Genomic DNA, 72,089 nt, shown 5'->3' on the forward strand with positions numbered 1-72,089 from the left:
GTTCAGACTCTGAAATTAAAACCCATTTGATCTACACTTGTGGTGAAGCTTGGGCCCGAATTTCAGATCTTGATTCCCTGCATTTGCGAAGATACAGTCCAAGACATTTAGGGTTTCTATGGGCTCCCGAATTACATCTTAAACAGGTGACCTTGGGAAAATCATCATAAATTTCTGTCTGAGCATAAAATTGAAATTTCGTAAGAAGTTTCAAAACAAGGACAGATTGTAGTTTTATGTGTATGGGTTTTAGGTCCTAAGGTTGAAATAGTGACACGTGGAACTCTGTACAAGTTCACTCTACTGAACAGGTCTATAATTAGGTCATCGTGGGATATTTGACATAACTCTTCCTTGCAGAATCAAATCTCGATGAAACTTGCAGGGTTAGAAAGAGGATTTAGAGGGCTATTATAGGACGTAATTTTAGAACTTGGAGATTTGAAATTACAGAGATAAAATCGTTTCAAGTTCAAGATCCTAAAATCAAGAAAAGACGCTATGAGGAAGTTTGATGGCAAGGATCCGGTAAATTAGATACTATAGATGGGGCAATATTTTGATCTACATGAGGTGCGACTATTACAAAAGGTACATATTGCATAGTCATATTTAGAACTAGATCAATTTTTATGGTATAAAGGCCTTTGTTCTCGTAAACCACTTGTTACGTGGTCAATTTTCACGGAGGAAATGATAGTGCATTATGAGGATACAAAGAGAAAAACCTTCTTTAGCCAAAACGTTCAACATGAGGTTCATCTTTGGGAACCTGAATCATTGGGGAAGGAATTCAGATTGGCAAGAAAAGTGGAAAGAAAAATTATGGCAACAAGGAAATCTACCCCTCACGACTATAAAGATAGAAGTGTTGTTTCTCCTAGCCTTCCACAACCTACAAGGTTGACACCACAACAATTGGAAGAAAAAAGAGAAAAAGGGCTTTGTTACAATTGTGATAAAAAATACATTAAAGGTCATAAGTGTGTCGAGAATATATTATTTTACATTGATTATGGAGAGGAGGAAGAAAAGGATTAAGAAACATCAAAAGAAGAGAATATACACTAGGAACCAACCCCAGAGAAAGAAGAAATGAATCTGACCATTTCTTGTAAATCATTGGAAATAATTACCACTCCTCAAACTCTCAAGATAGAAGGACATATCAAGAGGAAAAAGGTTCAAGAAGTGAAAGATCACATCGAGAAAGAAGAAATGAATCTGACCATATCTTTTAAGACATTGGCCGGAAATACCACTCCTCAAACTATCAAGATAGAAGGACATATCAAGAAGAAAAATGTTCAAGAAGTGAAAGATCACATCGAGCATAAAGAAATGAATTTGACCATATCTTGTAATGCATTGGAAGAAATTACCACTCCTCAAACTCTCAAGATAGAAGGACATATCAAGAAGAAAAAGATTCAAGCAGAAAAAGATCACATCGAGCATCAACACAAGTTATCCGACTTTTAAAGGATAATGTGACTTTGGTGCATAATTGAATGAAACAATATGGAGATCAACCTCGCAATGAAAGAAGTTTTGATGTAGGTGATTCGGTATTTTTACGACTACATCTCAAGCAAGATATTTATGAGAAGGAAATGTTGGCAATACTACATGCACTTAAGAAATGGCGACCTTACCTAATGGGAGGACACTTCAAGGTAAAAATGGATCATGATAGCCTTAAATACTTTTTAGAACAAAGATTATCTTTAGAAGAATAGAAAAAATGGGTCACAAATATGTCGGGTTATGACTTTGAAATCATCTACAAAAAAAGGAAGCAAAATGTTGTTGCAGATGCACTCTGAAGAAAGGATGCAGATGTGGAAGAATTGTTTTGTGCTATTTGTATTATCCAACCAAATTGGATAAATGAAGAAAGGGATGAATGGATGAATGACGAAGAAGTGTGGCCACTCATTCCAAAGTTGTAGAAAATCCCAATTCAAACAATATTTCCAGCACTTGATGAAGAAGGAAATTCATATTGGAACTTGGAGTAGTCACAGAAACAAGAACCTGATAGCTACGAAATCGATCAATTTCATAGTATCTCATCAAGTGGAGGAATTTAACCACTGAGGATTCCACATGGGAGGACAAGAATTTTATACAAAAGCATCAAGAACTACTCAAGCATTGAGGACAAAACTTTTTGAAGGAGAGGGGCATGTTAGGTCTCTATACTACTATTGTAACCCCTTATAGTTATTAGTACAACCCCCTTATTATATTTTTGTGCCCATGTAGTCCCCATATTGTTATTATTGTACCCCATAGAAGCCCACTATTGTTATTATTGTGCCCTTACATTATTATTGTTATGTTGGCTCCGATTATATTATGACCCCTTAGACTCCTAGATATAGAAATGAGGTCTTATCATTTGTATCATCCAAGAATTGTTCATTTGTGTAATTTAAAGGAGGTTTCCCCCTAGAAGAGGCTTAATTCTAAGGTTCCTATCTCTCTTTCTATCTTAGTGTGAGATGGTTTCATAACACACACCCTTCTTTGCCACAAACAAGTCCCCCAACTTTGGATTGGTGTCCCACACATTTAAGTTTGTTAAGGCCAATTTATATAAGTAGAACTCAAATATCTTGGCCCTTTCCTCTAGGGTGCTTTGGCCATAGAGCTCAATGAACTACCTATAGTATTGGAAAGGCATAGTCCCTCATTCTACTAGGGTCTTTATCTGAAATTTTAGCCATTCTTCTTTTATGTACAAGGAAAATGATTTTGCTGGCATGTTGCACTAGAGACCCTCCATAGAGGGCCTTGCCATAGTGGCCAACTAGCTCTCGTTTTCCTATACCTACCTCCTTAGCCATGTGTTATCAGCCTCTAGATGATATTTCATTATTCTTTCCCTGTCTCTTATCTCACTCAAATCTTTACCCATCCCTAGTAGCTTCTCCTCCATATGGCCCCCATCCTCTACATTATTTGATTTAGAAATATGCATCCAATGATGTGTCCTTTATCTCTCCTTTCCAAGATCAAAAAATAGAGGGATGGCAAATTTTTGTGGTATTACTCTGCCTCCCTCAATGAGTCTATAATAGGAGTTGAGATTGGGTTGTGGGCTAGGTTCCTGCAGCTCTTGGGATTCTCTCTTTACTATCATTGGAGTATCTATCTCCCTATGTACTTGTGTTGCTGCCTCCTTTCCTTTCCTTTTTCCCTACTATCCTTCCTGCTCCTTTTTTTATGTTTCTGTTGTGCTCTACAACAACACTCCATTCCATATCATTTTTGTTCTCAAAACTATAATATGAAATGGGTCCCTTTTTATTTTAATTGGTATCAACTTAGTATTATTCAAAAAGGTCCGAAAACAAAATGAAAACATTACAAAACCTTTTTGATAAACCAATTATTTGGTCATATAATATATAAATGATTAATCTTTTATCATTGCGATAAAGCGATCGCAAGATCGCATGTCACAATGACAAAGGAGACATAACTTAAAGACCCATTGGTTTTCTCCGACGTGACAACACGCAATAGGCTATCAGATATCGGTAATAATAAGTTAGCATAACAAAAGTTCCTTTCGCTCCGATGCGATGCGATAAAGTACCTTTCGCTCTAATGCGATGCGATAAAGTCCCTTTCGCTCTGATGCGATGCGATATCACTATCGGTGATCGGGGATGTACCATGCATGCTTTTCAAAGAGCTCAGTTAATACTCCCAATGCGATGCGATATCGCTATCGGCAATCGGGGATTCCAAAAGGAACCAATATAACGGTTTAAGTTTTCCCTCGACGCCCGATTGCGATAAAGCCAAAAGCACGAATTTCAAAGAACTTTTAAAGTAGGGATATTACGATTAATTCATATTAAAGGCCTTATCTTCTAAACAGTGATTCACCTGCGCTCAGCCGCCAAAACATCCAAGGCACGCTTAAACAAATCATTCGGCCAATAAATGATATGATGGGCATTTAAAGGATTGGCAGGTTTTAACAGCGATATAATGAAATAGTAAGCCTAAAAATCTTTTCACAGATTGTATCGCGACCACTTTAAGTTAATCCTTCATTGTGCATTGATCAATATATCTCGCTCATATTTGGTTTGCGCTATCAATTCTCTGTATTATGTTCATTTTCACTCTTGTGCAGAACTCTTCCGAAGTAATAGATTCAAGCAGAATGGGGAAGAAGTCTAAGAAAACTGCAATCGCTTCCGCTTCGCCAGCCATAGGACAACTCATCGCTGATCCAGGAACTAAAAGAAAAGAATTGATATCCGATACTACATGTCTAAGACTCGGTAAAACTACTTGGCAAAGTACCTATAATTTGATTGAGGCCGAAGAACCCGAGGTGACAGCAGTACAAGCCACAGTAGATACCACTCGAAAATCTGATGCTACTCTAAAGGACTTAGCCGAGTCTTTCCTTCATCAGATAGCAGCTCGGGAACAAATTCTCCCATATACAGATGTAGTGAGGTGGGCAATTGAGGAAATCCCAATCACAGACAGAACCTTCTGCACTAGAGATGGGAGAATCTTCGGTTCATTTCAATCTAATGATTTGAGGAAAATGTATCATTTGCCTGTGCCAGAGAAGAAGTACAACAAGGAATTTCTGGAGAAATTCCAAGATGAGCACAAAATTGAATCCGAACCCATTCAGGATTGGAGGCAAAATCCGGCAAAACACAAGCATGAATCTTCGGATAAGTACTCTGTTGATTCTCTATGTTCTCCTTATTGTTATGCTGGGATAATGATGTGTAGATTGTGGGGGTTGCATGATTCCGCTAATTTCACTATAGAAATGGTTCCCTTGATGGAAGCGGCATGTAATAGTGAAATAATGGATTAGGCAACTATACTGTCAGATAAGCTAGCAACGACAGTTCTTGATTTTAGAAGCAAAACCCGCGTCACTGAAAGGCTTATTCCCCCATTCTACTACAGTGCTTATATACTAGACACCCTGTGTTTTAATTCTGAATTTCCTATGCTCGGATGGAGGCGAACTTCACAAGACCCCATGCCCATTCACATATACCATCAGAAGTTGTGGAAAACTTACTACAAGCACCATTTATACCAAGTCTACAATGGCTTTATGTTACCCATTCATTATTCTATTTTTGATAAACCTGCTCCTAAAATTTCCTACCAAGTAGGGATTGATTTGACATCAATAGGAAGATGGTTCGGAGAGGAAAAATTTACTTATATAAGAATTTTCGGTAGCCAAGCCAAACCTCATGTCCTTCCTTTATACATACCTAATAAATTGCTGGCTAGGTAAATAGCCTATCAGATTATCTCCGAAGGAGTTACACAAACTCTAAAGAAAAATAAGAAGCAGGTCTGGCCCTCTTTTCCTCTGAGATGTGGTGTCTACACTTTGCATGATTTCAAAAATGCAGAGAAAGAATTTGAAAAGATGAAGTCATTAACTCTAGCAACTGTCCCTAATAGGCGATTTGATCCAAACAAGGTCACCTATAATGCACTTGAATAGGCCAAATTGACAAAGTTTGATCATAAAGAAGATAAGTTTGATGACCTGTTCTCCTCAGCCGAGTCAATGTCCCAAGTTAAATCGCTGGCTAGAATGGAATACAAAGATGATGGGTTAGTTGAATTCAACAGACTTAGAGAATAGAGGTTGCAAAATCTACCTCTAGATCTGTTAGCAACAACCCCAACAACAGAAACAAGCGAGCCTGAACAATGACTTAGTAAGGAACTTCTGGTTACATCAAAAGAACATGAGGAAGTGCATATGAAAAGACAAGAGGAAACCAAGACGAAAGAGCAGGAACAGAGCAGCATAGAGGTGAATGTAGATACTCAAATTGACCTGAAATTTCTCCAGGAATGGCAGCAATTCGACTCAATTATCAGTAATCTTGAGTGATCTAAAGATGCCGAGACATCAAAAGCAGCTGATACATAGGAGACAACTTCAAAATAGGTTCCAAGTGGAACCATCGGCCTACCCAGTTTGAAAGAAGTAGAGATAATCCCAAAGGATCCCTTCGATCAGATTATTTTGCAAATAGAAGAAATTCCTCCCTTAGATGTCTTCTATAGCCCAAGACACAAAGCTGTGGTAAAACGATAGAGGAAGAGGAGAAGGACTGATCAACCTTCCCTATTCCCAGAACAAATAGTGACGGGCAACGTGGTTTGGAAAGAGGAATTTGACCCCTCTGATGACCTGACAAAACTATCACAATATGCTAGAGCCTATTCGGCAGCAACAATAGACAAGGCATCAGAGGTGAGTATTTTATTAAAAACAAAAGACCAGGAGATCTTTTCACTACAAGCACAACTATCAGAGGCACAGCAGAAGGTGGAGCAGGCAGAATGACAATTGGTAACACAACAACAAATAAATAATCAATTGACTAAACAATTGTAGGAAGAGAAAGAGAGGATTGATTATAGCGCAGTTCAAAAGAAGAAAGAGTTATATGAGGCATTGGCACAACTAAAAGCAGCGAATGAACAAATGCTGAAGTCAAAAGATGAGCAGATTGATCAACTATCAGCCCAGCTAGAGAAAACAAAGAATCTTCCACATATAGCTGAATTCAGAGTAGAGGCATTACAGATAAACAAGGCATTGATAACACAGATAAAGCTTTTATGTCAACAAATGACCTAGGCGGAACTGTTATGTGATTTGACGACATCAATAAGTGAAAAATCGGAAAAAGCTAGAACAAACTTGGATCAAGCCAATGAAACATTAACTAATTTTCTTGAGTGGCAAGATACTGATCAGGGACAGGCGGCTAATTTACCAAAGATTTTAGAATCACATAAGGAGATATTATTTACAGAATGGCAGTCCTAGTTAATGAAAGCAGAGAGAGAAATTTCAAGATGCAAATCAACAACAAGTAATTTGGTTGAATTGGTTAATAATACTTTCTACTTGTCTAACATGATTTCTCAATGTACTCCAGGTAAATTAACAGTGGCTAAAACATTGGAGCAATCATGTTATCCGGAACTAGAGAAAAATGGGAGATTAATCGCAGGAATTAACAGTTTGACATGGGACACCTATTGGTTCTTCTTAGTCAAACCACACAGCCAGAGAGCCGCCCTCAAATGCCTTACAGATGCAATTGGGTATATCATTCCTGATATTCAGGATGCCACCTATGCCGCCCAACTCAATTCTCACCTCAACAGACCACCCGAAGTGGAGCCAATGCTTGCGATATGTCAGCTCAGGTTTAAAGGCAAATAGCCTAAATGATGATTCATGCCGCCGACTGCTAGATTGCTGTGAAGGAGATATTCAAGATTAATTGATAGCAATTAAGTAGGATTTCAGTTTCATAGGTAGTTAGCTTAATTAAGTATTTATAGACCCTTTCATTGTATTTGGAAAGGGTCGTAAGTTTTGTATATGACTTAAAACCTGAAGTTGCACTATTGTACTTCAGGTATATTCTTTTATAAAACTGGACCAATCATTCTGATTTTGACAAAGAATCTTTTATGCGAATGTGCACTATTGTCTTTGTTTGAAAGTATTTCTGCGTTGGAAGAAGAATTTCAAATAGCGATTGATATTGGGAGTGATAAGCAGCTCATATGGTACTATTATCTATGTCTCAATTCATTCTTTTTTATATGAATTTTCATTTGATTGCTTTTGCTATTATCGGATATATGTATGTGTTTTAACAACATTCTTTATTCCTTCCACTATTGGATGTTTACAGTATGCTTTTCTTCTGATCATATATGTATCGATGATATAAATGATAAGTGTAGCAATATTGTGTTAATCACTTTGTTTAACTATTTAAATAAAGTAATCCTTGAATGAATAAATGTCTATGTTTATTAGATAGAGTCATCTATATGCCTGTCAATAGACAAAGATCATCAAACGCTACATTTCAAAGAATAATAGTTCCCGGGATTAGTAGTAGTTCTTTTATTTTTGCTGATAGATTAAGTTATTCGCCTATCATTAGATTAGATAATCAATCGTTCATCCACCCCTTTTATTCATTATTGGGAAACTGGTCCCATTATACCCAGTCGGAGCCACAATTCCAAACGGAAAATGAGCTGTATTAAGGTCCGGACCAGGTGGTTATCCCCCAATGTTGATACAACGATTTTCTTTGCATCAACATTTTTGGCGCTAGAAGGAGGGCCATCAACTGTGAATGGGAAGCAAACCCAAATCTACAGACCATTCTAAGAGTAATTCTCCCTCCGCATCACCTTGTACTTCCCAATTGCATGCTGGTTCTCCAGTATCCAAACAAGAAGAAGAGGAATCAACTACCACTGCTCAAACCCACCATACTCCAGAACAATTAAGTCTTGAATCTCCTAAAGTTCAGTCTCTCATCCATAAACTTCAGAGTTTCTCGATATCACCACAGAAATCTGAGGTATCTCAAAGCAGTGCGACTTTGCAGTTCAATTTACCTCACCCTCTCACCAGACTTCAGAGTGGAAAGCTTGGTATTGAACCTACTGAGTTCCCTTTACCTAAAAAGAAAAAGGCGAAGAAAAACACTGAAGGATCTGACAGTGAAGAACTTTCATCCACATCCTCCATCTCACCTTCTCCAGTGTGAAGTCAACCATCCACTCCCTCATCACACATTGTTGTTCATCAGGGATTAGCAACTTCAACATCCCAACCTGTGCAATCCTTAATATCAACTCCTTCCCAGACTTCTGGAAGTTCAATAGTAATATCATCCACTACTGTGGTTACAATGGAAGATCCATGGACCAGGCCTGGTGCAGTCAACATGCCTGCTCCATTGCATGCATTACCTGATGCACCTAAGAAATGGCTACCCAAGTTTAATCCAGATGATGAAACACAAGCTGAGGAACATATTAATAACTTCATGTTGGCAGTTAATTTGAAGGGAGTAACGGAGCAAGATGTTGTTGTTAGGCTTTCCCCTTATACTTTGCAAGGATCAGCAGGATCCTGGTATTTTTCCTTGCCTTCTGGGTCCATTACTAGTTGGACGACTTGCTAAGAACAGTTTCTTACTAAGTATGGTGATGATAGGTCTTTGGCTACACTAATAAATGATCTCTCCAATCTTAGGATAGAACATAGGGAACCAATTAAAGAATTTAATGCACGATTCAATAAACTCTTGAATAAAATCCCAACGGCCTCCAAACCAAGTGAGCAAATCCAAAGCGAGTGGTATATAACTGCCCTACCTGCCAATATAGCTATTTTTGTAGACAGGGATGGAAAACCAACTTTAGTTGAAAACATGAAAGAAGCACTTGCTGTGGAGAAACGTATTAATGCTCTAGAGAAGAAAGCTGCTCTTGAAGATAGAAAAACCAAAAAAGTTTCTTTTAAAGATGATTCAAAGAAGAAAACCCCTAAAGATCCATATGAAATGGAGGGTCTACAAAAGGTCCTCAAGACTATGTCAAATGAAATGGTTGAAATCAAAAAATAGGTAGCTGAAACCTCAACCAAAATACCCTTTAGGAATTACAAGAAAACTAAATCAAAACCACCGAATGTTATGTCTAATGCAGATTTAGATCTTGAAGAAGGAGAAGAAGAAACAACTTCACCAACTGATGAAGAAGAGGAAGTTGTTGAATGTCATGGAATGTGGGATTTTATATTACCAAACTCTGATACAGAAAATGAAGAAGAAGTGTTTCCTGTCACTAACAGGAGTAAAGGTACCTCCGAACCTGTTCAGACAACTTCGAAGAAAAGAAGTGCAGGTGCCACAACAACAAAGGAAAAGGTACCCCCAAAGAAGCCACCTGTAACAGTTCCACAAAACCAACCTTCAACCTCAAATATTCCGTCAACATCTAAGACATTGGTAGTGTCCAATTCAATGGATTACAATATTGTTGATGACATGAAAAAGACTAAGGCAAACATTATCATGTTTGGACTTCGTAAATTAAAACATCAGCAAAAATTACTTCTCAAAGAATTAAATGTTGTTCCTACTTCACCCCTTCCCAGTGCTAAAGCTGCAAATGATGCAGGTCAACCACCTTCTGGTATGGTCGAAGCTACTGATGCAGTTCTGATAGGAGATAGATCAAATTCTCATACTCCACCTTTCCTTATAACCTACGAGATCTACAATAGAAACCTGCACAACTGTTTGATTGACTCAGGGGCATCCTCTAATATAATGCCAGCTTCAGTTTGTTCCAAACTGAACATTGAACCCCAAAAGTCCGCTATTCATATTGTGCAGTTGGACAGGACTAAAGTACAAGTTCTAGGGGAAATCAACTCAGTAACTATCAGGCTATCAGCTGATCCTAGAGTAGTTCAAAGAATTGATATCTTAATCGCTGATATACCTGAATTTTATGGTTTGATCTTGAGTAGGGATTGGTCTGAAAAACTCCATGGGTATATTTCTACCGATTGGTCCCATATGTGGCTTCCCTATAAGGGTAAGCCAAATCAAATAAAAATCGATCGGGAGAAACACATGACCCATACAGTTACAGAATTTGAACAAGAAAACCAACCAAGAGCATTTAATAACAACATTTTGGGGAATTATTCATCAGAGTCATTCTTTGGCAACTTCGCTGCCCAACCATCTCCTTTCTCAGTAAACAATTCTACATCTCAGATCGAAAATTATTCACAAACAGATAGGTCAAGATGTTTTAATGATACTGAGGAAACTGTAAATAAAATTGTTAATACTTCTTTATTTTGGCCATTATATTTTGATGGGTCCAAGTCTAGCGAGGGCTCAGGAGCAGGATGTATTTTGATTAGCCCATAGGGAGAGAAAACAATGTTGTCTTGTAGGCTAGAGTTTGAATGCACGAATAATACAGCCGAGTACGAAGCCTTAGTCCAAGGACTATATAAAGCGATTGGCCTCAAGATCCAATATTTGAAAGTGTTTGGAGATTCTGAAATTATTATTAAACAGGTAAGGAATACATTTCATTGTCTTTCTAGCCATCTCAAACATTATCAGTTGCTGGTACAGGAACTCACCTCCCACTTTTCGGCATTCAATATTTCTTCCATTCCTAGGTCTCAAAATTCAGCAGCCGACCTGCTAGCCAATGTTGCTTCCAAGCTCCTATCTTCCGAAGATTATAGCCCAGATAGATTTTCAGTAGAATTACATTTTAGGCCATTGATTCCTGACAATGTCACTAATTGGAGAGTATTCAACCACGATGAAGACATTTTACAGTTTTTAACTTCCAAAAAGTCCTATGATGATCAAATCATTGAGGAAAACGAGCATGACCTTCAAATGCAAGGTAAACACGAGGAAAATTCAATCCCAAAGCCTGTGGTGAAGCTTGAGGATCTTTATGATATTAAAGATAGGTTTAAACCTGTGACCAATACAAAGCTCCAAAGTTCTACCTTAAGGTTTGAATTGATAAACCTTGGCACTGAGCAAACTGCTCAAAACATTAATTTAGGATTAGGACTTTCCGTGGAAGAGAAGGAAGCATTCATTAGATTGTTATGGAAAAATAAACATGATTTTGCTTGGAAATATGACGATTTAAAAACATATGATACATCCATCATCCAGCATACCATTCCAATGCTTCCCGAACAGAAACCAATTCAACAGAAGTTGAGAAAAATACATCCGAACTTAGAGAGTCAAATAAAATCGGAACTCAATAAACTCTTGAAAGCTAAGATTATTTTTCCCGTTCGGCACTCAAACTGGGTCTCCAATATGGTGCCAGTCAGAAAGAAAAATGGCGACATCAGGATTTGTATAGATTTCAGAAATTTGAATAAGGTGAGCCTAAAAGATAATTTCCCATTACCTACTATGGAGCAGATACTCCAATCAGTGGCAGGCTCTGAGTTAATGTCCTTTTTAGACAGTTTTTCAGGATATAACCAAGTTTTGGTCCATCCTGATGACCGACTCAAAACCACATTCAGAACAAAATGGGGAACGTATGCGTATCAGAAAATGCCTTTCGGACTTATTAATGCAGGAGCCACATTCCAAAGAGCGATGGATATAGCTTTTAAAGGGTTGATTAACAAAACAGTAGTCATCTACTTAGACGATATTACTGTATTTTCTAAAGAGAAATCCAATAATTTGCATGATTTAAATCAAATCTTTCAACGCTGCAAAAGGTACGGTATTTCACTTAACCCTAAAAAATCCTTCTTCGCTCTTGACCAAGGAAAGCTCTTAGGCTTTATTATTTCTAAATATGGCATTTATATTGATCCGGATAGGATCAAAGAAATCTCTGAAATCCCTTTCCCTCATAATAAAAAATCAATGCAGTCATTTTTAGGCCAAATCAATTTTGTCAAAAGATTCGTTCCAGACTTTTCTCAAATCATTTTGCCACTTCAAACTATGATTAAGAAAAATTCAGTCTTTAGATGGGGATCAGCAACAAAGGAAGCGTTTGATTTAATCAAACAATCAATAATCAATGCCCCCGCTTTAAATACTCCTAATTTTTCTAATCAATTCACATTGTATACTATCACATCCGATTTGTCTTATGCAGCAGTACTCACACAGATTAACAATCACAATTTGGAAGCACCCATTTCATTCTATAGTTCAAATCTTCAGGGTGCTGAATTGAATTACTCCGAAGTAGAAAAACAAGCCTTTGTTGTATATAAAGCTGTCAAACATTACAGACCCTTCCTTTTAAAAGCCCATACAAAAGTTATAGTTCCTTTCCTCGCGATAAGGCAACTATTAATCCAAAGGGAATTAGGTGAAGAAAGGGCAAATTAGGTTACAGCACTTCAAGAATATGACTTAGAAATTAAACCAGCAAAGATTGTTAGAGGCCAAGGTTTTTGCAGGTTATTGGCAGGAGCATCCCACATTCAAGAATCAGGTGATACAGATCAAACCGAAGAGATCAACCAGATAAGTATCACTGACTCTGAATCACAATATGCTGACTTAATCTTTTATTTAAAAAATGGATATGCACCTCCTAACCTGTCTTACAAAAACAAAAGGGCCATTAGATTAAAAGCAAAAAATTTCACAATTATTGATGATGTGCTTTTTAGGCAAAACTATGATTCAATCTTATTAAGATGTCTAGAAAAACCTGAAGCACACAAGGTTTTGCAGGAATTACATGATGGACCAGTAGGAGGACATTTTGGAGCTGATACAACAGCCCACAAAATCATTCATGCTGGATATTATTGGCCCACTCTATTTAGAGATGCTCATGAATATGTAAGGAAATGCTGAAATTGTCAAACTTCTAGTGGAAGACAAAGAAAACCAGCTTTCCCTTTGCAACCAGTCAACATTGAACAACCATTTGAGCAATGGGGATTAGACATCATTGGAGAAATTACTCCACATTCTTCCAAACAACATAAGTATATCCTTACCGCTACTGATTATTTTACTAAGTGGGTTGAAGCAATTCCTTTAAAGACAACAAATTCTGAGGCAATTATTGAATTCATAGATCAATTCATCATTACTAGGTTTGGTGTCCCAAATTCTCTTGTTTTTTATAATGCATCTTACTTCTCAGGCAATGCTATGTTTGATTTCGCTATTAAAAGTGGATTTAAATTGAAATATTCTGCTAATTACTATCCCCAGGGTAATGGTTTAGCAGAGTCTACAAATAAAAATCTGATTAAAATTATTAAGCGAACTATCGAACAGAATCATAAAAAATGGCACAAATCCTTAATATTTGCACTATGGGATGATAGGATAACGTAGAAGGCTTCCATAGGTTCTTCCCCGTTTAATCTTGTGTATGGAAAAGAAGCAGTGCTACCAACAAATCTTGTCCTTCCTTCTCTAGCCCTAGTTCAGTTTATTGAGGAAAACCCTTCTTCTTCTATTCAACTAAGACATGACCAAATTCTAAAATTAGAAGAGGAAAGAGAAAAAGCCAAGGTTATTCATGCAAAACATCAACAAATCATCAAGTTATCCTTTGATTCAGTCTCATCCGGTTCAAAACAATTTCAAGTCGGTGATTTAGTTCTGAAATGGGACAAAGCCCATGAAGATAAGGGAAAACACACCAAGTTCCAGAAGATGTGGCTTGGGCCATTTCAGATCTGTGAGAAGATAGGCCATTCGACCTTCATATTACAAGATTTATCAGGTTTGAGATATTCTCTCCCCGTTAATGGCCTTATCTTAAAAAAATTCTTCAATTGAGGAGGTAACCCCTTCTCCTTTTTTAATAGAATTTTGTAGTTTGTAGGACCATTAGAAAATAAAGTTGTGAGGTATCTTCCATTGACCTTTGCTGTACTTAAAAGTTGCTCAAAATAAGTAGTGTTGATATTTACTTTTAAAATAATAGAAGTCTTAAACAAAAGGGATAATTTCTAGGAAACTAGGTAAAATTGCATTCTGAAACCACAATTCAATTTTTGTGAATGCTTCTCAAAGTTTAGAAATATTGTAAATCATTTTATGTTTTCAAAGTGGTCACAAAAAGGTTATCAATATCAAAATAGGAACTAATCCAACTTCAGCATCTTAAACTCTTACCTTGTCATCCATTTACTCTTAAGGAGAAAATTGTCCATCCCACTCACCAAAGCTTATGATTACTCAGTGTGTAATTCTAAAATATTTGATATAAAGGATAAGAGCTCTTATTACAAGCCTGCTTACCATGATCATAGGGAAATAGTTTAACCGACATTACCAATACTGCATACCAAAACAGGGTAATGGCTTAGAATTATAAGACAAGGGGTCTCATCACGAGCCAGCTTGTTCGGTTAAACTACTACCAGTGAATGGCATTGTCACTCAACTGGTCACCAAACCAGGGCAATGGCTTTTTATCTTACAAAATAACAGAAAAGTAGAAAATAAATGCAAAATGTAAAAAGCATGTTTTGAATTCATTCTGTTAATCATACTTTGAAATGAATCGGACAATGGACAATAACATGGTTAAAAGGTATCCCTGTCGAAACTATGAGCGTTTTCTGGCAGCAGAGGCTCTACCTATGACAAAGGAGTCAATTCGAAAAGTTGATTTGGAAAGGTTTTCTGTTTTATCATTATCAACCAATAGAGGCCAATTTAAAACTTAGAATGTATCTAATTTTAAACAAGAGAGGAAATTAGCAAAGATAGTTTCATTTTATATGGAATGCATATATACCTAGTTATATTAGAAATTTCCGCTTTGATGAGATTTCTTTTTTGAAAAAGTTTAAGTATTTTTGTACTTTTCAGAGATAACTGTTTCTTCCAGCGAATCGCCAATTGTTGTGCTCTACAACAACCCCCCATTTCATATCATTTTTGTTCTCAAAACTATAATATGAAATGGGTCCCTTTTTATTTTAATTGGTATCAACTTAGTATTATTCAAAAAGGTCCGAAAACAAAATGAAAACATTACAAAACCTTTTTGATAAACCAATTATTTGGTCATATAATATATAAATGATTAATCTTTTATCATTGTGATAAAGCAATCGCAATATCGTATGTCGCAATGACAAAGGAGGCATAACTTAAAGACCCATTGGTTTTCTCCGACGCAACAACACGCAATAGGCTATCGGATATTGGCAATAATAAGTTAGCATAACAAAAGTTCATTTCGCTCTGATGCGATGCGATAAAGTCCCTTTCGCTCCGATGCGATGCGATAAAATCCTTTTCGCTCCGATGGGATGCGATATCGCTATCGGCGATCGGGAATGTACCATGCATGCTTTTCAAAGTGCTCAGTTAATACTACCGATGCGATGTGATATCACTATCGGCAATCGGGGATTCCAAAAGGAACCAATATAACGATTTAAGTTTTCCCCCGACGCCCGATTGCGATAAAGCCAAAAGCGCGAATTTCAAAGAAATGTTAAAGCAGGGATATTACGATTAATTCGTATTAAAGGCCTTATCTTCCAAATAGTGATTCACCTGTGCTCAAGTGCCAAAACATCCAAGGCACGCTTAAACAAATCATTCGGCCAATAAATGATATGATGGGAATTTAAAGGATTGGCAGGTTTTAACGGCCATTTAATGAAATAGTAAGCCTAAAAATCTTTTCACAGATTGTATCCACGGCCACTTTAAGTTAATCCTTCATCATGCATTGATCAATATATCTCGCTCATATTTGGTTTGCACTATCAATTCTCTGTATTACGTTCATTTTCACTCCTGTGCAGAACTCTTCCGAAGTAATAGATTCAAGCAGAATGGGGAAGAAGTCTAAGAAAATTGCAATCGCTTTTGCTTCGCCAGCCACAGGACAACTCATCGTTGATCCAGGAACTAAAAGAAAAGGATTGATATTCGATACTACATGTCTAGGACTCGACAAAACTACTTGGCAAAGTACCTATAATTTGATTGAGGCCGAAGAACTCGAGGTGACAGCAGTACAAGCCACAGTAGATACCACTCGAAAATCTGATGCTACTCTAAAGGACTTAGCCAACTCTTTCCTTCATCGGATAGCAGCTCAGGAACAAATTCTCCCATATACAGATGTAGTGAGGTGGGCAATTGAGGAAATCCCAATCACAAACAGAACCTTCTGCACCAGAGATGGGAGAATCTTCGGTTCATTTCAATATAATGATTTGAGGCAAATGTATCATTTGCCTGTGCCAGAGAAGAAGTACAACAAGGCATTTCTGGAGAAATTCCGAGATGAGAACAAAATTGAATCCGAACCCATTCGGGATTGGAGGCAAAATCTGGCAAAACACAAGCATGAATCTTCGGGTAAGTACTCTGTTGATTCTCTATGTTCTCCTTATTGTTATGCTGGGATAATGATGTGTAGATTGTGGGGGTTGCACGATTCTGCTAATTTCACTATAGAAATGGTTCCCTTGATGGAAGTGGCATGTAATAGTGAAATAATGGATTGGGCAACTATACTGTCAGATAAGCTAGCAACCGTAGTTCTTGATTTTAGAAGCAAAACCCACATCACTGAAAGGCTTATTCCCCCATTCTACTACAGTGCTTATATACTAGACACCCTGTGTTTTAATTCTGAATTTCCCGTGCTCAGATGGAGGTGGACTTCAAAAGACCCCATGCCCATTCACATATACCATCAGAAGTTGTGGAAAACTTACTACAAGCACCATTTATACCAAGTCTGCAATGGCTTTATGTTACCCATTCATTATTCTATTTTTGATAAACCTGCTCCTAAGATTTCCTACCAAGCAGGGATTGATTTTACATCAATAAGAAGATGATTTGGAGAGGAAAAATTTACTTATATAAGAATTTTCGGCAGCCAAGCCAAACCTCATGTCCTTCCTTTATACATACCTGATAAATTGCTGGCTGGGGAAATAGCCTATCAGATTATCTCCGAAGGAGTTACACAAACTCTAAAGAAAAATAAGAAGCAGGTCTGGCCCTCTTTTCCTCTGAGATGTGGTGTCTACACTTTGCATGATTTCAAACATGCAGAGAAAGAATCTGAAAAATATGAAGTCATTAAATCTAGCAACTCTCCCTAATAGGCGATTTGATCCAAACAAAGTCGCCTATAATGCACTTGAACAGGCCAAATTGACAAAGTTTGATCGTAAAGAAGATAAGTTTGATGACCTGTTCTCCTCAGCCGAGTCAATGTCCCAAGTTAAATCGCTGGCTAGAATGGAATACAAAGATGACGGCTTAGTTGAATTCAACAGACTTAGAGAACAGAGGTTGCAAACTCTGCCTCTAGATCTGTTAGCAACAACCCCAACAACAGAATCAAGCAAGCCTGAACAACGACTTACTAAGGAACCTCTGGTTACATCAAAAGAACAGGAGGAAGTGCATATGAAAAGACAAGAGGAAACCAAGACGAAAGAGCAGGAACAGAGCAGCATAGAGGTGAATGTAGATACTGAAATTGACACGAAATTGCTCCAGGAATGGCAGCAATTCGACTCAATTATCAGTAATCTTGAGTGCTCTAAAGATGCCGAGACATCAAAAGCAGCTGATACACAGGAGACAACTTCAAAACAGGTTCCAAGTGGAACCAGCAGCCTACCCAGTTCGAAAGAAGTAGAGATAATCCCGAAGGATCCCTCCAATCAGATTATTTTGCAAATATAAGAAATTCCTCCCTTAGATGTCTTCTATAGCCCAAGACACAAAGCTGTGGTAAAACGACAGAGGAAAAGGAGAAGGACTGATCAACCTTCCCTATTCCCAGAACAAACAGTGATGGGCAACGTGGTTTGGAAAGAGGAATTTGACCCCTCTGATGACCTAACAAAACTATCACAATATGTTGGAGCCTATTCGGCAGCAACAATAGACAAGGCATCAGAGGTGAGTATTTTATTAAAAACAAAAGACCAGGAGATCTTTTCACTACAAGCACAACTATCAGAGGCACAACAGAAGGCGAAGTAGGCAGAATGGCAATTGGTAACACAGCAACAAATAAATAATCAATTGACTAAACAATTACAGGAAGAGAAACAGAGGATTGATTACAGCGCAGTTCAAAAGCAGAAAGAGTTGTCTGAGGCATTGGCACAACTAAAAGCAGCGAATGAACAAATGCTGAAGTCAAAAGATGAGCAGATTGCTGAACTATCTGCCCAGCTAGAGAAAACAAAGAATCTTCCACAGATAGTTGAGTTCAGAGTAGAGGCATTACAGATAAACAAGGCATTGATAACATAGATAAAGCTTTTATGTCAACAAATCGCCCAGGCGGAACCATTATGCGATTTGACGACATCAATAAGTGAAAAATCGGAAAAAGCTAGAACAAACTTGGATCAAGCCGATGAAACATTAACTAATTTTCTTGAGTGGCAAGATACCGATTAGGGACAGGCGGCTAATTTACCAAAGATTTTAGAATCACATAAGGAGATATTATTTACAGAATGGCAGTCCCAGTTAATGAAAGAAGAGAGAGCAATTTCAAGATGCAAATCAACCACAAGTAATTTCGTTGAATTGGTTAATAATACTCTCTACTTGTCTAACATGATTTCTCAATGTACTCCAGGTAAATTAACAGCGGCTAAAACATTAGAGCAGTCATGTTATCTGGAACTAGAGAAAAATGGGAGATTAATCGCAGGAATTAACAGTTTGACATGGGACACCTATTCGTTCTTCTTAGTCAAACCACACAGCCAGAGAGCCGCCCTCAAATTCCTTACAGATGTAATCGGGTATATCATTCCCGATATTCCGGATGCCACCTATGCCGCCCAACTCAATTCTCGCCTCAACAGACCACTCGAAGTGGAGCCAATGCTTGCGATATGTCAGCTCAGGTTTAAAGGCAAACAACCTAAATGATGATTCATGCCGGTGACTGCCAGATTGCTATGAAGGAGATATTCAAGATCAATTGATACCGATTAAGTAGGATTTCAGTTTCATAGGTAGTTAGCTTAATTAAGTATTTATATACCCCTTCATTGTATTTGGAAAGGGTCGTAGGTTTTGTATATGACTTAAAACCTGAAGTTGCACTATTGTACTTCAGGTATATTCTTTTATAAAACTGGACCAATCATTCTGATTTTGACAAAGAAGCTTTTATGCGAATGTGCTCTATTGTCTTTGTTTGAAAGTATTTCTGCATTGGAAGAAGAATTTCAAATAGCGATTGATATTGGGAGTGATAAGCAGCTCATATGGTACTATTATCTATGTCTGAATTCATTCTTTTTTATATGAATTGTGATTTGATCGCTTTTGCTATTATCAGATATATGTATGTGTTTTAACAGCATTCTTTATTACTTCCACTATTGGATGTTTACATTATGTTTTTCTTTTGATCATATATGTATCGATGATATAAATGATAAGTGTAGCAATATTGTGTTAATCACTTTGTTTAACTATTTAAATAAAGTAATTCTTGAATGAATAAATGTTTATGTTTATTAGATAGAGTCATCTATATGCCTGTCAATAGACAAAGATCATCAAACGCTACATTTCAAAGAATAATAGTTCCCGGGATTAGTAGTAGTTATTTTATTTTCGCTGATAGATTAAGTTATTCGCCTATCATTAGATTAGATAATCAATCGTTCATCCACCCCTTTTATTCATTATTGGGAAACTGGTCCCATTATACCCAGTCGGAGCCACCATTCCAAACGGAAAAGGAGCTATATTAAGGTCTGGACCGGGTGGTTATCCCCCAATGTTGATACAACGATTTTCGGGGCATCAACAGTTTCCTATATTGTTGACAAAGTTTCGTGTAGGAATGTCTGTGTTTCCTATAAGAGGATTTTCCCTTTTTCAAATGTGGTCAAAGTTTCTTTGATTTTCTTTATTGAGGTTGACCTGGTGACAAGCCTCCTAACATAGGTGATTAGTGACCTTGGGGAAGCCTATTTTGATGTTCCCTCTTCCTCTTTTATTTATGGGGATATTAGTAATTTATGGTGATATTAGCATTTCTTGTCCTCTTGGTGAGTCTTCAATGATGATAGGATTATTGGTAGGTGTTTATGGTCTCCCCTATTTTAGCATGGTTATCCTCCTTGTTTTGAAGTATAGGGGAGTCTTCCTCTGCATTTTTTCCCTTGACTTAATCAGTGTGCTTAGGGGAGTCAAGGCAGCAACTACCTCCTTCTCTATTAGTCTAGAAGATGCTCTTGGGGATTTCTATCCTTCGTTTATATGTGTTTCAAGGCTTGTCTCATCCTTTTGTGCTTGTTCCCCATAATTTTTCTCTCCCTCTGTTTCATTTATCTCTGCCTCCTCTTCTCTCCTGGCTCATCCTCATCTTATTCATGTTCCTCTTCTTCTTCTTCAGGTTCTTCTTCCTCTTCTTCAGGCTCTTCTCCCTCTTCTTCTTCGTGTTCTTCTTCATGTTCTTCTTCTGGTTCTTCTTCCTCTTCCTCATCACTGAAGGTTGGCCTCTTTCATACTCAATTTATTTAATTGCATCTTCTTTGTCCATGTATGTAAATGTGGACCACATAATAGGGACTCTTAATTCGCTTAGAGCATCTTCTGGTATGAGCTTGATTAGTCCACAATGTGCCAGCTACTAATGCTTTCCATCCTGTACCTTGATGCTCATGTCTATGATTGATTGCAACAAGAAGTGGGGCACAGTAAGTCTTCTATTAGGAGGTAACTCATGGAGGAGTCTAAACTAGTAACCATAGACTATACCGAGCCTTCTCTCACAAGAAATATACTTAAGAATGTGATAGCTTACTTCATCCCAAGGATATGGAATGCTCTCCTTTCTGATCCCATTTTGGTCCTCAATTGGTTCCTCATCTTCCAAGAAAAAAATCTTCTTGGCATAAGTGTTGCTAGATTTATCCTCTTTTCTCCATTGTAAACCTAGGGGAAGCATAGTGATTCTACTAATGCTTTCAGGGATAATTATTACTGACAATCCTCTCGCTACAATAGTGGCACTGACTCTAGCTTAAGGTGTGAGTGAGATTGCAAATTCCCGAGCTACATCATCATCATATCCTCTAAGTAGCTCAAACAATCCCAACCATTGATGCCTTCTAAATATCTCTACCATAGGGGGATGCAGGTATATTCTAGATGTTCTTGCGGGCTGTCTTCTGTTCAAACCTCTTGTCATTTTCTCCCTTTGTCAATTTGATTGTATGTAATTTGGTGGATTTAGCTTAAGAGCTTTCCTAGGTGACTGAGTGTTTATATTTTAGGAGGGCGATGAATACAACTCTCCCTTTATCTCGATACAATTCATGTACACAATTCTGTCTATCTCTATGCACAATGCAATTACTAGGAATAAATGAAAATTTCTCTTTTGTTCCCTTTTTGTACCTATCAAATTACAACACAGAGGATATGGGAAACCTATCTTTCACTGTAATTCCTTTATTGAGGAGAATTATTGAATAGTTGGGCCCTATGCACCCCCTCGTAGAATTTTTGAGAATTTTCATGGTTTCCTATAGTTCTTCTGCATTTCCTATAGGTGCTCACTATAGGATGGCTGAGACTAGATTTCTTCTTCGATGACTCCTCTACGTGGCCCCATCTCTCAAAATATCAAAATGAATGATGTATTGCATGAAATTTAGGGAATATTTCTATTTATGGTCAATTTCTTTGAGCGATGTGTTGGCTAGATGGGTATGTAATTTCTCCTTTTGGACCATTGGACCACTATTATTTATCTTGCAATCCTTTCTCGTAATCATCACCCACTCTTGTATAAATTAACTTGACCACCTTTTTAATTTATTTCCTTTAGTGTGACCTTGCCACGTGTCCAACTGACTGGAACTTAAATTTTTGTTTTGGGGCTGAGGGTGTCCAAGTTAACTTGCCACCTTCAGCTTATAAAACCAACGTTTTCATATTCTTATAGTTTTTATCATATTCGTACTTAGGAGAGAGTGTGGATGAGGTTTCATACATGTGGCTTTCTTTGCTTGATTGTTGGCATTATGATACATGTGTTGTACTTGATGGCAACTCACTTGTAGTAGAACAACTCACTTGTATATGGTAGCTAGATGAATCTACGGGAGAGATATCAGGTGTGACTAAATGCATGGTAGTTGTGTTTATAGATGTGACAAAATGCACGGCAGTTCAAAAGAACCAATTCAGAATTAATATGGAAAATCACATTACAAGAAGTTTATTCAGAGGGAACAAAGTAGTGATACAAAAAAAATATGATAAAGGAACAAAGGACTACAAATCATAATCACGAAATTGAAGAAAGAGAATGGTTTAAGAAGTATACACTAGTTCACCTTGTCCAACTAGCAAATACATGCGGGCTCATGAAAAAGAAGAAGCGTATACGTATGTATGAATTTTCACACAAGGAAAACCGTGTATGGGATGGAAAATCAAGGTTTTGGTTTGAGGTATTTGGTCCGAGGTATTGGTCTGATGTTTAGGTTCGAGGTTCTAGTCCAAGGCATTGGTCTAAGGTATTTGATCCAAGGTATTGGTCCAAGGTATTTGGTCCTAAGTATTTTTCTAAGGTTTTGGTCTGAGTTTTTGGTCCAAGGTATTGGTCTGAGGTATTTGGTCCAAGGTATTGGTCCTAGGTGTTTGGTCCGAGGTATTGGTCTGAGGTATTTGGTCTGAGGTATTGGTCCTAAGTGTTCTTTGTCCAAGGTATTGAGAAAGGCCTAAAAATATAAGGAGGATAATATCAAAGGGATAAGTACACAACTAATGAATATCTTATGAGGTGTTAGATCAAAAGCAAATATGCATGTTATGGGTTTCTCATGCTTTGCTTGATATATACTAAATATGCACCTGAGCGTTTGATGATGGATGAGATCTAATGATGGATCAGGATCATAATAACTTATCATTATGTGATCTGATAATGGATGGGATAGATTTGATTGCTAACACATGTTTTATCCTTTATATGTGATGATCTGGGTATGCCTGAAGTCGGGAATTGCAACGAAGTTATGAGTAAGTATTTGCAGATCTACACATTGATTCACTTTGGTGAAGGTGCGTATACACGCTGGTTTGGCTCTTCCAAGTAGCATATGTAAAATTAAAGCTTGATGTTCAAGGATGACTTCTCTATCAGATTAGTGCTCTTGTTTTACTACTGTTTGTCAATGAAGTCTTCCTAGATCTAAAAGTAAAATTGAATGCATAATGAGTTTGTGTCTCATTGATTAATTGATTGAGAAAGAAGGGTGATCCTTGTTTCTATCTGTTTAGAACTTTGTAATATGACAGTAGATGTTCAAAATGTCATTGATTGGTAAAGTTTTTGGTTCAGAGGCTTTATGATCAATATCTTCAGAGGTATACATAGGTTGGGCAAAAGGAAGTAGCGTACACATGTAGGTTTTCTTCATTAAAGGAGTGTACACATTTTGACACATGCTTGTTGAGGTTACAATTAGTTCTAGTTGTTGATGGAGTGATTCAGATCTATGTACTGGTTACAGTGATATCTATTCTAGTTGATTGGTTGAATTTGATTAAGTTTAAATGAATGGCTGATTCAGTTGTGTTAGAGGTTCAGTGATTGTTCGATTCCGTTTTGTAAGAGGTTTTGAGGTTTTAGTGATTGACTATTTTAGTTATATCAGAGATTGATGATTGGGTTTCAGTTATATCAGAGATTGATTGGGTTTCATGATTGGTTGATGCAGATGTATTTGATGGTTGTATTGCAATCGTGATTGATTTTGAGCTTCAGTGTTACTAATGGGTCCAATATGAAAATTGGATTAAACATGGCCTACATATAGTGTTGTTATGTACCAGGAGTATCCAGTGTGAAAATCTATGAAATGTGGTCCCTGGAGGATACTGAGGGTTGGACACTTTACTGAGGAAGTCGAAGCTTCCTACCAGTAGTGGCTGGTGATTTGATGAGGGGGTTGGAGCTCCCTTCTAGTAGTAGCTGGAGAACGAGTGAAGGTTGTATCCTTTTGTAGGTCGGAACCTACATAATAGTAAAGATAGCAGCTAGTACAAGAACTAGGGGGTTGTAGCTCCCTTCCAAAGGAATCTGGAGAATGAGAGAAAGTTGTAGCCTTATGTAGGTGGGTGCCTACACACTGGTATGATTCTACCCCAGTACAAGACTGTAAACAAATTTTCTTGTTATTAAAAGAAAATAGAGACAACAGCAGCAGGTGGTTTTCACCCACATTGGGTTTCCACCTTAAATCTTGGTGTTCATGTGTGTTGTTTATGTGTGATGGTTTATTATGTTATTACTTCACATGGTTACTATTTAATGTTTAAAAAAGTACTGATGCACTGATTAAAGATCAACATATGATGAATTAACTGAATCATAAGTTCATTGGATATATGTTGGTTTCCTTAAGAACAGTTGCATGCACATGCAAGTTCCCTTCTCTGAAGTAGCATATATAAATCTGATTATGGAAATGAAAAATTTATTTATTTGTAAATACTGATTCACCCCCCCTCTCAGTATTATTTCCAACAATTGATATCAGATCAGGTCCTTTGGCAGAAGCTTGATTGCTTGAAGGAGATCTGTAGTAACAATGTGAAAGAAGCTAAAGAAGAAAGCACGTCAAAAGAGGAAGACATCTCAAAGGAATTGTGACAATGGGAGAGATGATTAGCCTTTATGTGGAAGCAACTCTTCAGATTCAGAATCAACTCAGAATGAAGATGAATAAGCAAAAGAACTATCAGATATGAATTTTTTGTCCTCTGGTGATACATTTCTTTGTTCATTTGAACATAATGAAAGTGATATAGAAACAACTGAATTTTCTATTATGGGTGAAAGAGAAATAAATCAAATAGAGGAAAAATTTTAAAGTCTCACAAATACAATTGGAGATCAAAAAGATATAATTGATAAAAGGGAATGTTCCTATAAAGAAGAAGTTACCAGATTAAAATCTCAATTGGAGGAAGGAAACAAGGTAAGAAAGCAGTACAAGTATAAGGAAGATCAATGTCAAAGGTTGTAGGATGAAGTGACATCATTGAGAAATGAAGTGATTGAAAAGGACACAACAACCAAGGAACTTATAGAAAGAACCAAATATTGTGAAGGTCTTGAAGTTGTGGTTGTTTCTCTAAAAGAAGATCTCAAAAATTCAAATAACAAGAATGAAAAACTACTCTAAGCATTTGAAGAACAAGAAAATGAAATTCTGAATTAAGGAAACAAGTGGAAGAAGGAAGAAATGCTGAATAAATCATGAAGAAGTAGTATCTTGAAAAGGAAGAGTAATATAAGGTTGAGGTAAATATCCTAAAAGGTAAATTAGAAGAAAAGGATAAACTTTTACGATTTCAAGATAGTGCTAAGATTTTGGATGATATTATTAGTAGTCGTCTTGCCATCAAATCTGGTTTTGGTTTTCATGAAACTGTTAAAGGTGAATCTAGCTCACAAACTGAAGCAAGGAACTCTAGTGTAAAATATGAAATACTCAACAACGAGATAAGAGGTCAACCCCATCAACAATCAAGGAAAGAAAGTATTCAAAGAAAAGAATTTACTCCTAACTATGGAAGTTTTAATCGATTCTTTCCTCTGATGAATAATGTTGAATGCTTTAAATGTCATAATTTTGGACATGTTGCAGCAAGATTGAGAAGTAGAATGGTTTAAGCTAATAATCGTCACACAGAAAGATCATCATCTTCTAGGTACTTCAAGGGATATTGTTTTCCTTGCAATGTGTTTGGTCACAAAGCCATTGATTGTTATAGAAGGAATATGGAACATATAATAAGTTATGCTTGTAACAAGTTTGGGCATATAGAAAAAGAATGTAGGAGAAAATTTTGGCCAACATACCAAAAGGAAAAAACATCATCACACTCCAAGGTATGGAAGAAGAAGGAATTACAATAAAAGAGATGTGGCATAGCTCAGTATACAAATAGAACATATTCAAAAGGAACTGAAAGTATGAAATTTCAGTGTCCTAATTCTCATACACAGTTATCATGAAGACAAGATGCATATATACATGTTAGAAGCTGCACATTCGTGTATATGTTGGTTTGATGAAGAAGCAGTGGGGCAGACTTAGAAAAATGACTCAGACAATAATCAATTATCTTTTTTGTCTTGATGATTGATGACTATAGTATGTGGATGTTATTTAGAAGTTCTTTTGATCCTCATAAGTTTTTGATGACTTGATGTATATCTGATTCATGATGATGCCTTGATATTTCTTACTGATATATGGAATGATCAGATCTGATAGTGAACAGGTGGCACAGGTTCAGGGGGATAATATGTTATGCTTCTAATAATGCATTGTTGGCATTATGTTTAGAAATATTTGGTACCTAATGATTCTTGTCAATAGTGATGATGCTTATGTGGTTAAAGTTTTTAAATGATACATCATGCTAAGTTATAGGTGTGAGTTTCCCATGATGAAATCTCAAATGATATTTTTATTGCTTGGGGTTACATTGTTGGTATTCAGATCAGATTTATGGATGATTGTGGATGACTTTTTGATGATACATATAGTACATATGTGTTTCTTACATGGCGATCTTCATAAGGAAAAGGAGAAGGACAAAGCTTGAGTAGAAGACTTCATTATTTGATGTTGGTTTCATCATGCCTTCAAAGATGCATAAAGTTCATGTGGTGTGGTTATGATGTAGGATTCCTATAGTTCTTGGCTCTCACATGGTTGAGGATTGTTGTTGTTGATGGTATCAAGAAAAATTAACAAATGACCATGAGATCTTGGTTTTCTAGATACATATTTGATGGATACACATTATGTTTGATACATGGATGATTACTTAAGTTGCATATTGACAAATATTGTTGGTTGGCCAAGATAATGGTGTTATTGCAAGTCTCATGAAGACATAGTGGTTTGAAGACATGGATATTCAGATACATGGCTTACTTAGTCACATAATGATGATGATTTATTACCTTATGATGATAGGTTGATACTCACATATGTTGATTATCATGGTTGATGCTTATCAGATGTGAGATTTTTCCTAGTAATGATACATGGTTGATATATTGAGGAGTCTTGTGGAACAATCATGCAGTTTTTAATGATGATGTTATGATCATAGATGATGACTATGGTGTTTTCAAAAACATATGATATGATGTGAATGATTTTTTGTTACTGCTTGGAGATATGAAATATGCTTAGAGGATTCATGGAAGGTTATGATAAGGCTCTTTCTACTAAGGAAATGAAGCAAGTTGATCTTGATGACATCAAGAAGATGAGTCAATATCTATACATGGCATACTTTGTCACAGGTTGATGATATTTACTTTGTCATATCTTTAGAACTGATGATGGAAATATATAGGTTGTGGGTCCAGATACTGCTGACAGATGCTTATGATGCAGATCGTATATGCTGTATGATAGTTTTTTATGACTATCATGGTCTTGTTTAGATCTTTAGTCTTTGTTATAAATGTCATCTATATCACTCGATGAAAAGGTCATATCAAGGCCAATGATTTAATAGTATGTCTTTGTCTTTCATAGTCTTTTAATGAGTCCTTTTGGTCATATAATGTAATTTATACCCCCACTATGCATGGGAAGGATGATGTAACAATTGCTATATTCCAGTCATGTACAAACATTTGGTATATCCACACTTGATTGGGAGATTGATGCATTTATGAGTCATTGGTGATAGGAAGGTCATAGTCACATAGTTGAGTTACAGATTCATGATAATTTTTTTTAGAAATATATTTGTAGACTCTACATATGCTCAGGGGAGCATGGATGGTATAGTGCATCACAACATGTACAAAGGTGGAGTTTAATCAAAGAATTTAGCATGTGCATAGGGGGAGCATGATCAATATTCATATTCAGCTGTTCAGATATGAAAGTCTTCATTTTGGTCAGCCCTTTACCCTTGATATCAAAGGGGGAGAGTATCTTGGTCCACCCTTTGCCCTTGATGTCAAAGGGGGAGAGTATTTTGGTGTTGCTTGTTATCTCTAACAATTTCTATAGCTTCTAGTAATCAACACCGACATGGTTGCATATTGTTGGGGGATATTGTTGGCATTATGATACATGTGTTGTACTTGATGGAAACCCACTTGTAACAAAACAACTCATTTGTATATGGTAACTTAATGAATCTATGTAGCTAGATGAATCTACATGAGAGATATCAGGTGTGACAGAATGCATGGAAGTTGTGTTTACGGATGTGACAAAATGCAGGGCAGTTCAAACGAATCAATTCAAAAGTAATATGGAAAATCACATTACAACAAGTCTATTTAGAGGGAACAAAGTAATGGTACAAAAAAAATAGGATAGAGGAACAAAGGACTATAGATCAGAATCAAGAAATTGAAGAGAGAGAATGGTTTACGAAGTATACACTGGTTCACCTTGTCCAACTAGCATGTACATGCGGGCTCACGAAATAGAAGAAGTGTATACGTATGCATGCACTTTCACAGAAGGAAAAGCACGTATGGGATGGAAAATCAAGGTTTTGGTTCGAGGTATTGGTCCGAGGTTTTGGTCCAAGGTATCCAGTCTGAGGTATTTGGTCCGACGTATTGGTTTGAGGTTTTGGTCCAAGGTCCAAGGTATTGGTCCAAGGTATTTGGTCTGAAGTATTGGTCCGAGGCTTTGGTCCAAGGTTTTGGTCCAACGTATTGGTTCGAGGTATTTGGTCCGGTATTGGTCCAAGGTATTGGTCCTAAGTGTTTTTGGTCCAAGGTATTGAGAAAGGCCTAAAAATATATGAGGAGAATATCAAAGGGGTAAGTACACAAGTAATGAATATCTTATGAGGTGTTAGATCAAAAAGAAAATATGCAGGTTATGGGTTTCTGATGCTTTGCTTGATCTAGACCAAATATGCACTTGAGCGTTTGATGATGGATGAGATCTAATGATGGATCAGGATCATAATTACTTATCATTACGTGATCTAATAATGGATGGCCTAGATTTTATTGCTAACACATGTTTTATCCTTTATATGTGATGATCTCGGTATGTCTAAAGTTGGGAATTGTAGCGAAGTTATAAGGAAGTATTTGCAGAACTATATGCTGGTTCGCTTTGGCCAAGGTGTGTATACACACTAGTTTGGCTCTTCCAAGTATCGTATGCAAAATAAAATCTTGATGTTCATGGATGATTAGTCTATCAGATTAGTGCTAATGTTTTACTGTTGTCTGTCAATGAAGTCTTCTTAGATTTGAAAGTAAAACTAAATGCATAAAGAGTTTGTGTCTCATTGATTAATTTATTGAGAAAGAAGGGTGATCCTTGTTTCTATCTGTTTAGAACTTTGTAATATGACAGTAGATCTTCAGAATGTCACTGATTTGTACAGTTTGTGGTTCATAGGTTTTATGATTCAATATCTTCAGAGGTATATGTAGGTCGGGAAAAAGGAAGTAGCGTATACATGTAGGTTTGCTTCATTAAAGGATTGCATATATTCTGACACATGCCTATTGAGGTTACAACTAGTTTTGGTTGTTGATGCAGTGACTTAGATTTGTGTACTGGTTACAATGATTTGTTTGTTCCAGTTGATTGGTTGAATTTGATTAAGTTTGAATGAATAGTTGATTCAGTTGTGTCATAGGTTTAGTGATTGTTTGATTCAGTTGTGTCAGATATTCTGAGGTTTCAATGATTGATTGTTTCAGTTATATCAAAGAATGATGATTGGGTTTCAGTTATATCAGAGATTGATTGGGTTTTAGTGATTGTTTGATGCAGATGTATTTGATGGTTGTATTGCTATGGTGATTGATTTTGAGCTTCAATGTTACCAATGGGTCCAGTATGAAAATTGGATGAAATGCGGCCTACATAAAGTGTTGTCGTGTACCAAGAGTATCTAGTGTGAAAATTTATGAAACGTGGTCCCTGGAGGATACTAAGGGTTGGAGACTTCAGTGAGGAGGTTGAATCTTCCTACCAGTAGTGGCTGGTGATTTGATTAGGGGTTGGAGCTCCCTTTCAGTAGCATCTGGAGAAAGAGTGAAGGTTGTAGCCTTTTTTAGGTCAGAGCCTGTGTACTACTAAATATATTGGCTAGTAAAAGAACTAGGGGTTGTAGCTCCCTTCCATAAGAATCTAGAGAATGAGAGAAGGTTGTAGCCTTCTGTAGATGGGTGCCAGTGTACTAGTATGATTCTACACCGGTACAAGATTTTAAACATATTTTCTTATTATTAGAAGAAGATAGAGACGATAGCAGCAGGAGGTTTTCACCCACATTGGGTTTCCACCTTAAATCTTGGTGTTCATGTGTGTTGCTTATGTTTGATGGTTTATTCTATTATTACTGCACATGGTTATTGTTTAATGTTTAAAAAATTAATGATGCACTGATTAAAGATCAACATATGATGAATTAACGGAATCATAAGTTCATTGGATATACGTTGGTTTCCTTAAGAATAGTTGCGCGCACACATGAGTTCCCTTCTCTAAAGTAGCGTATATAAATCTGATTATGGAGATGAAAAAGTTATTGATTTGTAAATACCAATTCACCCCCCCTCTTAGTATTATTTCCAATAGGTGGGTGCATGATGGAGGGTGGATCTGTTGTGCTTATTGTTGTTTGGGTACATCTTCCATTTTTCTCTTGTTTTGTTGATTTCATTCGGCTGATAGGTTGTCTTCTTTGTTGTGATGTGCAGGTGTTGGTTTCTTTTGTTGTTTCTGAGATTTGGATAGGTACCATATTGCGTGCAAGGGTGTCGATACTCTTCCTCTGCAAGGATGTTGAAGGAGGAGCTTGGAGACTATTGTTGTTACAATATAGGCTACTACAGGGTTTCTTGTAGTACTACATGAAATCCTGTAGCTGCCTCTTTCTGAATTTTTTTGTTTTTGTTTTTCTTGGAGGAGGAATAGGTGTTGAAGTAGGAGTGGAAAGAGGTGGGAATGGGGTGATGGAGTGGTAGGAGAAGTAGGCTATTAATGGTATGGCCCTTTGAATTTTCTTTGTTTTCCTCTTGTTTCTTTTTCTCTTTTCTATATGTTTTTTTTCCCTTTTTCTAAGTGGATTTCCTGATGGACACAGAGGGTGACATGGTCATGAAATGGTGTTGGTTGAGATGTGGTGAGGTCAATGGCCTCTTCTTTCAACCCAAAACAACCTTGCATTATGATTTATCAACCACGGTTTTATTCCGGTATATTTTCAGGACTTCCTGTAGTACTACAAGAAACTCTTGTAGTAACTACAAGAAATCCTACAGAAGTCAGAAAATTGCCTAAAAAATGCACTTTTGATGGTTGGAGATGATTATGGATGCATGAGACATGGTGGTCATGGAAGATATGAAATGAAGGAATGAAGAATGGGGTTTTGCATGGCTTGCTACCCTCTGAACTTGGTGTCTATTATTTCCTTGAAAACCTACAAAAACAAGGAACTGTTATGAGTGAGCAGGTTTGAGGTCCATGGCATAACATTTTTTTGTTTTTTTTCTCTCTCTCTCTTTTTGTTTAAAGAAAACTAGGCCACCTCAAAGGATGTTTTCAACCTTTTGGCTTGCCCTAGGCACCTTAAGGGATGTTTTCATATAGGGAATTTTTTTTTTTCTTTCACTCTTGGGCTGCCTCAAGGAGGTCTTCAACCCAAAAGTGGGCCTTAGGTACCTCATGGAAGTTTTCACCTATGTCTCTTATTATATTTTTATTTTTTTTTTAAATTCAATAGTCTTTAAGAATTCGGTGAGGTGGAAGCCGAGACTCCTTCAATCACCATCACTACCTTACTGATACGGACGAACTCTTCCTTTGACAAAGGCTTTTTGTAGGCTTGAAATATATACCAATTGACAAGAAAGGGGGTACCTTCTTCATCAATGGTTCTTATCTGAAATACCCCATTGTCATGGCATTGTTTATCACATATGGGCCCAACCATCTAGTCATCAACTTGCCTTTGAAATTCTTGAACCTGGAGTCATACAACAGAGCCCAATCACCTTCTTGAAACAATTTGAATTTCATATTTTTTTCATGCCAAACCTTTATTTGTACTTGAGTCAACTCTGTGTGTAGAAGGGCCTGCATCCTGAATTCATCTAACCCATTTAGCTGGAGAAACCTCTCTTTTTGTGCCCATGTAACATCAAAATTCAACTTTGATGCCATTCTTAAAGTGTTGTACTCAAACACAATGGGGAGCAAAGCCTTCATCTCATAGACCAAATAATAAGGGGTGAAGCTAGTGGTTGTCTTCCAAGTTGTATTGTAGGCCCAAGTGGCCTCCACTAGTCTGTTAGACCAATCCTTTTTGCTGCTACTCACCATCTTTGTGAGAACGATTTCCAATGCTTTGTTGCTATCTTCTACTTTCCCATTGGCTTAAGGATGGTAAGGAGTTGATTTCATGTGCTTGATCTTATGTTGGCTTAATAGTTTCTCAATCATTTGTGAGGTGAATTAAGTTCCCTAATGAGTGAATAACTCTCTAGGGTATCCAAATTTGTAAAACACATTCTCCCTCAATAACTTGGCCACCTTCTCTTCTGTGGCTACCTTGAAAGCCTTGGTTTCAACCCAGTTTTGCAAGTAATCAGCGCACACAATTATGTACTTTTTCTGTCATGATGGTAGATCAATGGGCCCAATGAAATCTATGACCTGCTTGTCAAATGGCTCAAAAGTTACTTGATGTTGCAAAGGAATTTCATCCCTAGGAGTAGGTTTCCCCATTCTTTGGCACCAGTCACATTAGCTGGCATATATTCTTACATCTTGGTGGAGAGTGGGCCAAAAGTAACCATCTTGTAGTACCGTGAAGGTTTTCCTCTTGGCCACAAAGTGACCTCCACAAGGCCCATCATGATAAGCATGAAGGATGTCGAAAGCTTCATCCTCCCTGACACATATTCTCAAGATTTGATCTCAGCCTATATTGAAGAGATTACCCCCAATCCAAGTGAATCAGGCACTTTTCCTTATAATTCTACTCTTTTCCTTGGAGGACGAATTTGGAGGTAACTGTGCAACTACTAAGTAGTTGGTTATTCAGCAAACCACAAAGAGAGAAATGTAATCGCAAATAAATTCTCATCTCGAAGTTGGTCATCAACCATTCCTTCCTCACCTCGGGCAAAGCCAATATGGACAAAAAATATGCAACTACATTTTCTCTACTGGGCTTGTCAATGACAGTTAGACCAAACTATTGTAACAAAAGAACCATATAATAATAAAGGCATTCACATTAGTTTTTTTCATCAAATATTTAATAGAAACATGGTTAGTATGTACAAAGGTTTGATAACCAGTGATGTAATGTCTAAATTTATTCAAGGAATGAACAACAACTAGGAGATTTTTTTCAATCATAGTATCATTCAATTTAGCCTTAGACAATTTTTTTATGATGAAGTAAATGGAATAAGGTAGCTTGTCATCTATCTAGCCTAGAGATTCTCCTATAGATTTATTAGAGTCATCAACATTAATGTGGAAAGGAAGAGACCAATTTTGGCCTCAGAGTATAGGTGTAGTAGTCAACTTCTCCTTTATGATTTCTAAGGCATGTTGGAAGCTTTCTGACCATAAAAATTTGTAGTCCTTGGCTAATAAACCAAAAAAAATGTGAGGTTATCTTGCTAAAGTCTTTTATGAATCTCCTATAATATCCATCTAAACCTAAAAAACTTCTAACATCCCTTTGATTGTGAGGACTAGGGACTCTTTTTATGATAGCTATCTTTTTTGGGTCCACTTACAATCATTCCTCGGATATTGAATGACCAAGAATAGTCCCTATAGTCATCAAGAACTCGCACTTCTCAAGACTAAGTGATAAGTTCATTTCAATTCAGTTGTTTAATACTTTCCCAAATGAGAGAGAGCCTCCAGGAAATCACACACATAGGGGGTGAAATCGTCCATATAAATTTCCACATAGTGATGGACTAGCTCTACAAAGATGCTCAGGACTGCCCTTTGAAAAGAGGCAGGAACATTGCATAACCCAAAAGGAATGACCCTATAAGAAAAGGTACCCTAAGGACAGGTGAAGGTGGTTTTATATTGGTTCTTTAGGTTGATATGGATCTGATTGTAACCACTGAATCCATCCAAGAAAGAGAAAAACTTCTTTCCGTCCAGACCATCTAATATTTGTTCAACAAAGGGTAGAGGGAAATGGTCCCTTTTTGTGGCTTTTTTTAGCTCTCTATAGTCCACACAGATCCTCCACTTCACATTTTTCTTTACAATTAGAACTATAGGACATACCCACTCACTATCTGAGATGGGTAAATGAACCCTGCACCCAACAACTTTTGTAGTTCTTCTTTGACTAAATCCTTGAGGGCTAGGTTCATTCTCCTCTGAGGTTGGCAGACTGGGTTGTAGCCTACCTTGATGTAAGTATGGTGAGTGCACATCAAAGGGTACACTCCCTTCATTTCCTTGTAACTCCAGGCAAAGGCATCCACATGCTCTCTTAGGATGTCACATAACTCCTCTTCCTAATGTGCAGAGAGAGGGGTTGATTTTCAATAGTCTTTCTGGACCAAATTCTATCATATTGACATGAGTAGGACTTGATTGAGCTAGGCACAAATCATTCCAAGGGTTATCTTTGGATTTCTTCTCCAACTCCTCAAGATACATGGTGTTGGGGGCTTGATTCTAGAGGATATTCTCAATTAGGTCATCTTCATCAGGTGCCCCCTCCTACAGTAGCATCTAAGGTACAAATTTGGGAAGAGTATACTTCATCTTCCTCCTCCTATTCTCACCATAAAGGTAAGTCATGCTCCAAATATGGTTGGGTAGGAGGGTACAAGACCAATTTCTTGGACAAATGCCCATTTTCAATGGTGATATTCCCAACCCTGCAACTTATGTAAGCATCAACAATGGCCAAACATGGCCTTCCAATGATGAGAGGATAACCATTGATCTTGGTCTTAGGTTGGAGAACTAAGAAGTCAATAGTGTATTTCCAAGAATCAATGGAGACCATCACATCCTTGACAACTCCCTCATGAGCTACTATCAACTTATCTACAAGATGAAAGACTGTTGTGGTCTTTCTTAATGATCCTTGGAGATTCATTCTAAGCATAATATTCTTAGTCATCACATTGATGGTAGCCCAAATATTGGTCAAGGTATGGGGGAGAATGATACCATTGATGTGCACATCTACAAAAATACTTCCAGGATCTAGATGGTTTGGGAAAATCACCCACCCCAACATTAAGTCAGATAGTTGTCCAATGACATTAATGATAGGGGTGTCTTTATTTCATCTCCAAGTATGTTTGAAACATTTCTCCTTAATTAACTTTTTGTAGATGGGGAAATCCTTGATAGCTTGGAGGAGCGCGATTTTAACACAGGGTTTTCAATTCACCCAGAAATTTAGTCTCTTCTGGGGAATGCATGATAGGATTGATTAATCTCTCAGGAAAAGGAGGTGGATTTTCTTGAGGGACACTCTACTCCTTTTCCTCTTCAAGCTCCTCAGGTGGAGATGAAGTTTGATGATCTATAAGCACTCTTCCATACTTGAGGATGATTTCTTGAATTTCCACAGAATAGGCAAGGTAAGATCCTTCCCCATTGTAGACTTGTTGTGCATCTCTTTTTCTTTATATTTGGATTTGGTTGAGAAGGTGTTTGGTAAATTTAATCCTCTTAAATTTATTACATGAATTATCAACCGGAGTTGGTAAACTTGTGAAGTGCAAGTGCACTATATATGCTAGAAGCCTTCTTGAGTTTATTAAAATGATGATTGTCTTTATTTTAATGATTTTCTTTATTCTTATGTTCCTAATGAAATTGATGATTTACAATTAAATTCCTACAATCAACTTTGAAATGAAAATTAAAACAAGCTATCATAATCCTATTTAATTAACTATCATTAGTTTCAAAAGAATGACTATGCAAGGTAATGGAAAAGAAAAACTACTTTGTAAATTCTACGAAAAACTTCTTTAAGATAAATTGTGTTTTTGAAAAGAAACTAAAAAGAAAGTTATCCTAAAGCCTATGAATAAACTACCTATGTTCTAGAAAGACAATTATTTATGCTCTAGAAGAGAATCAATTCTATTCTAGAATGAATTTATAAAGCATCCTATGTTGAGATCTCAACAATCTAATTAACAATTCAATTTGGAAATGATAAAGAAAAAATAGAAGGAATGCAATCTAGCAGATATATTTGGTATGAAAAGACGAAACGTATATACATGGTTCTATTTTAGAAAGCATATAAATGATTGAAATTGGTAGACAACAAAAGAAAGATTGTAAACAAATGACTATAAAGAAACTGAAGCTATGATAATGAAATTATGGAAATAACGAAAATGAAATGATTGAGCTAAATGTAAAATATTGAACCTCAACTATCTGTAGGGGCTCTTCACAAAACAACAAGTTTTAGAACTTTAATTCAACATCTGACTGCACATAAGATTGACGAAAATTCTTCTTCAATTAAAGAGAACAAAGTTATAAAACTTCAAACAATCATTAATAGATTACATGCACACCTTTCTTCTTTATATTTATAGAGTATATATATAGAATTCGTGCTTAACAGATTGAGACTTTTATGCCTTATAAAACTTAAAACAATCGTAGTTTGAATTCTAATCGATAACTGAGTCATAACATTTCTCTAAGAATTTCTATTTGTAAAGAAAATTGGAGAGTCGTGATTTATTTGAACTTTTTTTGCTATGCTTATCCACGTATTGACTTGCTTCTTTGACTGCACCACAGGGCGATATCCTTGATGATTTGTCTTGGGTGAATAGGGGGAGATCTATAAGGAGATAAATCCCCATCTGGCCATGTGCTTCTTTGCTTGGCTCGCATATTGGAATCTGGAAAACTATGGAGCTAGTTGTGGAATCATGAAACAACTGTAGAATCATATTAATGTTGTAGCTATTACAATTTTTAACTTAATAATAAATCACATTAATAAATATTAGAAATATGACATCTGAGTAACTTACCATGTCAAAATATATAGTTTACTTCTTATTTGAGTTAATAGCGATGATGAAAAGAGTGTCAAAAACAAAACAATCATGCGACTCTACATTCCCTCATGCTGAGGTTTTTGCATGCCCTCATTCAAAACACAAAAAGGATGTCTCTTGTTTAATTACTACATTTTTTTTTAGACCTCTAAAAGTACATCCAAATTCATATTTTTCCCTTTCTTTCCGACCACTGCAATCCTTGGCTTTTTCATGAGAATCTTGTTCTTCAGGTTGATGACTTGTCATTGTAGAGCTCTATTTTTCTTCTTCAACTCCTTATTTTTCTTATAACAAAAACTTAGGCGTAAAATAAGATTGTCACTCTCAGCTATTTTTATTTCAGTGTATGCCTTTAGGGTTTAATTCTCCTTTTGAATGTACATGTTTAATGTGTCCAACTAAAAAATTATTTTTTTAAAACATTTATCACTGGAGGTTTTCGTGGTTTACGAAATTGGACTTCTTCTTGATTTAAAATTGATGTTCTTTCCGCATCTCTTTTCTCCAGGGACTCAATATAATCATAAATTTCCTATTGTACAGGATCAATTTCAAGTGTTCTTCGGCCTAGGCTTTGAGGAGGTGAGATGAAAGTTGGCGGAGAAACCCTTGAATCTTCTTCTGCTTCTAAGTCAATGCCCTCTAGACTTTTTGAAGGAAATTATTTTTTTCTAGATTGAGTCTAGTACTTCTTAAACTTGTCACAGGAGGCATTTGAATTTTTTCTTTCTTCCTTTCCATCTTAGGCTTTTCTGTTTTGGGTGTGCTCTCTATTTTTTTGCTAGCTTTCTCTCTTCTAACATTTTTCTTGTTTATATTCTCTAAAATTCTACAAGAGGAATGTTATCCTTTGATGTCTCATGTGGTTGTTGTTGTTGTTGTTCCACTGGTTCTTCAATCTTTCTTTTTCTCCCTCTCTTGGCTTTGCTGCTACTCGGTTTTTCTTGAGTATCTTCGTTAAAATGATTCCTCACTAAAATTCTTTCCTAATTATCATCCACATTTTTAAGATGAAATTCGACAAGGATTTTAACAAGACCATGGTGATACATGGTATTGTTTATAAACTGAACTTTCCTTAGAACATTCCCCGACATCTTCCTTAGACAATTAAGTAAGAAATAGGGAAGATTTATTTCATTATCCTCAATAAAAATCATCAGTAGTTGAATATGATAGAAAAACATGCATCCAAACCTCCCTTCGCAAGTAACAAATTTTTGAATTATCAAAAGTAAATTTCTCCACTTATTTTTCAATGTTGTGCTTGGAATGCCCTTCTTAAAAATGGTGGTGTCCATGCTAGGTTTCTTCCAAAAAACCTTCTAGTCCTCCCTCTCAATACCTCTGTTTTTAAACCATTTTTCTCCAATTCGAGGCAATCCAGTAGCTTCAACAACAAAGGACTTTGTTACTGTAAATTTTATGTCCCCTATCTCGATTTCCACCCCATCAAAATATTTGGCGAAGGATTTGGCTACTTGTTTGTGGAAACAGTAAAATTTCTCCAGAAACACCAACCACTGTGCTTTCTGTAATAATTCTCTTATCTATGGATATCCTTATAAAAGTTTTCTCCCTGCTGGTGTTGTTCTAACTATAACCCCCATGGCTTAGAATCCTTGTCTCAAGACCTTTTTTTTGACAAGATAGGAGAGTTTCAGAGGATTTTAGCATGATGAGGATGAGAGTGTGATGATGGGAGTGTAAATGGTAAGGGTATACAGAAGTGTGACAAAATCTAACCATTGAGAGCATGAATGAGCATGATTTGGGCAATCAGATCAATAAAATCAAGATGTGGGTTGGAGCGTATAATGATGAGCAGTGAATGGTTGATTAGATCTGATTTAACATGATACTATTAAATCTTAGTAATAATGATTTTGAATTTTGGTAGTATGATGTCTATACGATTCATACATTTAATTTTCTCGATCCCTATTATCAAATTAAAGAGTTGCATACCTCTGAATTATTGTTGTCTAACCTTTGGTTGCTGTCCTTTATATTGTCTTCAGGTGCTTTGTAGTGGAGGGCATCAATCAGTATTTCAATTGTTCCATCAGAAATTCCTGTCAAATTGGCTACAAAAATTGGTTAGAGATGCAGAAACTCAGTAATTCTGTAGTTAGTTTTATATTAAAAAATAAAACAGTGGGGTATAAAGAAAATGGGATTAGAACAAGTATGAGGGAAATTTCAAGTCTCAAAAATTGATTTTCACCTTAGATTTTTTGTATAAACATGCCAACAATTGTTGGTTTTCAAGTTTATACATTTATTTATTTTTATTTATTTGTTTATTTATTTTTATTTATTTTATATCTTCTTTTATTTTTTCAGAAAGAAAAATACTTTTGGAGATTAAGTTGGGGAATAAGGAAAATCCTTCTTCACCAACTTTAAATCAATATTATCTTGCAAATATTTGATAAATTCTTCCTTGGTAAATGACTTATGATACATTCTCAGTCAATGACCATTCACAAGAAAACTGGTCCTTTCTTCATCAATAGTTCTAGTCCTAATTGCACCATTGTCAAAGACTATATCAATCTCATAAGGCCCCATCCAATGAGTTTGAAATTTCCATTTGAAATCTTTGAAGTTTGAATCAAACAATAATGCCCAATCTCTTAGCTAGAACTTTCTCTCTTTGATACATTTTTCATGCCATCTGGATCTTTGCTGTTGAACTAGATTGGTTCTTTGGATTTCATATTGTCTTATCTCATCAAGTTCATTCAGTTACTCCATTATTTGTTTTTGTGCCTCTAAAAGATCAAGAACCAATTTGACTGTTGTCCTGAAAGCTTTGACTTGAAACTCAATAGGAAACATGATATTTTCCCAGAAACAAGCTCATAAGGAGTATGCCCTGTAGTATTTCTCCATGTGGTATGGTATGCTCATAAAGCTTCTCAAAGATTTTTTGCCTGATATTTTCTATGCAGATGCACAATTTTTGTGAGAATTGATTCAATGACTTTATTGGTTGACTCCATCTGTCCATTTTCTTAAGGATGTGTTGAAGCCTTGAAAATCATTACCTCAACATGGGGGAAAACCACCCGGTTCGGACCTTGGTTGGCAGCTCCTTTTCCGTTTGGAGTAGTGGCTTAGACTAGGGATAATGGGAGTAGTTTCCCAAAATGTTTAATGCTTGTGCTAAATGGGGTAATGTGTGATGTTTTTAGAGTAACGTTTAAGCTAACAATAATCTAGTCTAAACTAATCAATGACAAATTCCTTTAACTTCTAATTTCTAAAAACTATCTAATCATAATATACCCGAGATAAACTTGGTATATGCAATATACAATCATTTATAAAAGAAATTGGTGATAAATATCATTCAATTATGATTAGAAGTGAATCCATTTTAAAAATAATCATTTCGTATAAAAAATTAGCCAAAACGATTGTGAGAAATATATCGTATAAATATTTATTCATATATTCAACATAAAATAAATATCATCATCATACAGAAGTGCAATAATGATAATCAAAATTCATACTTTCATACATAAATAATTCCAAAAAGAAATGATTTCTTAACACACAAGTAAAAAAACTTACGAGATAAAAGTACCATTTATAATATGTCCTACTCATGTGTTTCAGCAATATTGATCTATCTTCAATCCATTCAACATAATCTAAGAGTACAAAAGTGAAATTTCAGTAGAAGATGCTAAATCAGATAAAAATAAATCTTGTTCCATATATTTCACCAGAACTTCCTCAAAGGGACAAAAGTGCATGTTTTGAAGAGAGTTTCTGATAAAATTCTAGACCCCTCTCTAAATGCATGAGAGGGGTTTAAATACTAAAACTATAAAACTAAAAATAGATTATTACAAAAATAGTTGAGGAGGTTTAAACAACCTGCATCAATTTATGCAACAATAAAATAAATATTAAAGTAAACAAGGTGACTAACTATGTTGCATTCGATCCTTCAGATCACAAATATCCACTATAGGCTTCAGTTATGTAGGTTGGCTGACTTCAACTTTCAACTGTCCATCGAATATGGCATCGGTTAGTGCTCGCGCCATTTTCTTGGCAGAAGTGGTTAGAAATCGCAGGGTCATCCATTGGTTGTGAGGCTTAACCAAATGTTGCCAATATGCCTCCTAGTCTAGCCTGGTCATTTGCCTTATCACTTCCACTTTTTCTTCTGTTGCCTGTTTCCATTGTTGTTCAAGTTGTTTCCAATTTGGAAGGAACACTAGAATGGAATTTGGCACTAGATTGGCCCCATGCTAATTCTCATTGATATTTTCTATGATAATTTTATTTGCTTCCATCGCGTCTGTTGTTGCTATTTCTACTTCTTTAAGTTGAGAATCCCAGCTTGCAAACATAATTTCCTTATGTGATTCTTCTAGATTGGGCAGGCCAAATTTTCTCCCCTGCTCTGTATTTTGCTAGGTGATGAAATCCAAGACCTTTTTAAAGATCTAATTGTATTCATGTCACATTTCTACGACTTGACCTATCAGTTTATCACTTGTTTTGCAATAATATTTCTAGTGTGAAATCTTCTAGCATGGTAATTCTTTCAAATGTGTCAACTAGGAATTAAGTCTAAGTGCTTCAGTAATAAACTGATTAATTTTTGGATCTTATTTGTGTGGACTAGTTATTGCCTGTACCTGTGTTTCCTTATTAGCTAAGCTGATTCAATGTTCTATTTTCATTTGTTCAAATTCCTGTTGAAGCTTGGCCAATCGTATCTCTGCCTGCTATTCAGATTTGACTTGATGTAATTGTTTATCAAGCGACATTATTTTATTTTCCTTTTCTTTAAGAAACATTTGAACTTTTGTTGCTTTTTCTATGGCCATTGTATCGTAATCACCTACAAACTGTGAGAGTCTAGTTAAGTTGGTGGATGGATCAATAGGCGAGTCCTTCCATAGAGCATCCATTAGTTCATTTTCGGGGGTAGTAACAGCTATAAAGTCCAATTTTATTTTCTTTCTTTGCCTTTTAACCACGGCCTTATGTTGTGGGATATAGAATACATCTAGAGGGGGTATTTCTTCAATTCTCAGAATTATTTCAGAGGTGGGGGTAACAGGGATATGCTCTACTTCTAGTTCATTTACAATTGCTTCCACTGTTATTTCCAGAGCTATTCTCTGTTGTGGAGTTTGCAACTCTGGCACCTGTTCCTCTATATTGGGACTCTTATTAAAATTATCGAACTCTTCCTCTAATTCAATTATGGTGGGTTTTATTGGTTGTGCAGAGGTAGTAGGGATTTCAACCTACTTGCTAGCTAAATCTTCTTCAGTGATCCTTTGTGTAGATTGGCTTGTATCCTCGATGCTTTTTCTTTTGCCATTTTGTGATGACTGTCACGATTCCTCGATAGATTTTTCTTGAGACTCTATGTTAGGTCTCTATAATGCTATTGATTACCCCATTACTATTGTAGCTATATCCCTTATTAATATTGTTGTTCCCCTATTCTCCCCATATTGTTATTACTGTGCCCCATAGAATCCCTCTATTGTTATTTTTGTGCCTTTATATTATTATTGTTAGGTCGGCTAGGTTGTATTGTGTATCCTTAGGCTCCTATATATAGAAAGGAGGTTTTGTCATTTGAATCATTAAAGAATCATTCATTTGTGTAATGTAAATGAGGTTTCCCCCATCAAAGAGGCTAAATTCTAAGGCATTGATCTATCTTTTCTATATTTTTGTGTGCTGGTTTCATAACATTTGGTATTAGAGCTTTGGATTCTAGGGTTTTGCTGCTCCAAATAGGTCATCATGGCAGTTTAGCTATAACGTTTTTTCTACAACGTTTTAGAAGCAAAAAAAAACTCAATTGAGACAAAATCACACTGAACCTTGGGTCCAAATTTCAGAGCTTTTTGCGCTATATTTTCAGAGATATGATCTGAGGAAGTTGGTCTTTTTGCAGACTCCTGAATTACTTTCCAAACAGGTGACCTGGGGAAAATCATCATAAAGTTCTCTCTAAGCATCGGATTGAAGTTTCGTAAGAAGTTATAGAAAGAGGACAGACTGTAGTTTCTTGTATATATTTTTTAGAGCCAAAGGTTGAAACAAGGACATGTGGCATGTCGTACAAATTCGCTCTACTAAACTAGTCTATAATCAGGTCACTATGGGATATTTAGCATAACTCTTCCTTCGAGAATCCAATTTGGATCCGACTAGTGGCATTAGAAAGAGGACATAGAGGGCTACTACATGTCACAATTTTAGAACTAGATGATCAAAAATTACATAGATACATCAGAAGCAATATCAACCTCCTACAATGTGAAAAAATTGTGTAGATTTTTTTAAATTTTTTCTTAAGCTTGGTTTGAAAAATTATTTTGAAGGAATTCAAAGGACCTAGTAGAGCATTATTATTGATAATTGATGCCCCAAGGAAAGAAAATGTAAACACCTAGTGAGCAACCTGAAATCTCTAGCATGACTCATGAAGAAGAGGAAGAAATGCTACATGATATATCAAAATTACAAGACCAAGTGCAACAAATGTCACTCTCACAAAAGCTAACAGAAGCTAAGATAAATGCGTGGAATCTAAGATAAATGGCATGGAAGCTAAGGTGAATGGTGTGGAAGCTAAGATGGATGATTTGCAAATAGATTTGAAGACAGACTTGAAGAGAGACATGGCAGATTTGAAGACAGATTTGACAAATTTTATACAAGAAATACTTACAAATGGTGAAAGGGTAGTAAAGGAAACTCATGATGTGAACAAAAGAAATGTTAATCATGATTTCATAGACTCTAATGTTGGATCAACGACCCACCATATTCCAAAAATTGATATGAGGAAGTTTGATGGCAAGGATCCTGCAACATGGATATTACAGATGGAGCAATTTTTCGATCTCAATAATGTGCAAAACACACAAAAGGCACGTAATGCAACTTTATATTTGGAACCAAATCAACTTGTATGGTATCAATGGCTTTGCTCTCATAAACAAGTTATCACTTCGGCAATTTTTACGGAATAATTGACAGCACATTATGAGGATACAAAAAGCAACACTTTTTTTAGCCAATTGATAAATCTCAAACAAAAGGGTTCAATAATGGAGCACATTGAAGAGTTCCAAAAATTGGATATAAGGGTAAAAAATATTCCAGAGGAGCATAGGATTGATGTGTTCATAGGGATCTAAAGGATAATATCCAAAATGATGTTTGCCTTTGGGAACCTGATTCATTAGAGAAGGCATTCAGGTTAGCAAGAAAAATGGAAAGAAAAATTATGGCAACCAGGAAGCATACCACTCACAACCATAAGGATGGAAGTGTTGTTTCCCCTAGTCTTCCACAACCTATAAGGTTGATGCCACAAAAATTGGAAGAGAAAAGAGCAAAAGGGCTTTGTTACAATTGTGATAGAAAATACACTAAAGGTCATAAGTGTGTTGAGAAGAAATTATTCTACATAGATTGTGAAGAGAAAGAAGAAAAGGAGCAAGAAAGGTCAAAATAATAGGATATACTCCAGGAACAAAGCCTAGATAAAGAAGAAATGGATCTGACCATATCTTGTAATGCATTGGAGGGAATTACCTCTCCTCAAGCCATTAAGGTAGAAGGACAAATCAAGAAGAAAAAAGTAATAGTGTTAATTGATTCAAGAAGTACCCACAATTTTATTCATTGTAAGGTAGCAAAAGAATTTAATTGCTTTCTATATCCAGCACCAAAGTGTCAAGTGATGGTTGCAAATGGAGGAACAATAAATTGCTCTAGAAAGTGCCATAATATCAAGCTATCCATGTGAGAATACATATTGACTAGCCCAATGCTTTCCATTCCAATGGGACGTGTTGATGTTGTACTAGGAGTCCAGTGGCTACAATCCTTGGGTACAATAGCTTTTAATTTTCAAGAACCTTTCATGAAATTTTTTGCGGAAGGAAAGGAAGTTGAATTAATGGGTATTGTAGGGAAACTGGGAAATATAATCAACTCTAATATTATGACAAATCTTCTAAAAAAGGAACAAAGAGGTGTAATTACACAATTATGTTCACTAGATGTTTCCACTTCGAAATCATATATTTCTCCAGATCTCCAAAAAGTCTTGGACAATCATTCAAAGGTATTTGAGACTCCCAAAGGTCTCCCACCTATTCATGACCATGATCATGCTATTCATCTGATTCTAGGAAGTGTTCCTCAAAACATCAGGCCATACAGATATCCCTATGCCCAAAAGATTGAAATTGAACGTATGGTTGCATAAATACTAGAGGCTGGTATAATTCAACCTAGTCAAAGTTCTTTCTCTTCTCCAGTAGTATTGTTGCACAAGAAGGATGGATCATGGCACATGTCTCTGGATTATAGGGAGCTCAACAAGCTCACTATTAAAGATAAGTTTCCCATTCCTGTCATTGATGAATTACTGGGTGAATTGCATGGATCAATTTACATCACCAAGTTGGATCTTCATTCAGGATATCATCAAATCAGAATGAAGATTGAAGACATTCCGAAAACAACATTTAGAACTCATGAGGGTCATTATGATTTTTTGGTCATGCCTTTTGGCCTTACCAATTCACCTTCTACATTTCAAGGTTTGATGAATTCCATTTTCAAACCCTTCCTTAGAAAATTTACGTTAGTATTTTTTGATGATATACTAATCTGCAACAAGTCTTGGAAGGATCACGTTGAACATGTTGACAGGGTGCTACAACTATTGGAGGAGAAACAATTATATGCAAAAAGATCCAAATGTTTCTTTGGAGTACAAGAGGTGGAATATCCAGGTCATATTGTATCTCATGAAGGAGTTAAGGTAGACCTTAGCAAAATTAAAGCCATTAAGGAATGGAAAATCCCCACATCCATAAAGCATCTATGAGGATTTAGCAGGTTGATAGGGTATTATCACAAGTTTGTTAAAAATTATGGGAGAATAGCAGCACCTCTAACAACATTATTGAAGAAAGATGCATTTTCATCGACTCAAGAAGCAACAAAGGCCTTCGAACATCTTAAAGAGGCAATGTGCTAAGCACCTGTTACACTAAAAAATGTCACCATGGCTATGTACAGTTAGTATGGCTCTATCAACAGTCATGCTATCCTCCTGGGCAAGTCTTAAGCCTCTGCTCTCCATGTCAAACTCCAAAAAGAGAGAAAGTCTTTATAAATGTATTTATCTCTGGGTACGCAGGTTCTCTCAACCTTACCTGCGGGTACGCACCCAATGTTCACAAAAGCTGCGTACTTGTATGCTTTGTATGTAAAGGGGCAGGTGCGTCCCCCTGTAAAGGTCAAAATGCGCAAGTTTCATCTTTAAAAAGTTACTTGTGGTCATTTCTAGAGCATTCTAGAAGGTTGTTCGACGTGTATTGAGGGCCTCCAGATGGTTCATGTACCCCTACCAAAGAGGAACTTATCCCATCAATAAGGGAGCTATCCCATCCAAAGAGGGGATTATCCCATTGATAGTGGACCTGATTAACTTCCTCTTGAGCACTATAAATACAGGCATTGGGCCAGAAGGAGGGGAGGTTGAAAGCTAAACATTTCTAAGGGTAGATGCTGCAGGAATTAGGACTCCCATTTAGAAGCTTGTGAGGAGAGATTGTCATCTTTGCTTGTTCTATTTTGGAAGTGGGTGAGCTTTGTCAAAGTAAAGGAGAACTCTTGATGGACCCTGGGAGGGACTTGCACAACACCAAGGCTCAGGTTGTAATTGTTCCTTTTGTTTCCTATTAATGCAAATGAGTCCATTCTTCTCAATAACTTGTTATTTATGAGTTGTTTCATGTACTCCTTGGTCTATGTGTTAAATATGTTTTATTCTATGAGATTATCAAGTGCTATTTAATTGTTTGATTGTTAGTGAACGCAGGTTTCAAAGTGAAGGAGGAGCTCATCCGGATCAGCGAGGCTGGACTGCTACAACAGCGTTGGACTACAGGTAGGATCTAAACACTTGATTTCTTATATAGTAAATGCATGTTTAGAGAAGGATTGCTCTTGTTTGTCTTGTTTGTCACTAGAGAGTCTTAGGCTCCTAGGGAGGTTGATTTGTGTCCGCACTATCGACTCTTTCCGCCTGACAAAATGGCGACTCCACTGGGGATTCCATTGATGTGAAAGTATTTTCCTTTGTATGCAACTTTGATCTGAGAAAAGTCATTTATTTTCTGGTTTTTGGCTCTGTGACTTTGTGTTTGGGTGGGTTAGCTTAGGGTTAGATTCATTTTGGTTTTTCTTGGTTTTTTCAGTAGGACGCACCCTCTGAGTATTGCACAGTGCGTACTTGTACGCACTGTTGCTGTGTGCATAGAGCGGGCCCACACCTGGCTTAACCGGTTGCCTGCGTCCCCTGCTAAAAATTAAGAAATTTCCATTTTTTGCATTTTTTCTCTTAGATTTTGCTTTTTATTAGTTTTTACTGCCCAGATCCATTAGTCTCTTGTCAAAGATCTTCACCTGAACTTGTTTCGATAGCATTGAGTGTTTTAGTGGATTTCATAGAAGTTTAACCCCTAGGGTTTGATTTTTGAGTAGGTCTTGTAGTGACTTTGGCGGTAGAAGTTGTCAAGCCTTAGATCTCTCTAGTTTTGTCAGCCTTTCTTAGAAGTCGGACCTGTCATAAAGTCTACCTGTGAGAGCAGCTTACTTTTGAGTGGTCTCTTTGGCAAATTTCGAAGTGCTTGTTGATTGAGTATTGAATTCCATTTTACAAAAGAAAAAAAAGATTTGAGTTTTGTTTTGACTGGTCTTTTGATTCTGCATTAGCTGGTCCTTGACTTGATTGTGGTCAAGTAAAACAACCTAGAATCATCTTTGTAGGCTTTTGCCTCGTTAGGTTTGCTTAGAGTAAATTTCTTTTTGATTTTCTTGTGAGTCAAGTTTTCATAGATTTTATAGCTTTTGAGATTGATTTTTGTTAAAATAGATTTATATGCTTTATTAAATAAGAGAAAATACAAAAACATCTCCTTTGAAAAGTTTTGTTTCAAGTAGCTTTGAGTCATTTTGAGAGAAAAAGAATTTTTTTCGTGCACGTAAGGAGTGGTCATGTTTGTATGCTTGGAAAGATAAAGAGAATTGTTTCTTTGATTGTCTTTACTAAGAAAGTTGTTTTCTATAAAATTTGCATTTCTCAACTCTCTTAGTTAGGAATTTCATTGAAAGAGAAAAGTAGCGTAAATCATCCTAGGTGCATTTTTGTAGTGGTTTGAGTCGAGTCTACACACCATTGGTTTCACTTCCGCTACCTTTTGTCTTTAAGAAAAACCATAAAATTAACGCTTAAAGTAAAATCAACGTAGTAACTTTTATTTACTAGGGCTCTGAAACACCAATTTAGATCAGGCTAGTGTCTTGGAGTAGGAGAGTAATTAACTCTCCAAGACAACAAAACCAAACAAGTAGCTTATCTTGTGATAGAATAAATCAAATTGTCTCATTTGTACTCTGGGAAAGCTCCTCTTAAAGGAGAAGCACGAGCTCGTGTCCAAACCAGTGAGGGGATCAATCCTCCCTCGTTGGGAACGACGCCAGACACGCACATATTACAAACGGTAAACCTCGGATTAACCATTGTCGAGGAGCCAGGGGTCACTTGTCGGTAAACCTTGGATTATTGTCAAGGAACCAGCAAGAGGATTGAGCTTGATACTCTACCCTTGCGTGCTGTCGGAGTGTAGACTGTTCCCCCAGGTGCATTTGTTGCGGTTGGTAACCTTAGTGACCATTATCTTTAGGATTCTACCGAGGTGACGGTGGAGGGAAGATCCCACTATACCTGGAGCAGACGTCGGCTAGACTCACTTGGATTTTCCGGGGGGTTCACTTCACTCGAGACGGTTAAAGTGGAGGAACTTGTGCCGGTCTATTCATTAAGCAAGTTGCCGGGGTAACTGTTCCACCCACCACTTTTGTACTGAATCCGGCGATGTTGGGTTTCATCTCCAACTAGCGTTTTCGGTCTGGAAGGCTACTGTTTGTGCTTGGTTTGATGCCCTAGATTCTTTAGGCGTGTGATTCAAATTTGTTTGGTTCTTTAGCGACTTTAGGTGGTTTGATTTGAGATTTTACTTTGTTTTCGTGTGTAGTAGTTAAAAGTTTTTAGCTGTGGTGGAATTACCGAGACAGTCCCGTAGACTTCGGGGCAAGTCACCTGAGATTGTTACCGGAACTGATTTGTTGAGGAAACTCCGTAGATCACGGGGTGGATCTCCTGAAGACGTCCCGGGTCAGTACGAAGGATTGAAGGTCCTTGTAACTCCTCCTAGTGGCAGTAAAGTAGGTTCACCTGAAGAAGGAGAATCTTCCTTGGTAGTCCATCCAGATTACCAAAGTCTAGAGACAGGTTATAATCCCGAAGCTGTTACAGTTTCTGAGCTTGCTGGTAGTTTTTCGTCTACTAGTGATATAGGCGAAGAACCTGAAATATCTGAACCTGTTACTCCGACTTCTAGTGTTCCAGATTCACCAAGGATAGAACGAGTTATCACCGAAAATCTTCCTACTGGTTTGATTTCTATTGAAGAACTTGCTCCAGAGGAAGAAATAGGCGTCTCTAACCTTGAAGATCAACTTACTATTGAGCTCAGGGAGCGTGAATCTATCTTTTACAGTCCTCCTAGAAGTACTACTTGGTACCTTTCGTTAACTAATTATTTAGACAACTCAGGGATAAGTTTTTCTCCACCTCGCACTCCTTTTCCACCTGGAGGTATTTATACTCCTGTAAATATGTCTGGTCAGTCGTCCGTGTTTACTCAAACTCCTAAATCTTTCTTACACGGCGGTCCTTCTGTTCCCACTGGGTATCAGTCGCTTTCTGGTACCTTTGCGGGGGCATCTCCTCAACCCGTCGATCATGGGTTATTAGCTGGAAACAATGGTAATAGACCATTGGGTGTAGGGGACATTTACATGATGTCAGGATCAGTTCCCGTTTCTCAACCTCAAGGTGGCCAATTACCGCCTGGGGGGCAGCCTCAATTAACGCCTGGGGGGCAACCTCAAGGTACACAAATTGTGTCTGGGGGGCAACCTCAAGGCCAGTATGTACCTATGGTACAATACATGCCTCAAGGTCAACCCCAGCCTCAATATGTACTCCAGGGTCAACCTCAGTATCAATATCAACCTCAAGGGTATCAACCCCAAGGTCAAGGTCAACCCCAGTATCAGTATTTACCCCAAGGTTATCAACCTCAAGGTCAATACTCGAGTCAAGGTTATCAACCACCTTAGGGTCAGTCTTATGTTCAAGGTCTGGGAAATGTACCTTTCAATTATCAACCCTACCCTCAAACTGGTTACGGATCTCAGTATCCTCAACCTGTTACGGGTCAATACCCCGGAATGATAGTGTGGGATCCATCCCAAGGTCAACAGGTGTTGCAGCCAAGTATACAGTTTGTTACCTCAAGCTGGACAACCCGTAGTTTCTGGTTCACCCCAGCAACCGCAACCTGTCCAGTCAAATGTTCAAACTTCTGTAACTTCGGTAGTTACTCAGCCGCCAATTGCACCTAGTACTCCATCTCAAACGGCTGCTGCAACTACCGCTACATCTGCCGCACTTACTTCTGGAGTATCGACAGCTCCGGTTTCTACTATATCTGCAACCACTCCTCAGGCATCTTTACCATTGTCTGGATCTACGATTCAAACCACGGTCCAGATGCCTATAGGTCAGCCTGGTATAAGTATGGTTGTCACTACCCAACCTCAATTTGTTCAACAACCGTACCAGGGACAGTACCAACAAGGGCAAGCTGTCCAACAGCCGGTTTACCAGTATCAACCATATCCTGGGTACACTTATCAACAACCTCAACAACCCCAGTACGGTCCGGTTAATCCTGGTTTTCCAGGAGGATATAATATCCCTAATGCGATTCCTGTTCCTAGTTATCCTGGATATCCTCCTCCTAGGACTGGTCTTGTGACCCAAAGTTTTAGAGATCCTAACCGGCAATTACCGTTTATCGCAACTTTGGATTTACCAGATTTGACGCGCCTAACGAATGATCCAATTCAATATCTTCAGTTCTGGCCGCCAATGCCAAATAAGTTGCCCAGTGATATACCCAAGTTCAAAGGTAAGCCTGGAGAGGACCCGTCGAATCATGTGATGACTTACCACCTCTGGTGTGCTTCGAATTCTATCTCGGATGATTCGATCCGCTTACGTCTTTTCCAGCGTACACTCATTTGTCTCGCGGCCAAGTGGTACATTGAGTTGCCACGGGCCTCTTTTTACAATTTTAGCCAGTTAGCCACCTCGTTCTTAACTCACTTTCAGTTGCCGGTCAGATACGATAACGGCACGGAATTATTAACTTCACTAAAACAATCGACGTCCACGTATATTTCTGATCACATTCATGAGTGGAGACGTCGAAGGAGGTTAGTGAAAGTTTTTATTCCGGACCAAATCTTAGCTGAATGGTTTGTTAAATCATTGTTACCGAAGATTACTGAAGATGTAGCTAAGGCCGGAGTAGTTACTGAGGAGCAAGTCATTGCTCAGGCACAGTACCTTGACTTAGTTTATACTCAGTCAGGTACGTTACACGAGAAGATCCCAGATCTTCCAAAATCGAATCAAATCGCTGCTGATCCTTCAGGATCTCATGCCGCTGATGGTATGATTGGTACGGTGAACACAAAGAGTAAGAAGAAGTCTTCCAAGAGTTCTACTACTCCTATAATCACCTTGCCTGATTCCCCAACAGGAGAGTCTTCTCCTGAACTTTCTGCCGATATTCACGCTGTAGAGTCATCTACGGCCAAATCAAAAAATGGTGGAAAGAAGAAAGGGAAGAAGAAGGCTAAAGCAGACAAGGCTCCGAAGGAGAAAACAAAAAAGTCGGAAACCAATGACGAAAAGCGCAAACCTCGATATCCTTGTCTTATTTGTGAAGAGGATCATTTTACAAGAGATTGCCCTCATCGGGCTGAGGTTGTGAAAATAGTCAAAGGTTCTCCCACTCCTGCTGTGTTGAAAGATCCATTTCCAAAGCAGGAGAGTAAGATGATAGGTTCTTCCTCGACTGCCAGTGAAGAACCCATTTTGATGATGTCTCATGTGAGGATTGCGACTCGGTCGCAAGATTATGGTAGTAAGAATCCTGTTGATGGTAAGGAAGCAGAATCTTCTCATTCTAACCCATCAACCTCAGCTCCTGGTTCCGATCCACTACAGATCGAAAAACCTAACCCGGACTTAGTAATCAAACCGCCCGCCAAGGGTGTACTTCGAAGGTCTGCTTTCAATCCACATGCGAGAGCGGCCCAGAATTACAACATTGTTGAGGACTTAGCTGTTTCACCCTCAGCAATGTCGGCTTTAGAAGTGCTGCAATCATGCCCAGCACAACGGAAATTACTTTTGTCGGCTATCGGAGCTGTTGATGTTCAGGACCCGAATCTGATAATCTTCGATCTAGAAAATAGTACACCGCGTCTACCCCATCAAATGGCTTTCCAAATTCCAGTGATAGTCAAAAACAGGCCTATTCATCAGACTGTGATTGATGAGGGAGCTTCTACGTGTATTATGTCGATTCAGTGTTGGAGATCGCTTGGTTCTCCTTCGCTGAACCAATCCCCGACCATCCTTAAGGCCTTTGATGGCCATGGGTTCCGTCCGTTTGGTATTCTACAGGAATTGCCTATAGGGGTAGAAGGTAAAACCGTTAGTCTGGATGTGGAAGTGGTTGATGCCCCTCTAGACTACAACCTTCTTTTGGGTCGAAGTTGGTCATATGCTATGACAGCGGTCGTTTCGTCGGTCTTCAAAGTAATAAAGTTTCCACATAACGAGAAGATCGTGACAATTGATCAGCTGACATACTTTTCATCCGACCCAGCCTCTTCAGAGAGTATCCAACATGTCGGTAAGACGACAATCCCTTATAGGGACGTTGGCGTAGGTTTAGTTAAAGATTCCGGTTTACTGGGAACTTTTCCTTTCCCTCCAATCAACGCAGACCCTTCATTTGCATCAATTCATATGATTACATCAGACACCATTATTTACGATGATCCTTGGATTGTCCCATCTGAATCTGAGATAGACTCATTCGGTGATGCTATGCCTTTGAGTCCATATGAAATTGCTTATGAAGCCGTCATGTCTTTTACCGACTCGCGTTCAACCCAAATCGACCAAATGAATGTGGTCAGTGAAGAGTCACTTTTCACATCATCCTTAGAACGGATAGCGTTTCCCGAAGTCGTGTCATCTGATGAGCAACTTCGCGAAATCCTAAGTGTAGACGATCTACCATGGGAAGATCTTCATCATAGATCTTCGTTTTTACTTGAGGATGATGCTTTTGAAAACGATTTTTCATCTATCTTTACCGCTGAATATGTCAAAGACGCTCAGAATCCAACGAAACATCCTGATTCAGAGTTGAATTTAGGGAATATTTCTCGCCCTATTCCCATTGACATTTCAGTGAAGCCCGGAATTGAGGAAAACATTCATATAGGTGCCTCATGTACAGAAGATGAAATCTAGATTTACAAGGCCCTATTCCAAGAATTCCACGATGTGTTTGCCTGGTCTTACGAGGAAATGCCAGGAATCGACCCTGCCATTGTTGTTCATGAAATAAATACCTACCCGGACGCTAAACCCGTGCAGCAACAGTTGCGTCAGATTCACCCTCGGAAAGCGGCTGTGATTAAAGCAGAAGTCGAGAAGCTGTTGAAAGCAGGTTTCATTTATCTGATCCCGTTAACGGATTGGGTATCGAATATTGTTCCGGTTAACAAGAAACAAGGAACAATAAGAATCTGTATCGATTATAGGGATATGAATTGAGCTTGTCCAAAAGACAACTATCCAACGCCTTATATCGATCAAATAATTGATGATTGTGCCGGAAGTGAAATGTTTTCCTTTATGGATGGTTTTTCGGGCTATAATCAAATCAATATTCTACCTGCCGATCAACCAAAAACGGCATTCATTTGTCCATGGGGGACATTTGCTTATTGCAAATTACCTTTTGGGCTTAAGAATGCCGGAGCCACTTTTCAACGAGCAATGTCTTACGCATTTCATGACATCAAGCACATTGTGCAACCGTACCTCGATGATTTGCCTGCTCATTCTTTACATCGAGCTGATCACCTTGTCCACTTACGAGCAATCTTAATGAGGTGTAGGCATTATCGTATTCGGTTGAATCCACACAAGTGTGTTTTCTGTATAGAAGCGGGTCGATTGCTGGGATTTGTTGTTTCAAAAGCCGGCATTCGCGTCGATCCCTCGAAGGTCGAAGCTATCATCAAATTGCCTCCTCCTTCGAGTTTGCGCCAACTCCAAAGTTTGCAAGGGAAAGCAAACTTTTTACGCCGATTCATCCCAAACTACGCCGAGGTCACTAAGGGTTTTACACGGTTGTTGAAACAGAATGCTCAATTCTTTTGGGACGAGATTTCCCAACAATCTTTTGATGCACTTAAACACGCGTTGACCCATGCACCGTTGTTGCATCCTCCCAACTACAACCAGGACTACTTCTTATACCTCGCAGCTTCGCATTCCACTATTGGAATGGTGTTAGTCCAAGAAGATGAATTTGGAACGGAACATGTGATATATTATCTTAGTAGGACGTTAAACCCCACTGAGCTAAAATATTCGCATGTGGAGAAATTGGCCCTGGCAGCCGTTCAAGTTGTCCAGCGTTTTCGTCACTACATTCTTCCTCGTAAAACTACAGTTATTTCGGATTGCAACCCTATATTTTATATTTTGACAAAACAACTGCTAGGGGGCAAGTACTCTAAATGGATCGTTATCCTGCAAGAATTCGACTTGGAGTTTGAGAAGTCCAAGTCTAAGAAATCCTTAGTTTTTGCGGAATTAATGTGTGATTTCCCTCGTACTGACACAGAAACTGTGGCAGAGGAGTCCATTGTGGACGAATCTTTGTTTCTTATCAGTACTTTAGATCCGTGGTACGGGGATATAATCATCTATCTCCAAACCCAAACTTTTCGGCCTGAAGCTTCAAAGTCGGAACGTCGAAAAATTCGGTTTCAATCCCAGCAATACAAGATTATTAGAGATACACTTTACCGCCGGGGGGCAGACTTAGTTTTTCGACGTTGTTTAACTCACGAAGAGGCTGAGAGGGTTTTGAATGATTGTCACTCTGGAGCATGTGGCGGTCATATGTCTGGGTATGCCACAGCTCAGAGGGTGTTGTGCGCTGGCTATTTCTGGCCGTCCATGTTTAAAGATTGTATCATTGCGGTCTGAAAATGCCACAACTGTCAAGTGTTTGATCGCAAGATGCGCGCACCACCTGCTCCTCTCCATCCTATAATTGCCGTTGGTCCTTTCGCCAAATGGGGTATCGATTTTATTACTTGTAACCCTCACTCGGCCGGGGGGCATGCGTATATCATCCTCGCGGTTGATTATTTTACTAAATGGGCCGAGGCGATGCCTACATTCGACGCAAGCGGCAAAACAGCTGCAGTTTTCGTATTCAATCATATTATAACTAGGTTTGGTGTCCCACAAGCAATCATCACTGACCATGGGAGCCATTTTCGAAACATCATGATGACTGAGCTTACAAGCCAGCTTGGTTTGCGCCATGATAGCTCTACTCCTTATTATCCGCAAGCCAACGGTTTGGTTGAGTCTATCAACAAAGTTCTGGTTATCATGATCCGACGAACCATTGGTATTCATCGGTCGAATTGGCACAACATGTTATTTTCAGCGCTATGGGCATATCGAACTTCAGTGAAAACTTCAACAGGGTTCACTCCTTTCCAGCTAGTTTATGGCTTGGAAGCGGTGTTACCCATTGAATGCGAAATCCCATCACTTCAAATGGCTGTCGAATTACTCCCAGCTACTTCCGAAGAGGAGAAACGTTTATTATACTTAGCTCAGTTAGATGAGACTCGACGTAACGCTGCATTGGCAATCGAGACTCACGCAAAGCGAATGAAAGCTCAGTATGATAGAAATGTGACCCCTCGAAGTTTTTCGGAGGGAGACCTAGTGCTATTATATGATCAAGCTAACGATAAGCTAGGTGTTGGAAAATTCGTTCCTATGTGGCATGGACCCTACATTGTAAAGCGAAAGCTAGCAAAAGGGGCCTATGAGCTTGTAGATTTTGATGGGGACTCTTTGGGTAAACCCAGAAATGGACTTTACCTTAAGAGGTATTATGCTTAAATGGTGGGTATGGAGAATTGTTAGTTAGGTTAGGTTTTCTTTCTAGCTAGTATGTTTGTTAGTTTAGATAGTGTGCTTAGCTTAGAGAGTGTGTTTTTAGTCATTATTCTGGCTTATCTTGGTTTTACTCTTGATATTGCAGATGTCGACGCCTCTCCAAACATACATTGGATTTGCTGATGGTGCTTGTCGTAGTACACAGAATATCTCTTCCGCAGCTTGGGTTATCTATTCGCCCTCTGACGAGTTAGTTTCTATGCATGGGGTAAGCCTCGGTCAAACGACGAACAACATTGCAGAATACAGTGCAGTGGTTGAATTATTGTCTGAATCTATTACATTTGGAATTCGACGTTTGATAGTGAGGTTAGATTCTGAACTCGTTGTATTATAGCTTAATAGAGTATATGCCATTAGAAATCCTGTGTTATTAAGGTTGTTTTTGAGAGTGCGTCTCTTGGAACGTGAATTTGATTACATTGAATATCAGCATATTCCAAGGTCTTTAAATACATTAGCAGATGCAATTGCTTCTCGAATGTTGGACAGACATTTGTGATAATCATACAAGTAAATTTAAAAACATTTCATCACATATGTTAAACAAGATAAGCCGGTAATAATGATATATATATATAAGTAGGAGTGTGTCAAAAAATATACATCGTCTTCGATCATAGGTTGAAAAACACCTTATGATCGGCAAAATGATAAGTACAAAAAACCAAAAATGACATATGTGTCTACAAAGTGACTAGCCAATCACTGGTGGTGCTCTCTATACGAGACCACTGCCCGCGCTACCCTACACAGGAACCCTCTGATAGGTCCTGGGACTGCAACCACATAGCGCTGAAGTCGAATAGGAATGTCATCTATGGTGGTCTCTGGTATATCCGCCGTCAGACGCTCTAGATCCCGTTCCAGCTCGACTAAGGCCTCTGCGGCCGCATCCTGTGGGGCGGGCGCTGGTACAGCTGGTACTCTCCTCTCAAAAGCCCGGAGGTTGGCTGGACGCCGTGGACCTACATCTGCATTTTGAAAATTTGTGCTGTCAGTTTTGAGACGATATAAAAAACAAAAAAAATAGATAACTTAAAACTTGTGAAAAATAAAGTACCTCTGTCATCCCATTGTTCTCCCGGTGGAAGAACCATGTCCGGATCACCTCGAAAATCTACTCCGGCATACGGAAAGTCCTGGATCGCAAAAACCTGGTCCTCTAACCAGTGAAAATAACCAGCAAGGAATCGAACAACTGTCGCGCCCTCGTCAGGATGCCGGGCCATCACCGTAACCCATCGTATCAGCTTTGGCTCCCGAGGACCCAAGATATCAACAGTGAGATGCTGAGGGATCAACATCGGAACTCTCTCTAAGGCAATGCTCACAACTAGAGGCCCATATCCAAAGGTCTTCAGTTGTCCGTTCTTTTCCCTAGTCAGTTGGGCCTTCATATTGGCCGACACAGCATCGCACCAGTTGAAGATGGTGCCTCGGAAACAGTCAATCGCCATCCGCATTTGGGACCCGGTGGCAATATGTAAAGCGGCTGCACCGCAAATTCTGGTAACCGTGAAAGCTATAACCTTGAGTTCACGCCAAGAGATGTATTTGATTTCTACACCTTTCGCATGGTTTTGATTGGGTATGCACCAATCTGCCCGGAGACTAGCAAGGGATTAGGCACCCGGCCTGGTCCCGGCTAGATTGAGTTGCTTGCCCCTATTTGGCAAGCCAGTGAGAAAGTATATGTCAGAGGGCTCTATCTCGAGCTGGTGCCCTCTGATGTAAAAGCATTGCTCATGAATGTTCCATCTCTCAACCAGCCACTCCAAGAATCTCACCTGAGCCCTCATGCCAGGTATGGCCCAGTATTTATATAGTCCGCATGCTTTTAGGGCATCAATGGAAGGTTGATGATTGATTGCGGCTAAATCAACGTCCTCGTGCTCTCTTTCTCTCCAATCCAACATGGTGAGTACCCTACACACGAAGAAATAAAGATTAGAATTAATTTGGGAAAATTCAAATGGTTATTTTTGGGGTTTGGGGTTTCAAATTCTGCCTTTCGCGGGGGACGCACCCCGCGTTTAGGACACAGAGCATCAGGATGCAGCTGGCCTGAAGGTGGGCTGCGTACCCCGACCTTTTTCCTGTGTAGGAAAAGGTCGGGGGACGCAGGTCACCCTTAGGGCACCTGCGTACCCCGCAGAGCGGTTTTTTAAAACCTAAAACCCCCCAAAAACCAAAAGTAAAACCTAAAACAAAATTTTAATCGGATGAAATTGAAGAGGAGGATGTTGTAAAATACCTGGAAGAGACGGCGTTCGATTCTGACGGTCGGATTCTCCGCAATGACCACGAGAAGTTTCTTGCCAAAAGCCCTTTTCTCAACCTCAACAGTGAAATGGTAAAAATGACATGGTAAAAAGTCTTTTTATAGGTTTTTTGGATGAATGAATGCTAGGTTTGTTTATTTTTCACCATGGAAGGATATTTTTTCAATGTATTTTTGCCTATCTTAAACAGGTATGAGTAATGTGTCGTTTTTGTGCAGGACAAAGGGATTTAGGGGGAAAATTGTCATTTTTCACAAACCAAAATATCAGAGTCATCTTTTAAGCCCTTTTCTGACTCCTAAAAATGAAAAGATTGCCGAGCATTTCTTTTACACTCGTTAAAACGGAATTAAAAGACAGTCCCCTTATAGCCCTTTTCTGACCGTAAAAACAGGAAAAGATTGCCGGGTTTTTGTCGTTTCAAACTCGATACTGGAAATAAAACGACGTGTCCCTGATCGCTTTTTACTTTTCAGGTCAGAGACACTAATCATGAAAGTACTCCTTGGTCGCAAGATCAAGCGGTTCTCCCAGGTATTATTTTATACTTTTTCGGGCTTGAGGGACACAAATCTACGAAAAAGTTCAACTTGGAGTCTTCTTAAGTTTTTCAGACTCTCTAAAATTGAAAAACGCCGAGTTTCTCCTATACTGGGCTCGTTAAAATTTCACAGTAAAGGACCTGTTCAATTACAAACAGGAACGAACCACTCCTTCCTAGGGTTCGAATCAAAACTAGGTTGGACTCATCCGAAGGATGAGCTTATAATCAAGCATATGTTATCCTCCTCAAGCTTGTTAAAAATAAAGAGGTACTTGCCAGAAATGGTGGGGGAAAAGAGAGAAGAATGAGCCTATTTGTTATCCTTTGTCTCAGAAGAAACCTTATTACCACTCTTGAACACGACACTTTTCATTCACCTGGGTTGGGAAATCCTTTACCTCACAGTTGATCAAACCACATTGAAAGTCTTCAGCCGGGTTTCGGGGATTAACTTTGAGTCATTTATCACCAAGCCATCTGTTGCGTCGTTATGTGTTCAAGAGGTCTGCAAGCAAAACTTTCATCTGCAAAATACTTGTCATCCATTTGACCATCCTTGAGTCAGTCCTTACAGCAACATTTCTTCAACTTGAACAATGATTTCGTGTTGTGGGCTTGCCTGCAACGGGTCGCTTTCTATCGACATCAGCACATTATCTAGAGAGATGACTTAGAAATCGTCAGTACCTTGAAGTCTGCATGCATCAATGGCAGGTTTCTCGCCTTTGACGTCAGTTTACATCATTGACTTTCGATCGAAGGATTCCGTGAAATGTTCGACATCAACTCATTCATTCACATCTCATGGATTGTACTGGGTACTTTGAGAACCATTGACATTACTGGTGGTCTCTCTCACACTTGTTAACAGTTTACATCATCGACTGGTAATCAAGTGGTTTCTACCATGTTCGACATCAACTCATTTATTCGCATGGCTAGAATCGTACCAATTCGGGAAGTAGAAATGAAGACCCTGGATCTAGTTTTCACCATCCAGGCTACGAGGAGTTTTGTATTCATTATCTAAGTAGACTAATCATAAACAGATGGCTGCGCCCATACTGTGTCTACAAAAGTCTATGATTATGATGTACTACAAGATCATCCCTGTATCAGAGTAGTTAGTCAGTTAGTTAAAGTTTTGATCTGAGTATGGGAATGCCTACCTCAGTGATGATATAATATTATACATGTATTTTGTGTTGAAAATTGCAGGTTCTAACCAGGCTCTCCACGAGATAATCCTTGAAATGATAAAGCGCTTCACCCTTCCTAGATTTACAAAACCCTAATCTACTACAGGCTTCGCACTTTAGGGGGCAATCTGTTACACTAAAAAATGTCACCATGGCTATGTACAGTTAGTATGGCTCTATCAACAGTCATGCTATCCTCCTGGGCAAGTCTTAAGCCTTTGCTCTCCATGTCAAACTCCAAAAAGAGAGAAAGTCTTTATAAATGTATTTATCTCTGGGTACGCAGGTTCTCTCAACCTTACCTGCAGGTACGCACTCAATGTTCACAAAAGCTGCGTACTTGTACGCTCTGTATGTAAAGGGGCAGGTGCGTCCCCCTGTAAAGGTCAAAATGCGCAAGTTTCATCTTTAAAAAGTTACTTGTGGTCATTTCTAGAGCATTCTAGAAGGTTGTTCGACGTGTATTGAGCGCCTCCAGATGGTTCATGTACCCCTACCAAAGAGGAACTTATCCCATCAATAAGGGAGCTATCCCATCCAAAGAGGGGATTATCCCATTGATAGTGGACCTGATTAACTTCCTCTTGAGCACTATAAATACAGGCATTGGGCCAGAAGGAGGGGAGGTTGAAAGCTAAACATTTCTAAGGGTAGATGCTGCAGGAATTAGGACTCCCATTTAGAAGCTTGTGAGGAGAGATTGTCATCTTTGCTTGTTCTATTTTGGAAGTGGGTGAGCTTTGTCAAAGTAAAGGAGAACTCTTGATGGACCCTGGGAGGGACTTGCACAACACCAAGGCTCAGGTTGTAATTGTTCCTTTTGTTTCCTATTAATGCAAATGAGTCCATTCTTCTCAATAACTTGTTATTTATGAGTTGTTTCATGTACTCCTTGGTCTATGTGTTAAATATGTTTTATTCTATGAGATTATCAAGTGCTATTTAATCGTTTGATTGTTAGTGAACGCAGGTTTCAAAGTGAAGGAGGAGCTCATCCGGATCAGCGAGGCTGGACTGCTACAACAGCGTTGGACTACAGGTAGGATCTAAACACTTGATTTCTTATATAGTAAATGCATGTTTAGAGAAGGATTGCTCTTGTTTGTCTTGTTTGTCACTAGAGAGTCTTAGGCTCCTAGGGAGGTTGATTTGTGTCCGCACTATCGACTCTTTCTGCCTGACAGCACCGGTCTTAGCTACACCAGACTTCACAAAAACCTTTATTGTGGAATGTGATGCTTCAGGAAATGGCATTGGTGTTGTTTTAATGAAAGATGAAAGACCCATTTCTTTTGAAAGTCATCCAATCAAGGGAAAGTTTTTACACAAAGCCATTTATGAGAAGGAAATGTTGGCAATACTACATGCACTTAAGAAATGACCCTACCTAATGGGAAGACACTTCAAGGTAAAAACAAATCATGATGGCCTTAAATACTTTTTAGAACAAATATTTCCTCTGAAGAGCAACAAAAGCAGGTCACAAAGATGTTGGGTTATGACTTTGAAATCATCTACAAAAAAGGGAAGAAAAATGTGGTGGAATATGCACTCTCAAGAAAGGATGAGGATGTGGAAGCATTAATGTGCGCCATTTCTATTATCCAACTAGATTGGATAAACAAAGAAAGGGAGGAATGGAAGAATGATGAAGAAGTGTGGGAACTTATTCAGAAGTTACAACAAGATTCCAATACATTTGATACATTTAGCTGGAAAAATGATTCACTATAGTACAAATATCGCCTATACCTCTGTAAGAATTCCCAACTCAAACAAAATATTCTTTGGAACTGCACACTTCTCCCTTATGAGGGCACTCAAGATTTTTAAGAAATTACCGCAGGGTTAAGAAGGAATTTTTTTGGGATGGACTTAAATCAGATATTCAAAATTTTGTGGCATAATGTTTGGTTTTCCAACAAAATAAAGTTGAAACAATTAAGACCCTAGGTCTATTACAACCTTTATCCATTCCAAGCCAACGTTGGGAGGAGGTTTCAATGGATTTTATCATAGGTTTACCCAAGTCTAAGGGAAAGAGTGTCATCATGGTGGTAGTTGATAGACTTACCAACTATGCACAATTTTGTGCATTATCACATCCATTTAAAGCCAGTACAGTTTCTACTGCATTTATGGACACAGTTCAAAAGCTACGTGGAAACCCAAAGATTATTGTAAGTGACAAAGATCCCATTTTCACTAGAAATTTTTGGATAGAATTATTTTCTTGTCTCAGTACTCAGTTAGCTCATAGCTCATGTTATCATCCTCAACCTGATTGGTAAACTAAGATAGTAAACAAATGTTTGGAAGGATATCTTCGTTGCTTTGTATCTGATAAATAGACACAATGGGTCAAATGGTTTCCTCCGGCTGAATGGTGGTATAACACTTCCTTCCATACAGCAATAAAAATGACCCCATTTATGGCACTTTATGGATATCAGCCACCATCCATCACATCATATTTAAGAGAAAATTCTAAGGTTCAAGCAGTGGAACATCACAATGAGCATCAACAACAAGTCCTCGAACTCTTAAAGGATAACCTCGTGTTGGTGCAGAATAGAATGAAACAAAAGGTAGATCAACATCACGGCAAAACAAGTTTTGATGTAGGTGATTGGGTATTCCTACGGCTACAACCATATAAACAAATGTCTCAAGCAAGCTAAGAAGGATAATAAATTATCACAAAATTATTACAATCCGTACAAGGTGTTGCAGAGGATTGGTACTATGGCATACAAATTGGAGCTTCCTACAGCCTCTCGAGTGCACCCAGTTTTCCATGTTTCATGTTTAAAGAAGTTATAGGCAACAAGCTCCCAGTTCAAACAATATTTCCAGAACTTGACGAGGAAGGAAAAATTATATTGGAACTAGAAGCAATCATAGAAACAAGAACTTGACAACTATGAAATCGATCAATTTCGGAGTATCTCATCAAGTGGAAGAACTTATCTGCTGAAGATTCCACATGGGAGGATGAGAATTTTATATAGAAGAATCTAGAACTACTCAAGCGTTGAGCACAACACTTTCTTGAAGGAGAGGGGCATGTTAGGTCCCTATAATACTAGTGATTACCCCTTTACTGTTGTAGTTATATCCCTTATTAATATTGTTGTGGCCCTATTGTCCTCAGACTCCTGTATATAGAAAGGAGGTTTTTTCATTTGAATCATCAAAGAATCATTCATTTATGTAATGTAAAGGAGGTTGCCCCCTCAAAGAGGTTGAATTCTAAGGCATTGATCTATATTTTCTATCTTTTTGTGAGATGGTTTCATAACACTCTGCCCCAGAATCGGATTTGGAATTTTCTTTGGAGTCACCTTCTACAATCACATTGGGAGTAGGCTGCCTTATTAGTTCAATTAATAACTAGTCCAATGGGACCATTGCCAACCTTCTTTCTCTATAACTGTAAAACTTCTACAGATATTCATGGTCAAAAAGTAGTTGGGCCATATGCTTCACCTATGAAAAGGTGTTTTTTTTGCAAAAAGACATCATCAAAAACATCCTCCTCATTAGTGAATACTTTTATTTTCACCAAAGTGGTGAAATTCTTGATAGTGATGAACAGGTCATACTGTTGTCAAGGGAATTTGTGTAATTGTAGAGATATCATGTTTCCTGCTTCTTTGAATGTGTGTCCTAGGTCATGTAGTGAAAAATCTTTGCATTGTATAGGGAATGAAGGCCAGATGGCCTTCTTTGACTCTTTCAGTGTATGGCTCAATCCTCCCTCACTAACTGTCTGATAAGCTATCTCCCTAGCCATCAATTTATCTGGAACATAGTATGGGAGGATGTGAGGAGAGGTGATGCTGCCAAAAACTCTGATATATGTAAATATTTCCTCCCCGAACCATCTGGCCACTGGGAGGATGTCAACCTCCAATTCTTGGGAAAACCTGGGGGAATCTCAATTATAAAGCCTCTTATGAATAGGGAGCATAACTCCATGGCAAATCTTGAAAAAATGTGGTTGAAAATTGGATTCCCACATGACCTTGTGGTACATGTGAATGGGAAGTGGATTTAGAACAATACATTTCCATCCCATGATGGGGAACTTTAAACTAAAACAAATAGCATCCATAACATAGGCGCTCAAAAAAATGGAGGGCAAACCCTTGAACTAATACTTCTTGTCCTTACATACTCAATAATTATTTTTTCTAAATTGTCTGACAAGATTTGGACCCAATTCATTATAGTTACATTAACGACTACGTCTATTAGCAGTAACCACTCCGGTGAGAACTTAGTACTATCAGGTCTACCGAACAATATACATAACATAGCCGCAACAAAATTATAAGGGGGAAAAATAGATGCAGTAGTGTACATACAATTTTTGTCTTTCTTGATTTTCTCTTCGTTATTTAACTAGGCATAGGTGCAATCTTCTAGGTCATTGTTCTCTTTAGAAAACTTCTCTACAAATTTCATGTTGTAGATTACCTGTGACTCTAGTAGGTGGTACATAAGCCGTAGGTTCTCTGGGGTAAAAGATATGATGACATGTTGGCTTCTCGTCTTGAATTCTCTGTCTAAGATGTTGGCTTAATCGATAACCCATTTTACCATGTCAGTATAAGGGATTATATTTGGTCGAGCGGCTATGCGGTGCAAAAATGAGAAAGTTGTCTCTAGTATGGAAGCATCTGAGGAATCTTGTCCATCAACTGTAACATTTCCTTCCATAATCCTCAGTTGTTCCTCCATTATGTTGTACATAGTCTCCCATGTAGAGATTCGTCCCTCTCTACTGCATGTGGCATCTGTGAACAGGGGAGTCATCTCTGTCTTATCAAAGGCTACAACTTTCCCTTTCTTCCCCATTGTTCTCAACCCTCTGCTCTGTGGGTTTTTCCTGAGATGAAGAACAACAGCCATCAGAAACTCAAAGATGAATGTAAAAATGAAATAATGCAGATAGCTTGTAAAGGTGGTAAAAGAAGCATTATTTGAATTCACGTAACGAGATATCGTATCAAGCTAAATGGCTTTTCACACATAAATGTAGTTATTTACCACTAATTCCCACTAATGATTTGTTATCTCTTAGCTTTAATGCTCATAAATGTTTGCATCATAAAACAGGATGAAAGCTTATAGGGTGGCAAGCCATTATACTGTGATGATAGCGATTGTGCGATTTGTGAAGAAATATTGTAGATCTCAATATCACAGGATGTGCCTTTTAGCATTATTACCTCCTACTGCCTATCTGCGAGATTTGAACTGTCCATTAGCATTGGTTTTCAAGTTTATACATTTATTTATTTTTATTTTTTTATATTTTCTTTTATTTTTCAAAAAGAAAAATACTTTTGGAGATTAAGTTGGGCAATAAGGAAAATCCTTCTTCACCAACTTTAAATCAATATTATCTTGCAAATATTTGATAAATTCTTCCTTGGTTAATGACTTCTAATAGATTCTCAGTTAATGACCATTCACAAGAAAAGTGTTCCTTTATTCGTCAATAGTTCTGGTCCTAACTGCACCATTATCAAAGACTATATCAATCTCATAAGGCCCCATCCAATGAGTTTGAAATTTCCCTTGGAAATCTTTGAAGTTTGAATTAAACAATAATGCAAAATCTCTTAGCTAGAACCTTCTCTCTTTGATACATTTGTCATGCCATCTGGATCTTTGTTGTTGAACTAGATTGGTTCTTTCGATTTCATCTTGTCTTATCTCATAAAGTTCATTCCGTTACTCCATTCTTTGTTTTTGTGCCTTTAAAAGATCAAGACCCAATTTGACTGTTATCTTGAACGTTTTAACTTGAAACTCAATAGGAAACATGATTTTTTTCCCATAAACAAGCTCATAAGGAGTATGCCCTATAGTATTTCTCCATGTGGTATGGTATGCCCATAAAGCTTCTCGGAGATTTTTTTTTCCTAATCTTTTCTATGCGGATGCACAATTTTGGCGAGAATTGATTCAATGACTTTGTTGGTTAACTCCACCTATCCATTTTCTTAAGGATGTGTTGAAGCCTTGAAAATCGTTGCCTCAACATGGGGGAAAATTACCCAGTCTGGACCTTCGTTGGAAAGTCCTTTTCCGTTAGGAGTAGTGGCTCAGACTAATGATAACGGGAGTAGTTTCCCAATCTGCTTAATTCTTATGTTAAATGGGGTAATGTCTGATGTTTTTAGAGTAATGTTTAAGCTAACAGTAATCTAGTCTAAACTAATCAATGACAAATGCACTTAACTTCTAATTTCTAAAAACTATCTAATAATAATATACCCAAGATAAACTTGGTATATGTGATCTACAATAATTTATAAAAGAAATTGGTAATAAAGATCATTCAATTACGATTAGAAGTCAATCCTTTTTGACAATAATCGTTTTGTATGAAAAATTAGCCAAAACGATTGTGAGAAATATATCTCATAAATATTTATTCAAATATTCAGCATAAACTAAATATCATCATCATACAGAAGTGCAATAACGATAATCAAAATTCAGAATTTCATACATAAATAATTCAAAAAAAAAATTATTGCTTAACACACAAGTAAAAAAAATTATGAGATAAAAGTACCATTTATAATATGTGCTACTCATGCGTTTCAGCAATATTGATCTATCTTCAATCCATTCAACATAATCAAGAGTACAAAAGTGTTATTTTAGTAAAAGATGCTAAGTCAGATAAAAATAAATCATGTTACATATATTTCACCAGAACTTCCTCAAAGGGATAGAAGTGCATGTTTTGAAGAGTGTTTCTGTTAAAATTCTGGACCCCTCTCAAAATGCGTGAGAGGGGTTTAAATACTAAAACTATAAAACTAAAAATAGATTATTACAAAAATAGTTGAGGAGGTTTAAATGACCTGCATCAATTTATGCAACAATAAAATAAAAATTAAAGTAAACAAGGTGACTAACTATGTTGCATTCAATCCTTCAGATCACAAATATCCACCATAGGCTTCAGCTGTGTAGGCTGGATGACTTGAGCTTTCAACTGTCCATCGAATATGGCATTGTTTAGTGCTCACATTATTTTCTTAGCAAAAGTGGTTAGGCATGACAGGGTCATCCATTGGCTGTTAGGCTTAACCAAATGTTGCCAATTGTTGGCATTATGATTCAAGTGTTGTCCTTGATGGCAACTCACTCAGAGGATGGTACAGGTGCTCAGAGGTTGGTACAGGTGATGGCAACTTAATCAGAAGACAGATCTCAGTACAGCATGCCAAGGAAGCTCATACACGCCGTTTCGTTAAGCCCAAGTCGCGTGTACACGCTAGTTCGATTCATAAAAAGCGCGTGTATGTGGAAAGGTTCCTTTGGTCCATGGTGGTTAGTCCTTGGAAGTTGTGCCTATGATTTCGGACCATTGTGTCTCGACGGGCGTGTTGATCCCTAGTTTTGAAGTTGATGGTATTGTGTTACTATGGTTTTGGCTCTTGGTATTGAGCTAGGCCTAAGACTATATAAGGAGAAGAAGATCATTAGGCAAAATCATCTTTCGACAAGGCTTGAATATCTAAGAGAGAAAGAGATCTGATATGCAGGTTCTGAGTTGCTTGATCTAAGGAGAGATCACATCGGTTGATGGAAGACTAGATCTAAGGATAGATCGGGATCTAATGGTTTGAAATGCACTATCATGATATGGTTGATTATGCGTATTTCTAGATCTGCATATTGTCGCAATGTTACGTTCTGGGTCTAACTAATGTCTAGTACAGCTGCAAATTGAGAAAGTTTATTTTTAGATCTGTACGCAGGTTGGCTTCGGTAAAAGCGCGTGTATACGCGGGTTTTGCTCATTAAAGTAGCGTATATCTTTTGAAGCTTGATTTTGGGTTTACAGTGGGGTCTGACTGTTATTGCAGAGTTCTGTAGTCTGCTCTGTGTTCTGGTAACTGGTGATTGACAGGGTTCAGTGGTTCAGTGATTCAAAGTTTGGTTGTTTTATGCTTCAATGATCTGTTGTGGAAATTGAATGAATTGTGGTCTTTAGATTGTAATGTTGTGCTTCAGGAATATCCAAGTCTGAAAATGTATGAAAAGTGATACCTGAAAGAAGGAAGATTGTAGGTCAGCACCTACGTACTAGTATCTTGGCTAGTACAAGAGCAAAGGGGGTTGGAGCTCCCTTCCAAGGAAGTTTGGAGAACGAGAGAAGGTTGTAGCCTTCTGCAGGTTGTAGCCTGCGTACTGGTATAAGGCTGCACCAGTACAAAAGATTGTAAACTGAAGTTTCATATTAAAGAAAGATAGAGACAACTTGCAGCAGGTGGTTTTCACCCACATTGGGTTTCCACCTTATATCTTGGTGTTCATGTGTGTGGCTTTTTATCTGTTCTGTTATACTGCACATGTTTACTATTAATGTGGTGAATAATGTCCTGATGCACTTAATTGAAGAATAAGTTAACTAAATTGTGAATTTTCTTCTTATACGCTGTTTTACTTCGTCACAGTAGCGTGTACACGCTGGTTCACTTAACTGAAGTAGCGTATATGTTTCTGAGCATTTAAAAAGTTTGATTAATCTGATAATACTGATTCACCCCCCCTCTCAGTATTATTTCCAACAATTGGTATCAGAGCAGGTCCTTCAGAGAAGCTTGATCGCTTGAAGGAAGATCATTCATCATGAGCAACTACGAGAAAGAAGCATCAATCAGGCCACCGGTTTTTGATGGAACAAATTTCAATTATTGGAAGGTAAGAGTTACTGCATATCTTCAATCTCTTGGTACAGAAGTTTGGGACATTGTAGAAATAGGCTATGCTTTTCCTTCAGCTACTCCTACAGATCCAGCTGAGAAAAAGGCATATGAAACAAATGCAAAAGCAGTCAGTACTCTATTAGGAAGTATATCTCAAACAGAATTCATGAAGGTCATGCACTTCAAATCAGCAAAAGAGATATGGGACAAAATGATCACTAGCTATGAAGGAGATGAACAGGTAAAGCAAGCTAAACTTCAAACTCTCAGGATTCAATATGAGACCCTCAAGATGTATAATGATGAAAGTGTGGCTAATTATTTTCTTCGGGTAGATGAGATTGTTAATTGTATGAAAAATTTGGGTGAAGAAATAAAAGAGACTATAGTAGTTCAAAAGATTCTAAGATCATTATCCCCCAAGTTTGAATCTAAAGTATCTGCAATAGAAGAAAAGGAAAATCTCAAAGTTCTCACTATGTCTCAGTTACATGGAATTCTAACTGCTTATGAAATGAGAAAGGGAGGTCCATCAGACAGAAGGGAAGCTGCTTTTAAGGCATCAAGAAAAGAAGATTACTATGAAGCAAGCCATGTTCCAGAAGAAGAGGAAGAAGAATCAAATTTTGTCAGAAATCTTCAAAGGGGTGCTGGAAGGTTCAGAGGTAAGCTACCTTTCAAATGCTTTGCTTGTGGAAGAGTAGGTCATTATGCTGCAAAATGTCCTTATAAGGATAAAGGAAAAGAACCTGCTAGATGGAACAAGAAACAAAGTGCAAATAAGAAAAGTTACTACACCCATGAAGATAGTGATGGCTTATCAAACAGTGATGAAGATGAACAAGGTAATAAATATAAGCTGTTAATGGCATTTGAAGATGATGATTATGAGGATGCTGTAGATGTGGATAATCTCTATAATGAAATCACTAGACTCAAGAGAGGCATAGAAGAAAAGAATGTGATCATTGATACTTTGCAATTTCAGATTGATGAAAAGGAAAAACATCTTGAAAAACTAGAAGGTGAAATTGTTGGTCTCAGAAAAGAAATTGAGAAAACAAAAGCTATTAATCTTAAATTTGTCAAAGGATCTGAAACTTTGGATGAGATTATCAGTGTGCAGCGGTCTCCTCTAAACAAGACAGGTTTGGGCTATAATGGAGAAACCTCTCAAGCATCCACCTCAAAAAGTTATCTTGATGCAGCAAGAAGAAATGAGCGGAAGAACAATGAAGATAATCAGGTAAAGCAGGGACGAATTACAAACAGAAACTATCAGGGACAATCCTCCTTAAGGATGAACAAAAGCTACAACCAACCACAGGTAAAATCTTCTCAGTTTGGCTCAAGAATAGATGAAAATAGAAATTACAATCAGTTGGCTGGTAGATTCAATAACCGCAGAAGCTTCTTCAATGGACAATGCTTTTCTTGCCACAACTTTGGTCACAGAGCAGCTCAATGTGTTGCATATAAAACAATCATGACTAGGGAAGCTCAAAAACAAAGAAGTATGACAGGGATTACAAAAAGGACCTATAACAACTTTTCGGTTCTTGAAAATGAAGTTGAATGTTCTATTTGCAATAATTTTGGTCATAAAGACTCTGAATGCAGGAGCAGGTTTCAGGAGAAAAAGGAACAAGCCACAAGCACCAAAACATGGAGAATAAAGGAACCTCAAACAGAAAGATGTGGGATAGCATTTTATGCAGAAGGACAGGAAAATCTATGGTACATTGACAGTGGATGTTCGAAACATATGACAGGTGATAAAGAAAAACTTGAATCTTATTCTACTTTAGAAAAGGGAAAGAAAGTTTCTTTTGGAAATGATACTCCTGCAACTATAAAAGGAAAAGGTATTGCTCCTTTGAAAGAAAAGGTCAAGGCTGGAAATGTTTTATATGTTGATGGATTGAAGCATAATCTTCTAAGTGTCAGCCAGATGTGTGATCAAAAAACCGAGGTTATTTTTAGATCGAATGGATGTCTTGTTCGTGATCTTGATACAGGAAAAACAGTTCTCAAGGGCAAAAGAACTCCAAATAATCTGTACATATTTGAAGAAGGACAACAACAATGCTATCTTAGCAAGGATGAAGAGCACTGGTTATGGCATCGAAGGTTGGGACATCTAAGTTTCTCACAAATAAGGAAAGCATGCAAATATCAGGCAGTTCGCGATCTTCCAGATATCAAAATTCCAGACAACACCATATGCAAATCTTGTCAGTTTGGAAAGCAAACCAGAACTAACTTTCCAGAGAAGGAAGGATCAGCTAGCTTGCCTCTTGAGCTAGTCCATACAGATGTATGTGGTCCATTTAGAAAAAGGACACCTCGAGGAGAAGAATATCTGATATTATTCATTGACGATTTCTCAAGGTTTGTTTGGTTAGGGCTTATGAAGCACAAAGATGAAGCATTCGAAAAATTCAAATCCTTCAAAGCATTGGCTGAAAATGAATCAGGACACAA

Source organism: Pinus tabuliformis, chromosome 6, assembly GCF_031772625.1.
Source record: "Pinus tabuliformis cultivar Carrire ecotype Pingquan chromosome 6, CPIR1, whole genome shotgun sequence".
Classification (NCBI taxonomy): domain Eukaryota; kingdom Viridiplantae; phylum Streptophyta; class Pinopsida; order Pinales; family Pinaceae; genus Pinus; species Pinus tabuliformis.